The sequence below is a fragment of the Motacilla alba genome, chromosome 5 (genome assembly GCF_015832195.1).
Source record: "Motacilla alba alba isolate MOTALB_02 chromosome 5, Motacilla_alba_V1.0_pri, whole genome shotgun sequence".
In the NCBI taxonomy this organism is placed as follows: Eukaryota; Metazoa; Chordata; class Aves; order Passeriformes; family Motacillidae; genus Motacilla; species Motacilla alba.
In genome coordinates, this window is record NC_052020.1 from 48,381,554 (window position 1) to 48,453,642 (window position 72,089).

At 37.7% G+C, this 72,089-nt stretch overlaps 1 protein-coding gene across 1 annotated transcript; it reads left to right on the top strand.

Annotated features, from left to right (window-relative positions):
- Positions 1-4,125: 4,125 nt before the first annotated feature.
- VRK1 (VRK serine/threonine kinase 1) lies at positions 4,126-35,091 on the top strand. Its single transcript, XM_038138959.1, has 13 exons — positions 4,126-4,226; positions 9,577-9,735; positions 11,226-11,281; positions 15,467-15,536; positions 15,924-16,011; positions 17,432-17,540; positions 17,682-17,774; positions 18,776-18,908; positions 20,121-20,241; positions 21,092-21,150; positions 21,994-22,172; positions 26,088-26,181; positions 33,430-35,091. The coding sequence occupies exons 2-13, from the start codon at positions 9,582-9,584 to the stop codon at positions 33,510-33,512; spliced, it is 1,239 nt and encodes a 412-aa protein (XP_037994887.1). The 5' UTR covers positions 4,126-4,226; positions 9,577-9,581; the 3' UTR covers positions 33,513-35,091.
- The last annotated feature ends 36,998 nt before the right edge of the window (positions 35,092-72,089 follow it).

Consider the following 72,089-nt stretch of genomic DNA (forward strand, 5'->3'; position numbering starts at 1 on the left):
AGAGGAAATACATGGTGATTCTTTACTTTTTCCAACACACAAATACATTTTCAAAAAGTGTGCAGAAAGATGCTATTTCTTCTATTTTCAAGCAAGAGTTAATACTGCCTTGTTTAAAAATCCACTGTAGAAAACATATGACAGTTTGGTGACCTTGGAAGTGATAGTGATGTTTTTAAGCAGTGGGAAATAGGGGACTGTAGATAGGGAGTACAAGGCACAGAGCTCTCCCTGTTTGCATCAAAAGAGGGTTTTAAAAAATATAACCTCATTCTTTCATGCATTTTGCTGGAGCCAAATCACCTTAAGAAATCACTGTTTGATCAGGAAGTCCACAGCTAAGTATAAGCTCACCTCATTCAAGAGATCTATATCCTCTGAGCTACAAAGAATAGCAAATAATAAGTTTATAGAATTCTGGTTTCTTATTTAAATAGCATATAGTGGCAACACTACTATTTAGCAGAGAAGTGTTTGGAGGTATGCTAATGACCACAAGAAAATTTCAAACCTCCATAATGTGCTTTAATCACCAGCTGGAGATCAAAAGCCACCATGTGATTTTATACAGCATGGGCAGCTTCCAGAACTGCCTAACATGGAAAGAGATCAATGGTAAAATTGGTAGATACAGCAAAGCTTTGCAATAAAAGCATTTTATGTATCTTGTTCAAAGTATTTAAGTGCCTTTTAGATCACTGATTGAACCATAGACATTATAAAGTGGAACCTTTTAATACCAAAATAAATTTGCAGAGTAAAATTCCATTACAGGAAAAAGCATTGCACTGCAACAGGACAGATAATAATTCTTTCACATGTAATGGAATATATGAAATGTTTGATGATAAACAGAAGTTCTTTGCATCGTTACAGTTGGATCCTATGCACTGCTGTTTGTGTGCATGTGAGTGAATCTGCAGTGCAGGATACACAGTGCCCCCAGATAAAATGCATTTGTACCTATAAATATCACTCCAACTGGGATGGGGGGAGACACTTCACAGTCAAGACAATTCAGTCATTTAAGTAGAGGAAAACTGCCTATGCATATGAGTTTGGACCTTGACCAAAGAAAACATAGAAATGCTTTAGAAACTCATAAAAGTCCTTTAATTTGGATTAATTTAATGCACTTCAAACAAGCTCTCGTCTTAGAAGATTCAACTTATTTAAAATTATTTCCTTTAACAGCTTCAAATCATGTGTCTGTTAGCACCACAAAACTGCCAGGAAAAAAGTGAAACTTCCACTGGATCTCACTGTGTAGCTTTTCTTTCACAGTGTTTTCATCAATTCTTCTAATACTTCATCCCCTTTCCATTGAATTATTGGGTACACAGTAGAGACTGGATCTCTTCTACCCCATATTCCATTCCTCTCTTCAACAAATTAGCTACCCAGGGAATGAATACAGATTATATTTTAAAAGAGATGCAAGATTTAAAAATATTTTTCCTGCCTCAGCATCTTAATTTTGAATTTAAAATGTTTTGAAAAGTACAATCAATAATGTCTTTTAAATTCATAATACAGAATTAAGAGTCAAGTAAGCCAGGTCTTACTTTGAGATTTGTTACGAATTTCCCTTATCACTTCAAGCTAAGCAAACTTTACCCAACACCTCTGATTCTTCATTTGTAATAAGGGATAAATATTTATTTTGCTGAAGTGATTCTTTATTAAGTTCTTTAGGAATTTGACCCTAACAAAAGCCAATATTGTACCTTTATTTGGTGACAAAAACTTAGATGATGGCCTTATCTCATGGGGAAATTTTAGACAGATGTGTAGTAACTTCCCTGAGTAAATAAATCATCTGATCAAATTGATTAATTAATTGATTCAAAGTAACAGTTTCTTATTCACTGCACTCTGAAGGAATTAATAAACATAAAATTTATATTCCTTCCCAAAAATACAAAAATTAGTCTAACTTGCAAAGACACCTGGAAAGATTGGCAAAACCAGTTTTGTTCCTATCTACCTTTTAACAGCACTCAGACACAATCAGATGTTGTCCTGGTCTCCTAAAATACACACAAGCTCTGATGTTACTGGGTAGATCACTTTAAATTCTCTTGAAATGAATATTAATGGATAAACAAGACAACTCTGGAGTACCATACTGATATTCTTAGAGAATAGTGATTACTCTTTTAAAGCTTAATAAAAGCACATTAGTTGAAAAAAACCACAGCCTTAATTTAATTTATATAACCTCTTTCCTCTGAGGAAGATAGTGCAAAATGTGAATGGGAGGACAAAAAGTAAGTTTGCAGTGAACACATTTCCCCTTAGTGTCAGTACATTCCCAGTGCAGGATAACAAGGGGATGTGATGGGAAGTATAATTCCTCGTACACCAGAGTAGGTGCACGGTGGGTACATGGCAACAAAAGGTTCTGAATCAAAAACTTGCTCCTCGGGAAGTGATCATACCATTGCTCTTTTTCAGACTGTTTATGGACTCTGACCACAAGGTTTTTAGCAAAATCTTCTGTGGCCTAGCCATTCATGAGGTCTGCAATTTGAAGAAAATACTGTGATTATTTTTTGATACAGTAACCTTAATCTCTACTCCCATCTGTGGTCCTCAACCCCCAGGTAGGACAGCTGGGTGTAGGGCATGTGTACTCTTTTATCAAGTATCTGTGGTGGCACAGTCTCCCCGTTCATTTGGGAATTGCCTACTAATTTTTTAAAAAATTATTATTTGTGGTTTTAATTCATTGTGTGTAGTGTGACATGGTGTTTGAGCAATGTACATGCATTTTTCTTCTCATTTTGCAAAGCAGAGAAATAAAGAAGATTGCAGAAAAAGAACACACACTGGAATTACAAGACATTTAATTCTATAATTTTTGGAAGAACGGAAATGTGAAGAACATAATTTACTTTAGAACTTGAGTACTACATTCTATTAAATAAAAATGTGGTTCATATGTAGAAGTGGAATATTTATGAACTTTCTCATTTAATTTTCTCTATCAGCATCTTAAAATGGTTTCATGATTCCAGAGGATCATGAAAAAGAGGATGGTACTGCAAGTGAAATGCTATCATGTCTGGAGTGTTCTTCACTTAGTTCAAACAAACTTTTGGTCTTTCCTATGAACAGTAATACCCTAGAACATACAGAACAGTTCAGATTCCTGAACATCTCTCGTAGCACCTAGTATTTCAAAAATATTTCAAAAATTCATTTCTGGTATTCTTAGTGTAGCTCAGGTGGTCAAGGAAATCTATGTAAGTTTTGTCATGATGAACATACCACAGAATGACAGTTCTTTGTTTGAGCAAAGATAAATACTAGTTTGGTACTATTCAGTACCTATAAAACTCCATCATGTCAAGACGGTGGCCATGAAATGGTAATGCTTTTTAATGGTTTGAAACACCCAGCAAATTAAAAAAAAAACAAACAAAAAAACCCAACAAAAACAACAACCCCCAAAATCGTTGTCCTTTTATTTTCCTGCCTCATCCCCTAAATTCCCTGGTTTGCCATGTCTTTTCTGCTTCATCTTCTGCTCCTCAGAATCGGGGCAGATGTGCTGACATTTGTGCCTGACAATGGAAGGAGGAGGAATCACCGTCCCTGGAGGTGTTTAAGGAAAGGCTGGGTTTAGTGCCCTGTCTAGTTCAGCTGGTGGTGTTCGGTCACAGGCTGGATTCGATGATCTTTCCTAACCGAAGGGATCCTGTGGTATCAGCTTGACAAAGGCCTTCCCAAACTCATAGCAGCGTGAGAAACCGAAGTTTCTTCTAACACTCAAACTGTTTCACAGAAAAGAGCTGTGAAGCAGTAGAACAGACTGCCCAGGGCACTGGTGGAGTCACCACCCCCGGAATGTTCCACAAACGAGTGGACGTGGCACTTAGGCACAGTTTTTGGGCGAACAGTTTTCCAGGTCTGCTCCACGCCAGCCGACTCCATGACCGTCCGAGACTTCCGCGCTCGGCCCTTCTCGGGCCGCGGTGCCTGCTGGGAAGTGTAGTCCGCGTCGGACCCGCCTGTGGCCACTTGCTGCGGCCACGGACTATATTTCCCAGTAGGCATCGCGACCAGGGAGGGACGGAGGCGGAGGGCCGCTCTCGGCGGACCAATGGGCGCGGGCGATGCTGGGAGGTGGCGCCGGGGCGGGCGGGCCGCCGGGGGCGGCGGGCAGTGCGGGAATTTCGGAGCGGGAGGAAGGAGCGGCGCCGGGCCCGCCCGCGCAGGAGGTACTTGGAGCCAGCGGCTGCCTCTGGGCTGCAGATGGTTGGTTTTTTTTTTTTTAGGAGGCGAACTTTGGGGCACTATTTCGCACCCGCTTCGCCGTGCCGAGTATCCCCGGCCCTTCTGGCCGATTGCGGGCGGTTTTCCCCGCTTCCCTCGCGGAGGAGGCCGGTGGCACCGCGGGGCCCGCCCGAGCCGTGTTCCTCCGCTAGGGCAGGGACGGCGCCTTCCCTTCCCTTCCCTTCCCTTCCCTTCCCTTCCCTTCCCTTCCCTTCCCTTCCCTTCCCTTCCCTTCCCTTCCCTTCCCTTCCCTCCCCTTCCCTTCCCTCCCCTCTCCCGGCCCAAGCCGTGGGGCGGCAGGGAGGGAACGGGGCAGTGGGGCACAGCTCCCACAGTTTCTCCCGTGGGGACCCTCCTTTCCCGGCTGTGGCATCTAAAGCTGCCTTCTGTGGCAGCGGCCTGAGTTGTTTTACTTCCTGTTTTTTGTTTTTTTATCACTATAGGAGGCTGAGTAAAGCTATGCTCTGTGCCACTTTAGAGGTTCGTCATCTTCGGGGTTGTCTCGGTGTGGCATCACCTTGGCTGGGAGGCGTTCCTGAGTTTTGCTTTAAAGTCTACTTTTTTTTTTTTTTTTTTTTTTTTTTTAAACACAGGCCTACAAATCACAAAAAGGTGCGATTTTCGGATCAGGGAAGGCCTGGTGTGTAAGAATTGGGCTAAGCTGGTGTCTGTCATTGGTAGTGGTTTTTCTTCACTTCCTATTTCTTGCTATTTGAGTTCCTTGTTTGAGACTTCAGCAGTTGCCGACAGTCTGAACTCTTGTTGTTCTCTTTGGTTTTCAATTTGTGCTTAAGCACTCTGAGAACTGTAGGCTTTTATTAATTTATAGGGAATCCATGGACCTTTTTTATGACTAAGAAAAATACAAAAGCTGCTGTGAAGCTTCCTGTAACTATTACTGTGTCAAAGGGCATGTGCTCTCATCTGTAGGAATAAACTGCCCCCTAAATTCTTGGGGATAATCCCTAAGTGAGGTAGGATTCCTGAGGAATTTCAGAGCTGATGATTTTTATACAGTGTGCTAAATTATCAAAAAGCCTTTAAGTGCCTTACTCACATGTAGTAGGTATTTGCAGTTGGTGCAGAGGTGAGGTGATTTGGAATGACACGATTTGATACCTTACAATGCTCACTGGTTTTTATTGCAATAGCTGAGTGATAATTAAGATTTTCAGGAGAACCTTAAATAACCTTAAAAGAAACTTAAAAAAAAGTAATGTATTCTTGAGAAAGCAGTTTAAAATTAGTAGCCCAGTAATTCCACTTGTATGAAATGAATGAATGAATGAAATGAAATGAATGTTTCCTACCTCTGAACAAGCTGCATTCTGAAATATTAAGTCATCTTGGTTTGTTTAGCAAAGAAAGGAAAAAAGGCATTTCCTTGGTCCCCTGTGGTGTTGTTGTGGTTACATATTTCTCAGGAATTGTGGTCCACCAATGGCATTTATTAATTTTCTCTAAAAAGAATGGGTTTTTTTATGTCTTTGGAGAGAACTGTAATGCCTCTTTTTCCATGAGTGCCATTAACTGTATCTTAATGAGGAACTTAGATTGGAGAGGTTTTCACGGTGATCAGCCAGTCCCAGAATGTCTGATTTATGCAAGAAAATCTTTGTTCACTGTTTACCTCACCTGGTGTGACAAGTGGCTGGCCCATCAGTTATTTTTTTTTGTGTTGTCCCTCCCATGAAACAGCTCTACAGTTTTCAGGAGTCTTTAAGTGTCATGTTCTTTCTTCCCTACTCCTCGAGCAAAATTGTAGTTTAGTTTTCTCCTTGTCTTAATTTTTTTTTTTTTCAGGCAGATGTGGATTTCTTGTTTTGACTAATGAACAGTTTTAATGATACATAGATTTCAGGTCTTGCTGGAACTACCTGCTCCTCTAGGAGCACAGGTCACCAGTATGCCTTCTCTGGGTTGACAATGAAAATACATCCTACTAAGATAAACAACTGTAAAAATTACAGTTTCCAGAGAATAAAAGAGGAAGATCAGGAAGCAACCAGTTTGACTCGACACATAGCAGAAATTCCTTCAAAATAAATTTGTTTTGTATTCATTTCAGAGTTTTGTTGATAATGAATGGCAACAAGAATTGAGAAGTGGCTATTCATATTTATTCTAAGAGTTCAAGTATCGCTTAAGTTGCAATTGTAGCAGGCAACATTTGTAAAGATAACACCACTGATATGCAGACAATTTTGCATCAATAGTCCTATCTCAAGTACAGTGTATTCTGTTTCTTCCAAGATGTTTTATTAGGTAGAAGCCTTTGTAGTACTAAGAGGCTTCTGGAGAGAGTTTAGACAAATAGACTTCTGTTATTCATACTTCTTAGTAGGAAAATCTTTGTTTTGAGCACATTGTAGCAACATAAAATGCTGCTGTTTACAATCATGCACCTTGAATATTGTTCTTGTCAGGCACCTTAGCTAAGTAGGGTCAGGTCTGACACTTGAATGATAGTACAGTACTTGACATCCATGGCACTGTTTCCAAGGACTTTAGCATGATTGCAGGAACTAATGAATTAAACTTCACAATACCTGTTGATAGAAAATATTTCCTTTGTTGATGGAAAGAAGTATTGAGAGGAAAGTTTAATTTTTTTTTTCTTTTTGGAGGGATGGTGGTGGTGAATTTTTAAAAGTGATTTTAGGGAGAAATAGATGGCTTTATTCCAGTTGTGCAATGTACAGTAGACAGCTCTATGTCATCTTTGTCGGTTCATAAGTTTCCTGACAAACTCCTTGTGTTTACTGTATTATAATTTGAAAAGCATATAGAATGATAGAATTTGTGCTCAATTCTAATTGTCTTTTAATTTTTTTTTATTGTGTTTTTTTTTTTCCTAGTTCTATCTTTTCATGTAGAGAATTTCTGCTGTGTCCAGGTGTCTTTGGTGTCAGTCAATAGAAGATATTTGAATGGATTTATCCAAATATATATGAAAGCATGTGCAGCCATTGCTTAAATATTTCCTTGGGTAGCAGCTTTTTTGCAAGAGATTGAGTGCTTAGTATTGTGCATGCTGCCCATTGCAAGCGATCAGTGTTTGGCACCTATGGCCTACTGATAGTTTGACCAACTTGTAAGTAGGCACAGTGCCATGTTAACAGATGGGTATGAATACAGACGGCCAAGAAACCATGTATGTGTATCTAGTGTATTTGTTAAGGGCAGGGTTCCCAGCTGGGGACGTTCAAACTTATGTCCATTTTGAATTTTTGCTTTTATGGATAAAGGGAAGTTGTCATTAACAATTTTTTTAAAAAAATAAATACCTTCAGGCATACAATTATTGACCATGTTAAACAAAATAAGCGGGGGTGGAAGAAGAGGGAAGCACCAGCTCTTCCTTTGATACTCTTGAGGAGCTATTTTAAGTAAATTTAATTCCTTTTTAAGCAAGGCTGCTATCAAGAGTCTTACTGTGAATGTCAAAGATACGGAGTGTATCAATAGGTTTCTTTAACAGGCTTGCTAGCCTTATTGTAAGAGAGGCTACAAATTTTTCTTTTGTGGGCAAAAATCTGTCCAGCATTGAAGCACCTAAGTACGTCTGTCCAAGTCTTGCCCAAATTATTTGTAATAACTCAGAGATCAAGGGGATGCAGTCCTTCAATCCCTCTGCATGGTTCTTATATTGGCAATAAGTTATTTCTTAGCCTGAGGACAAGTGTGCTCATTTTGGATACGTTGTGGTATCCTTTAGATGACAGTGTGTGATCTTGTCCCACATCTGAGTCACTGGGCAATGCTGCTGATTTTTGCACTTTTTTGCCTTATCTGAGTCAGCTTTGGGGCTGCAGACATCTGATTTATTTCATTAGCACTTTGAATAATTTCAGTCTGCTCTTTGTTTTAATCCATTTCCTGATTTAGATGTCCTGTGAAGCTGTTTAAAGGTCTGCAGTGATCTTTCAGGCCTGCTCTTGTAAGTGATACCAACAAGTAGCACGTAGGCTTTTCTACCGCTCTGTTCCTTCTGACACTTTGACACCATTGCTTTCTCATTGGTATGGTCTTATCTGAGCTGCCTGGAATTGTCTTTGGGGCTTGAAAGTCTCATTTTTCTCCTGTAGAAAATCTGGAGGAAGGATCTTCCTCCAAGACAGTAAACTATGTATCACCTTGAAGATTAAAAAAAAAAAAAAAAAAGACAAAGGGATGTAGAGAGGAGTTTCTTGAAGAGGCTATGGATAATGATGTAGGTAAAGCTAGTCTTAAAATTTATGTGTAAGATGTGTCTTGGTAGTAGGGAAGAATGTTACTGTATGGAGGTGGAAATATGGAAAAGTAATGCAGAATCAAAACATCCTGTTTTGTGATAATGATGAAGCTTTTGCGATGTTGGTATTGATAAATACCAATATCTTCCTGTGATGTGAGTATTTAATGAAAGTGTTTTGTTGAAGTTTCTCTTTTAGATTTAAGTAATGTATTCAGATGTGGTTCCATAACACAAACATACTTCTCAAATTATTAAAGACCCCAAAAAAGGAGAATTTTGGCATGGAAGGATGCACCCTCTTTTCTGTATGCATATATTGAGTGGCTGTGGTGTCTGGAGACTGCTTCCTGCCAGAGTCCATTACTCTCTGACTAGGTTCTTTTAGATGTTCCATAAAACATATAAAGGATGTAATACTTAATATAAAATTTACTTCTTTGAAGATAGTTGATGCTATGTGAGATTTCTGATTTAGGAGAGTGATATAAAATATACTGAAAACAATACAATTGCTAAGTTACACTTGGCAAAATACAGCAATTGCAATACACAGTTCAGTCATGCTACTGGTGTGATTGTCATTACTGGTCTCTGTAGTATGTGTTTTTTTACAGCTAAGAGGAATTCCTCATATTACCACTGAAGACTTGCAGTTTTTCAATATGCAGGTTTAACTCTAGGAAAACTGATGAGCTTTACTTCATAAATTTACTTTTTTCTAAGTTTAGACCTGTGATATTTTCTGATTGATTGAATGTGATAGATTCTGAGATCTTTTTAGCATGTATTATACAAGGTCTTGTAATAAATTTCTCTTGTGAAGATTTTTTGCTGTCAAATTTTTTTGTGATGCCTGGAAAAATTAGTTGTTTCTCACTTTTAAATCATGCTGATGAAACTGCTTATTGCATTTCTTTTCAAGCATTTTTGTAGTAAAAAATTAGGGCTTAAATAACCCATTCTTTTTTGTATTTCTAACAGGTTTCTACGTAAAATAAGTTGGATCAACATGTAACCTTTTTTTTTTTTAAATTTTTCCTCCTCTTTGCTTTCTCTAGGGAAAATGCCAAATAAGAAAACAGCTGGAAAAAGAGCCCCTTCAAAAACGAAACTTGCCGAAGTGTTTGGTCTGGGGGAGGTTCTAGCAGACACATCAAGAAAAGAATGGAAATTAGGTGTCCCTATAGGGGAGGGAGGCTTTGGACGCCTGTACCTTGGTAAGTGCAGCTATCTTTGATAATTCTTTAAAATGGAGAGTAGATGTTTATCCCTATTCACAACAATGAAAAGTTGACCCTAAGTTAGAAATATGAATACAGAATAGTGTCTTCACATGATCTTTTCTGCTAGAACCTTAGCTTGGGTCACGGTGTTGGAAAAAAATGACGGAAATAGACAAATGGTCACTTTAAGCACCAGTTTTATGAGTTTCCAATGATAGTTCATTCTTTTTAAAAATCAAAATCTTTATTACTTTTTAGCCATGGAATGGATAGTTTAGTATTTATTTCAATTTGAATTTTGGTCTGTCTGAAAGACTGGATTTTTGCATGATTGTCTTTATAATGATGAATTCTGAACTGAAACTCTCAGTGCATATATCTGGGACTAGTGGTCAGCCAATACTTAGACTGGTTTTGACTTTGGTATTGCTTTTATTTTTTCATTGCCTTGTGAACTTCTGGCATGCCATATACTTTTTTTTTTTAATGTAATCAGTGCTAAAAACAAATCAAAGTGTTAGTGTTGAACTTTACAGTTTAGAGCCTCAGTTCAGGTCTTGTTTTGCAATTCTGTTGCAATGAAAACTTCTTAAAGTGAAATAGTGTTACATACTTAGTAGCTCTTTCACTTGGACAGATGAACAGATAGGAGAGGTCTTGAGACTTTTCTGCTTCATTGCCCCTAGTAATTTTTCAAACATTTCTGAAGGGATGAAAGTTAATGTGATCATTATAATATAGTCTTCCTCATCTTGGGGAAAAGGTTGTGCTGGATTCATACTGAGTTGGAAAACAGGAAAAAAAAATCTGTCCTGCTTTTAAAATGAACAGACTGCAGCATAAGTGGGTTAAGGAGAAAAAACAGGACCAGTGGGTGGCTTTTTGCCAAAGAAGCTTTCAACTTCTTACTCAGCCTCACTCAATGAGCTACTAAATTTACTGGAGTTCCAACTCACTCGAATTCCTGGTTTGTTCAAGCCAAAGCTTGCTCTCTGCTTCCCCATCATTTGCACAAAACTGTGACCCTGACTGTTCCTGTACTTTGTACTTGCCTAACTTGCTGTTCTTCATATTTATATCTTCTGTCAGAAAAACTTAGTAGCAACAGAAGGTCACTTTTGGATATGTGACATGGGAGCATGGAATTTATTTTCTTCTTTCTGTTCACAAATGTGTATGTTTATAATAGTCCTAGAAAGCAAAAGAATCACTATTCAATAGGAAAAAAGTTACTGGATAAAAAAAAAAGAATGCCTTCATTTAATAAACAGTCTGTACTCCTCAAAAAGAAGGGAGAATGCAAGAATGCAATATCTGTATACAGTAGCCTTCACATATACTGTGAATCTCTTAACCAAAGACTAAGGTACTGCTCTGTGTTCGTGTCAGTACCTAGTTACTTTATTATATGTTTGTGCATCCTGCATAACAAGTGAGTGTATGCTGTCCTCTCCTACTACTAATAAAAGCTTCCTTTTTAACAGCTGATGTTAATTCTTCAAAGTCGGTTGGCAGTGATGCCCCTTATGTTGCAAAAGTGGTAAGAGAGCATTTGAATCTTTACTTCACAACTTGAAAATATTTGTTCTAGAATAGAATGTGTAATTTAAAACATCTTCTGAAAATAATGCAGTTGCAAAGTGCTGTTTAAAATAAAAGTGGGGTGATACAGAAGAATGCTGCTGAGAATTGGGACTCCTGTGTATGAGGAACATCATAATAGACATCAGTGGAGTTAAAAAGGATCCATGAAATGGATCAGATTCTGTTTCATTAGCTTCCTATAAACAACACAGATATCACCAAATGAATGAAATCTGTCTAGCTTTTGGAGAATTTCTGTGATTCAGCAGTGAGTCTCTGTGAACTGTTGCTCACCACTGGATGTTGATAAACTGACAGATGGCTCGTGACTAGAAACAGCAAAACTTTAATTCCTGAGGTGCCCAAAAAGTTTTTTCATAAAAATATTTTTCCATAAACCACATACATGTTCTAATTTCTATTGAGCTGAAATGACATTGATGTAATTTTTTTAACCTAATGATTGGAGAGAAGAAGAGTAGAAAAAGCATTGTTGATAGTGTTTTTTTTATCCTATTATAGCAAATAATCAAATTATTCTTATTACATGAAATTTTCTTATGGTTTTAGTAAAAAAAAAGAGAGTTATTTACTTGGATTTGGCTATTTCTCTTTCTAAGGTATAAAGTATTTTTTCTTAAATTTTGCCAGACCATTTTGTATAGATATGGTAAGATCTTACACAGTATTAGTAAAAAACAAGGAATATGGCAATAGTCATAGTAGATCCAGACCCTTCATTTTCTTCCTGCAATCAAAGTAAGTACCAGGGAACTGTAGAAGAATTTCACAGTGTAAAAGATTAGTTTTTTAGTGCAGTTCAGAACTGCACTGTTTTAACATTTTATTTACTAAGCTATATGATGATTCTGAAATACCTTGCTGCAGAAGCCAACCACTTTGTGTATATGTTAGTGTTTTTAACATTTGTTCCTGAAACTATAAGGTTAGGTTAAATTAAAGTAAAATACATTTTGGTTAGTATGTGCCTTTAATCTTGGTATTTGCATCTGCTGACTTAAGGGAAATTCTAGAATACTGGTTTTGATCTGTTTAGACACCCCAAGGTACAGTTTGTGATGACCCTCCCTCCGAAATATTTTCCCTTGCTGAAAAAAGCAGTGCTTGCTAAGCAAATGTCAGACTGTCACACTTTCAACATCGATCTGCTGCTGCTGCCGCCTTAGGTGTTTGTGGGCAGGAATTCCAGACAGACCAGGAGCCCCAGCCTGTCCTCTTGAGGGTGGGGATGTCCATTGTGCGTCTGTTTTAGAGGCAGATAACACCAGTGGCTTGCCTGGGAGAGGCAGTGGCTTCTAATTACTGGCTCCTGCTGAGTTTGAACTGATCAGGAAGCAGAGTGCCATTTCACTTCCATGGAAGAATCTGGTTTGACTTGCTGGGAAAACCATCAGATATGCATTACTTTATGCTGTGTGTAATTGCTATTATCCTCTTTTCCTGAGTTTGAAACCCATCCATCTTCTTCTCTCCACTTTAGGCTCTTAATGTAGGAGTTGCCCCAGCTTTTGAGTTGCTCCTGTGCTAGATTCACTTTGTTGCAGCATTTTGTAAATACCTCTGTTGCTAATATCCCAGAGGACTACTCAATTTTAATTTGACTTTCATAATTTTGTCTTTATGGCAATAAAGAGTAGCCCCAGTCTTTGTGCTAGCCTCACAAATGACCCATAACATATTATGCCTCTACAGTCTGGTATAACACAACATTGGATAAGAGTCCATTTTCTGATGCCTTGGTGGATTCTAGTTTTTCCGTCAGCTGAAGCAAAGTGGTTAACAGCTTTGAACAATTATAAGTGTTTAACAAAATATCTGCTTCTATAGTAACGTTCTTCAAATTAAGCTATTAAAGCAGGATGGAAATTGGCTTAGTCTTTGACATATCCTCATAGTATTGATGTCTGAGCAGTATGAAATGAATCATAGTTTTTATTAAAAAAGAAATGCTTTTTAACATGTGGACTTTTCAGATGTCATTGTTCAGGAGTGGTTGCAGGGTTTAATTACACTTCATTACATTGCTGACTGAAAAAGATCAGAATTCTTAAAACACTACTTGAAGTTTGTTCGGTTTTGACACGTACTCTATAATCTTTCATTATGTTATCTTTTTGAATAAGACTTTAATTTCAGTTTTATAAGACATGTATTTAGAATGACCCTGGGCATAAAGCTGTAGAAATTTGTGTTTGCACTCTTCTGGGCTATTATATCAAATATTGGATGCTGTGTACGCTTTTTTAGCGTCATATATGCATTTCTTTATCTGTAGGTAGAATTAATGGTATTGTGGGAAAACACCTTCATAGTCAACATAAAGATCTGGTTTATGGTTGAATCATTTATCCATTCTCCAAGTATGAAAAGATAGCAGGTTTTTCTTTCTGACCAGAGAAAGATACACATTTTCAGCACTGAGGCATACATTTTTTTGGAATAATTTATTTCTGGATAAATAACGTAAGAACTTTTTATGCCTACTTTTTTTTTTTTTTTTTTTGCTGTATTTTAGTAGGAAAACAACATTGTTGAAATCCGTGTAAATTAAAGGAAGATTATGAGATATGAGAATTCATATTCTAATAAGTTAGGGTATTGATAAATAATGCTACACAGGATCAAGTGAATGGGTCAAGTAATGTGTGTGTTTGAGGTAACTGCAATAGAAGAATCAATCTATTTTACCCTTCTTCTCTGCATACATAATCTCTGTATTGCTAATTTATTGTCCATTGTGGATAAATTGACTACTGTGAAAGTAAATTTGCAGGTACCAAAGTTTGTGTGTGTTGATCACACAAACTGTCTGGTCTTCGGTTTTGTGGTTTTTTTCTGGTTCCTCCTCACAAGAAGAGGCCAGAAAGCTGTCTTGGCTCCATTGTTTATCAGGGCAGTGCTGCTGGAGAAAGGGAGGTGGAGACAGGCAGTAGCTTTGTAATCAAGTGCCCAGGCCTAGGAGTGGTACCCAGGCTGGGGGTATCTGCTCCCAGCATGTCCCGTGTTCCAGCCCAGCAGAGCCCGCGGTCTGGGCGCTTTGAGCTCTGCATTGCTCCAGTCAGACTGGACAGCAGTGGGCCTCTCTTAGCTCTGTGCTACACTCTGGCCTGTAGCAATTGGCTAGGTCACATCTGCATTTAAAAGTTAGAATTAAACCCGTTTAAGATTGGTGTGTATCTAATGTCATGTGATTGTATTATTCTTGAGGTTCTTTGCCCGTAATTTCATACGTTTTATTATTTTATAAGTGTAGGATATTCCAAGATGGGTATTTTCACAGAGGTAGAATGAATTTGGATATATAGTAACTAGACAAAAATGAGTTGCTTAAGCTCATCTCAGAATCAATTACTCAAAAATTACAAGAATTGAGTTTGGTTTTTGTTTTTTTTTTTTTTTTTACTTTTTTCTTTACCATGTTCTGGAAATGTAGACTCAAGATACTTGCCCATCTAGTGTTCTTGCAGTAGTTCAAATCTTTGGTGTTTTCATAGGAATTTCTCTTTTGAACTTTACTTGTAATACATGGTTCCTATAGTTTTGTTCCTTGAAAATGGAACTGAAGTGTACTAAATACAAGGTATTTCTGAAATCGGAATAGTTGTAGTTCTTATAATTTAGAGAAATTTTTAAATCCTCTGTTAGTTTTATCTTGGTCAACTAATGTATGAAAGGAACAAAACACCTTATGTTCAATAAGAATTTAACTTTTAAGAGATTTTTTTATTGAATCATTTCAGGCGTTATTTTAAAATCACTAAAGTCTACTGCAACTGGTGCAATCCAGCTGTAATCTGGAGAATCTGAGATAATGTTTAATGTTCTCTGCTAAACTTCTGCCAATAATTGTTAATATTTCTATACATTTCAGTTAATTTCTTATTCTTTAGTCTTTTTCTGTGGGACAGTATTTTGAATTCCCTTAATGTCAAGGCATTTGTAATAAAAATAGCTTTTAGAGCTAAATTTTTTTTATAATAAGAAGATATCCTATTGAGTTTATCAGCTTCAGGTAGGGCATTTGAGGCACAGTATGTTTTTATAGGGTGAATGCTTCAGCTTTTAATAATTATTCGGCATTAACACAGGAGTTTTTAACGAATTTTAAATTGTCTTAAAGGAACCCAGCCAGAATGGACCTCTTTTTACTGAGTTAAAGTTCTACATGCGAGCTGCTAAGCCAGATGAAAGTAAGCAGTCTATTAAAATGTTTTTAATGACCTACAACCATTTATGAAAACAGAGCCTGTAGAAGTAAAGTAAGGTTGAGCTTTGAGAATCTCTTTGGGGAATTTTCAAAATAATTTTTAAATTATTGAAATTTAATTCAGATATGCAGTAAATTAGAGGGTTTTGGTAAGAAGTTCCATTGGTAGTATTGTCTAAATTTAAACTCTAGTTGCATCTCTGTCCTTACAATGGCTATGTGATTAACTTTCCTGTATACTTTGCAAATACATTTCCATGAAATAAGCAGCTCACTCGTATATAAAAACTGTAAGTGATATGACTACTTCCTTTTTATGTAAGTCTCTACTCATGCAAATTCATGAACTTTACTTTATTTGTATTTTCAGTTCAGAAGTGGACTAAGTCCCATAAACTGAAATATTTGGGTGTACCAAGATATTGGGGTTCTGGCTTGCATGAAAGAAATGGAAACAGGTGAATATATCTTTTGTTGACATATATTGGAATTTATTTTATCCACAAACATTATCTCTTTTAGCTTAAGTTATTTTAAAAGGTCTATTTGCTGCTTATCTTTATGTTGTTAACTTCTGCCACAAATTTTCATGTGCATTGCAAGGGTGTATTTAGGGACTATATAAATAGATATATTTTGTTTGTATTCTGTTTGTTACTCCTATTTGTGTTTGTTACAGTGTTTATAATTGAGATTTCATTCGTTGTGAACACTGCTGTAAAACAATGATGCTCTTTGTGTATATGTGGTTTAGAAGCTTTTTATATTGTAATTAAAACAAAGTCAATTTCTAATCTACAAGTCCCGGAATAATATTACTAAAGTTCTTCTTGTGTGCACTTAAAGTATATTTTCACTCACAGATGTAAGGACTTAGTGCTCTCTCAAATCTCTTCTATTTTCCATGGGGATGGAGCTTTTTGTGGCTTAATCTGTGAGCTGGAATAACTGCTAGTCTCATGTTAAATTTGGTTTAAGTCTAGGGATAGTTTTTAGTATTGTTCCATGCCAGGAAAGATTTTTGTTACTTGGTCTTTGATGCTAATGCCTGCTTATGTAATAGTCCTTGTTTCCTGGTGGCTCTTCTCTAAACAGCTGTGCTGCAGAGGAGTTTTAGTTCTCTGGCAGCTTACAGTAGGTCAGGCTGCTTTGTGTGGCTTACTGCAAAGAGCAGTCAGTATGGATGCCTCAGTATGTCAGAAATATCAGTTTCAGTAGATCCTCAATTGTAAAACTAAGCTAATGTAAAAGAAAAATTCATTTTGATAGCAAAAGTAAATGTAGCATTTTTTTTATCCTGCAAATAAAAGTGACTTTGCATTCAGTGTTTAGTGCATGAATTTCTTTAATATAATCACTATGAACTCTCATAGTTCTAGAACCATTCTGGCTATAGCAATGAATATCAGAACACCTCTGGCAAGTGAGAGGTTTTGTTGTTAACAATAGGTCAAAAAAAGTTTGCAATAGATTTCAATAAAGGAACATTGTAAGTGTACAATGTTAAATCACTTAGCCATTTATAAATCTAAGAAATGTATTTTTGTTAGTAGATGATGCTTGGTTGTGCCTATAGTGAGTTCCAGTAGGGATGCTTTCCTCTGTGAGTACTTGTTATTTTGTTGCATAACTAGAATATAGAGCAGTTCTTTTGATGGATGAACATTGGAGTAGCTGATATGAAAAGGTAAGAATTGATGTACAGTGTTAAAAAAAATGCTGTATTTCAAGTATTTACAACAGTTTCTTTTGAGAGAGATGTATTCAATCACTAGTTAGTACAGTTAACATGCAAATAAAAAATTTTCCCTAAGTATGATTCAGTATCTTTGCTGGTTTTTTGGCTTTGATTTTTTTTTTTCTTCTCCTTGAATTTAGCTATCGATTTATGATAATGGACCGATTTGGCAGAGATCTTCAGAAGATGTATGAAGAGAATGCAAAGCAATTTCCCCATAAAACTGTACTACAATTAGGCCTGAGAGTAGTAAGTTTAAAAAATAGATTTTGTTTTCTCAGTCTGTCTTTCCTGTGTAAATGTCTCAGTTCAGTCCCACTTTTGTGCCGAGTCCAGGTCCTCTGGTGGGCAGACCTGGGTACTGCATTTAAATGACTTTTGTTTTGTTAGCTTGATATTCTGGAGTATGTCCATGAGCATGAATATGTGCATGGAGACATCAAGGCCTCAAACCTCCTTCTGAGTTACAAGAACCCTAATCAGGTATTTATAATGCATTTTACTCCTCATGTTTTAAACCTTCTATTTGACAACAATGAAAGTGTTTTGAACCTGTGAAATTTAGCAGAAGCTCATTTTTAAGAATGTATATGGTAGCATTATTTCTGCTTGACATTTATATCTAGTTAATATTCTGTGATTTTTAATGCATTTTGCTGGACAGTTATCAATTGACTATTTGGCCCAAATAGTATTCTAGAGAAATTCTTGAGATTAAAAAAAATTGACTCACAAATAGGTATTTGCAGGTGGAAGCCTAAAATTATGTAGCACACTGGTAAATTATGTTTGCCTGTCTGCATTGTTACCTCTTTGCTTTGTTCAAGAAATCCATCAGATAAGTGTTCTGTTACTTGGAGAAATTGGTCTTTAAAGTGCTGATTGTTCCACTTGATTTACGGAAGTCTTTAATTTTTCTGCATTTTTAACTCTCTTTATTCAAACAATGCATATTAGAGTTTCAAATTATGGATTTGTTCTTGCTCAAATATTTTAGCATGTGAAAGATGTAAGATAGTAAGTAATTTCAATTCTCTTAAAGTAACTCTGTTGTTATTGAGAAGTACTAGTATGCAGTATTGTTCAAATGGGTCAACTGACTTTAAAGAGGGTAGCACAGTGAATGCGTTTATAACTCTGTGGACATTACGTCTTATTTTGCTTGTTACTTGGGTTTGTTTTTCTTTTTTTAAATCTAATTTTACTGGTAATAACTGTTGTACTGTACTTGCCTTCTGTAGCAGCAAGAAATGACTTCCAGATCAGATTGTTTTGTGGAAAACAATGAAACCTAACTGACACATTGTTTTCAAATCATAAGTGTTAAGATTAATAAAGTACTGAGAATCATTCACACTTAAACAACTTGCCATTCTTAATACTTTCAAAGAAGTTGTGGGAATGGTTGGGAGTTGCATTTATTGTTTGTGTATTTTTTGTATTTATAGTTCTTTAACCCTCGAATGCTTTGTGGGAATTACTAGGTGTACTTGGTGGATTATGGACTTGCCTACCGGTACTGTCCTGAAGGAGTTCACAAAGCATATAAAGAAGATCCTAAAAGGTGCCATGATGGAACTGTGGAATATACCAGTATTGATGCACACAAGGGTGTGGGTAAGGATGTAAAACTCTGCAATAGGCATTTGCATATCCTTTTTTATAAATAAAAGACCTATAACTCAGTGCAGCAAATAAACAAACCAAGTTTCTGATTCTAAAAAAATGCTTTTTAAAACATTTTTGTTCTTTATGTGCTATGCTGGCATTTTTCTTTTTTTTCTATTTACTAACTTTTACTAATTGTGTTTGTTATGTAACTTCCTTAAGAATGCCTTAATTTATAAAGATAAGAGGTTCAGCATATTGCTTTTTATTAATGAAGTAGAAATGGAATAGTGCTTGGTAGATCTTGATAGAAAAATAGGTCCTGGCTTTAGGGGACAAGTAGTTGCTGTATCAATGTGGAAATATTTTTTATTTTACCTCAAGAAATTGTCATTAATTAATTAATTATGCCTGTAGTCACTGAACATCAAAAAAACAAGAATGAGAAAAGGTTGAATATGTAAAGGACAGGTTTATGTCTGATTAATCATTGAGGATTTATAGTGAATATCAACTTCATTTTCTTACTTCTTAAATTTTGCTTTATTAGCATAAGAGTGTGCAAAAATAACAGTTGTTGAAAATTACTATATACTTGAGGATACTTAAAGCTGAACATAACCAAAGACAACTTGATCTGCCAATTTGTATTTCTAGTTTAGTCTGTGGTCACTGTGTATGTAAATTGTTTTGGTGGGGTTTTTTTGTGGTTGCTAATTTCTAGGTGGGGTTTTTATTTTTTTTGTGAAGGCTTTGGGATCTGATCTCATACAGTCCTTTGTTCAGTTTTCAGGCCACATAAAATAATTCAGCATTGTAGAATATTTTTTGGGGGAGGTGGGGGTTTCAGCACTTTTACCTTTTTATAGATGAAGGGAAATAAAAACTATTTTGAACTGAAAGTCAATCACTTCACTAACTTGTTCTATTTTTTCCACAACCTGAGTACTTAAAAAGCTTCCCAAATTGGGATAACTGCAGCATGTCATGTCTTTGAATAGGAGAAGTTGATAAAGGGCTTGAAAAAGAAGTGATCCTTCCAGATGTAGGAACAATATTTTTCTCCTTCCTAGCTTTCATGCTAAAATAAAGACATAAGTAACAGATAAAGTGGTGTTAGCATTGTCTTAACATATTTATAAATCTTTACTGTTGTTAAACTGTGTGTGCTTTATTAACTAATGTTGTGGTTGGTTTTTTTGTATGTGCATCTGTATTTAGCACCATCGAGACGTGGTGATCTGGAGATCTTGGGTTACTGTATGATTCATTGGCTTAGTGGGCATCTACCATGGGAAGATAATTTGAAAGATCCAAATTTTGTCAGAGACTCAAAAATCAGGTGAGAAACTATTTGTTTTCATTCTCTTTTGAAAATGAAAATGTCTTTCTGTAGAAATGCTTTGTACTTTGAGTATGTTCCCTTTTGGTGAGTAGCTCTTGTTGTGTATATCTCCCATTTTCCTTTTGTGTCTCATGTATCCTTGACATGTAATTAAACTTCACTTGTACTGTTCTGCTGGCTTCTTTTGCATGTCTGAGATGTTTATTTTTCCACCGCAGTATTGGCACTTTTGAATTGCCATGGTGAAGCCAAAAGCACTCTTAGCAGGATGCAGGTAACCATCAGTCATCATGAGTCCCTTTAACACCATGCTCTCATGCATGTGGCAGAAGTGAAGGCTAAAGGGAAGTCTTAAATGACTTTGAGCATCATTCCAACTAGAGCACTACTGTTATGGGATTTTAAAATTGTTTTTCATTTTGTCCTTCAGCCTCAATATCAATGTGCCTTCGTCTTCCCCTCAGCCCAGATCAGCCTTCTCTTGTCATATATTTAATATGAAGAGAGCTGTCCCAGCGCAGCAGTTTCTGTCTCATTAACAAATATTTGATATTTAGCTTCCTTAGCATCAGCATGTGAGGATTGAAAATGGACCAGTTCTTTTTCTTCAGTCTTCTACTTGTTTTTGAGAATCAAAAACTGTTTCAGATGGCCCATCTGGCATTCATCAGGCTCTGAAATGTGCTGCACACCTACAAATGGCTATACTAAGTCATAACAGAGGCTTATGCAGTAATGTTTCTTGTATCTGACAGTGGCCCAAACTGGGTACTTAAACAGTTCATCGGAACAGGACAAGATTGAAAATTCAAAAGAAACAGTAGTTTTTATTAATTTTGTTTTTCAGATGTAGAGATAATATTTCCATTTTGATGGACAAATGCTTTCCTGGGAAAAATAAACCAGGTAAGAGGAGCTATTTTAAAATACTTGTTTACTTAACTTTTTACCTATTTTAATTATTCCTTTCAATCAGGAACAACAAAGTGGCATGAATTAGATTGTTGCTTAAGAGAAGTCTAGACTCTTTTTGGCTGCAGTTTTGTACCCTACAGACGCTCTGTTTTTTCTGGTTAAGCACAGTATTCATTTCAAACATGAGATGTGTAAATTGATTTTTCACAACTGAATTTTAGATATGGAAATTTAGGAAGTAGTGCAGTCTTGAAGTATACATTGTTCCTATTTGGCATAGGTGATTTGCTGAGTGCATTATTTATTATTTTTAAACTGACTCTATTAGAAATACACTTTCCTGGGATCTTACTATTTAGTTATTTTCCACTATTCCTGGTGATCAGAAGAGTTTTCTCATTCAAGTGTGACTTATTTGTTTTTTCAGGGGTTTAATGTTTCATGTATTATTTAGTATATGTTTCAGTCTTGAACTGATGAAGTTCTGAGATAACATTGAATTTCCTTTTCCACATTTTTAAATACAGACATAAGAAATACTATGTAAATAAGCATTCATTGGTGAAAATTGGCCTATTAGGGGTTTTTACGACTGACTGTTTTCTTCATTGCAATAAACATGTAAAAAACAGTGATGCTGTCATCACTGGGTAATGAACCTTGGTATAATTTTTTTCTAAAATGTGTAGTAAAGACATAATTATTATGAGTTTATAAATAACCATTTCAAGAATAGCATAAGTAGTGCATGCATAATTTCTGTCTCTTTTGTAGTAAAAGTGAATGATTAAAATGTTTTCAAATAGAAATTAATTGGAGGTGCCATTTCTTTAGATGAAATAGCCAAATATATGGAAAAGGTGAAGGTACTCAGCTATGAAGAGAAACCTGTTTATCAGCATTTCCGAGAAATACTTCTGCAAGGTCTCAAGGCCATTGGACAAAAAGATGATGGTTTGCTTGACTTTGGCTTGGCAGAGAATGGAGACTTTCAAAGAAATCCCGTGCAAAAGGTTTTACTCTAAAAATTTATGTCATCATTTATTGCACTTGGTTGAGTAAGAGTTAGTGATGTTGGAAGTAGGTGTCATAACTTAATCCAGTAGTAAATAATTAAATAGTGAAATGTTTAAGTCTTGGTTGCACACATTATTTCTCTAATTAATCTTAACTGATTGTTAATAAAAGTTAATACAGAATGATGTTTATACACGTACTTTTATAGTAGATAGTACCTGGGATAACAAAATTTGTATACCTAGAAATAATGATGTTTGAATATTAATTTGGTTAATTTACTTATTTCTTTAAATTGGTAAAACTCCAGATGGATCAAGGTACATGTAAGATTAGTCTAGTTTTTGTTTCGTATGAATTTCCTTTCCATGACTAGTTCAAAGCTTAGTTTTAAGTATGCATCTTTATGGCAAGTATTTGATTCTGAAATTCGCATATTGCTTTCACTAATCTATTATGGTTTTTTTGAGTCTTTTGGTAGGCTAGGGGTATTTTATTCCTTGTATTTTAGAAGCCTTTATCTCTGGACTTGAATTCCAATTTGAATACAGCATTAAGGACTTTTTAAGGTTTAGGGAAAACGTATGTTAAAGCAGCTTATACCCATAAAAAGGTGGTCACATAATGAAACAGTAATTATCATCTTCTACTTCAAACTGCATTTATTACTTCTTTATTTACTTTTAATAGTAGGTGGGCAGTTTATTGGTTCCTTTAGCATGAACAAGGGAACTGAGAATTACAATACAGAATAATAGTACAAGTATGTTGCTTGCTTACTGACATGATCAGCAGTGTGTCAGATGGGGGAAAAGCAGGAAAAAAAAATCCTGTAGGGTTCTAAAGTGTTCTGAAGATATATGTTCAGCATTTCTTAGATCTTTTTGCCCAGTAAATATTTTGGCTAAAATCATATAGCTGTGGTCTCTATACTAATACTTCCTGCTGAACTGAGTGCAAAGGTCCCTCCAAAAGGAGAGTTTGGTGGCATAAGTTCTGTTTCCCTTGTGGTTTGATATGGCTTGCGACCTGTATTTTGGGGAAAAAATAATCTGTCTTTAATGGTTGGCTGGTTTCTTTGCTGAGTAAGTTGGCCTGCTGCAGAGCCAGCATCTGTGACCTTTAATGTCCTTGTCCAGCAGAGATATCTGGTGCACATTTGCAATAGAATAAAAATTTCAGAAATCTTGGTTTTTTAGCCTGTATCAGTCAAGACCATTCCCAAAGGGTGGGATAATCCTTTTCCATAGGTTTTTACCTCCTGACAGCAAAAAGAAGTAAGCCTTTTCATTGGGTTTCTCTTGTTTTTATATACTTTGAGAACCGTGTGCATGGTCAGCTTACTCAGTTGTCACAAATATGAAGCACTTAGATAAAACAGGGAGTGCTACTGGCCCACTTGAGTAAGTGTTTTCAGCTGTATGCTTCATATTTCAGTGGACTTGATGCTACTTCATGCCAGCTACTGCTAGAGTGTCTGGACAGAGTAAGATTGATGGACATCATAACCTTCTTGCTTTTGACCAAACACCAGGACAGATGACTCTTCCTTCTATGTTGGGTTTTGTAGGCCTTGTAACAGCTGCAGTATAGGCTAGGGTAGAAGATGACTTAGTGTTTTAAAGATAAGCTTCAAATTCCAAACTTCATTAATAACTCCTCTCCATAAATATAATTTGCCATTGATCAGTAGCATTTTGCCTCTGAAAGCCAGGATCTTCTGTCACATGCTGAATTTTGTTTGACATCTTTAATGCCTAATTTGAAAAAGAAAAATGCAGTCTGGCAACCACCCTTGAGAAGATTCTGACCTCTAACACAAAATATCTATAACATTTTGTCTCTACTATCTTTTAATTACAGCAGGTCATAACACACCTATTCTTCATTTATTTTGGTGCAATCTACTGTAATATTTTCTTGATGCAGTGTTCTTTGACATTCTGAAGTTATGATATTTCATAGCTAGGAGATAATATTTCTAGCTTTTATGTAAATACCTTCTTAGACTGTAGGATTCTCCTGTGCTATCAGCTAATTGAGACATGGTGGGCATTTACATGTTACATGTAAACATGGTTGTTCTGGAATCTCAGTCATTCTCCAGTATTGGTATCTGGGTAAAAGTCACGGATGTCTGCTGTATTAAAAGTTAGCATTTTATTTTCTATATCATGTCTCAAGTTTCCCCAGATGTATGAGTAAATGAAACATAGTCCACAGATGTGCTTGAGGTTTTTTTGTTTTCTTTTTTTTCTTTTTTTTTTCCTTTTTTTCTGTATAGTAAACATGCTAGTTTGTGACTCTGATATTCTCTAGTAGTTGTAGACAAACAAGAAGCTAGTAGTACCACATATTGAAGGAAGTATTTCAAGCTCTTGACTAAATTATTTAGGGCAAGGACTACATTTTACTGTTGTTCAGTGCTGAAGAGTGTCTGGGAAATATTGCGAGTGAAGTAGCCTGGAAAAATACAGATCTTAGTGATTTGTGATTCCTTCTAATGTTCAGGTTCAGATGTGCAGGTGTTGCTTTTGTCAGATGAATGCTGCCTGATTTCTGCTGCTATGTAATTCACCTGCATCAAGATTAAGAAACCACTTTTTATTAAATAAGCTTGGAAACAAGATAAATGTATTTTGCTTTTCTGTAATATGTATTGAATATCTGTTTTTCTGATGAGCATTTAAAATGTTTCCTAGTACAATTGGGAGGAATGCATTATCTCTCATATAAAAGCAGTACAGTGCTGAAATAGTCCTCCTTAATTTTGGTCAGAATGAACAAAAGTGTCTGTGTTTATTCCTGCCTAATGCATCACAAATCTGCTGACATGCTAACCTTGGAGTCTTGGCTGGCGGTAATCAGGCCTGTGCACCGGCAGGAAAGATGTACCTAATGCACTCCATCAGTGCAGTTTGCATATGGAAGTTCTCACAGGGGAGCTGCCCTGTGCCAGCTGAGGGTTACCTGCCCACTGCAGTTATTGTATGTAATTATCGAACCAATCTGTTCAGCCCAGCAGGGTTTAGATGGTAATCATGAAGCAACACTTTGGAAAGGAAAGATGTAATGCACTCTCCCCTTCTCCCGTGAGCTGTGTGAAGTTGTAGCCACTTTTAAAGCTGTATTAGTAAAGCTCTAGTCTCACACAATTAAAAAATAAATAAAGAAGATGGAAAAGTAAAACTCCTCCAGTGTTCAATGATTTTCATGTATGCCTGATGCAGGTCACTTCATCTTTTGCAAAAATCATGGCTTTAAAACAATAATTTTCCTTAACTACTTCAGGAGTACTTTGCAATAGTAATATTAATTGTATATACAGATAATAAGAGTTCTGTTCATTTAGAAGTTTTAAGATAATGTACCTTGAATAGAGTTCAGATTTTCCAAATACCTCTCTTTGGAACAGAACCCATGGTTGCTATTTAAAAAAAAGTACTGTCAGTGAGTATTAGCTGCTTTTGAGCTGTGTAAAGAAAGCCTTAAGAAGCAAGGATCCAAACAAACTTGACTTAAATGTGATGTAATTTTTTTAGAAAACCCAATTAATATGAACTTGGGAAAAAATGTTATGTGTTCTTTAAGTTTTTCAGATTGTTCCTTTCGTAACATTTATTCAGTGTAAGATAAAATACCCCCAGGGTATGATCACAACACCTCATGTTTTCCTAAATCAAAATTTCAACTGCTAAAGTGATCTGCAGATTGGGGAACTGTTGTTTCAAATTTTGTATGGAGTAGTACCAGTATTCTTCTGTTAATACAGGAATACATTTTTTCTATGACTGGAGATGTTTTATAATATATAATATAAAATGAGGGAATACCTTGTTAGGATATTATCTGCTTTACATGGTCTTTCTTGCTCTTGAGTTCAACTGCTAATTTTTGGGTTTTTTTTCCAGAAAAGAAGAAAGGCAGCAGCTGCAGCCAGTGAGAGCACTGAGGCAAAAACGGAAGATACAGGAAGTCCAAAGAAAAAGAAAGCTGCTATTTCTAGTAAGTCAAAAGATTGTTCTGACAGTCACATGTACTGGTGTGGTGGGATACCTTGGCTAAAGTCCAGACCCACACACAGCCACTTGCTCCCCTCCTCAATGGGACAGAAGAAGAAAATAGGATGAGAAAACCTGTTAATTAGAACAAAGATGAAGAAATCTTTTACTGTTTACTGTTTTGGGCAAACCAGGGGAAATAAATATAATATATTGCAAATCTAAAATAAATTTGGATAGTGACAAATATTAAAACAACACCTTTCCTTCCCCTTCTCCCAAGCTCAACCTAACTACTTCACCCTAAACTCTACCACTCTTCTTGTTCAGTGCAGGGGTCCTGGAGGGGAAGTGTGCTGTGGTCTCTGCCACTCTTTCATCCTTACATTTTCCCCCTGTGGGCTCTCTCTTTTGGGTTGCAGTCTTTCAGGGGAGAAAAAAACAAAACTGTGGCCCAATTTTTTCAGGAGGTAGCCATTTTTCCAGGTTGTGCTCTCACATACAGGTGCAGGGGATATCTCTTCCATTCTGGGTCCTTCGTGAGCTACAGGGAATATGTGCTCTGGGACAGCAGAATACCACTTCCACTTCTGACTTTGGTGTTCTGTTGGCTGTTTCCCCCTCTTCTCTCTGCATGGCTACTCCCTTTCTACCTGTCCAGTGTTTTTTTTTTTTTTTTTTTTTTTTTTTTTTTTTTTTTTTTTTTTTTGTCCGTCCTTAAATCTTTCCACAGCGGTGCCACAAACAAATTTGGCTCAGCTTTGGCCTACAATGGGCTTGTTTTGAAGCTTTGGCCTACAGTGGGTTTGTACTGGAGCCAGCTGGAAAGGACTGTGTCAGGCACAGGAGAGCAGCTGGCCTCTCCCCACAGAGGCTAGCCCTGAAGCTGACCTCAGCTTACCAAAACCTAGCCACATAAAATATCCAATAGAACGTTTAGCAGTTCAAGTGCTTTTGATCTTTTGCAATTTCTTTTTAGATTAACTTTGTTAAATAAAGTTAAAATATTTCAACTTTCTATTTAAGAAAGGATTATGTTCCAATTAAGTAGTGCCCAAAGCTGGTGGAATTGCTAGGTGATAAAAATTGGTAGCTGAACTGATTTATTTTCATTTTGCCATTGTTCATTCTCTGCTCATTCTCATTTTTGTCCTCCTGTCTTGTCCAGTTCACTGTTAGAACACGCTGACTGCTCAGGATTCCTCTGCACAGAGTGTTAAAGCCAAGGGCTAATAGCAGCAGCTTCCAAAAGCAAGCATGTTTAAAGTCAAGGAAAGGATTTTCTATAAGGATAGAAAATGCTGAAGCTATTATTTCAACATAATTTGGCATAGTTTCAGTGCAGTATAGAAAAAGTCATGGACAGATAAAAACAGGATTATTAAAAATCCAATGTGAGAAATCTTCACTAGATCTGTATAGGGAAAGCTGGTGGTGAGTGTCCAGTTAAACTGCTTTATGGATCCAACCTTGTAGTGCCTTTATGTAAATGTGAACTGAATTCAAGTAATAGCAAAGATATTTTTCCTAAAGAATTTTTGATTTATAATTTTAAGTAAAATACCAGATGTGTCTGTGGTCCAGTAGTCTAAAAATAAAGCAGTAGGACTGAAGTCTACCCCAAAAGAAATCTCCTTGTTTAAAAATGGTTTGATAGAGTATTGCAGGATGGGAAACTGTAAGCTTTCAAAGACAGTAATGATATTGATGAGTTCTGGATTTACCCTGGTATACTTACTCAAACTGTGTGACACAAAGTGCAAGGAATGAAGCTAATGTTATTCCAGGAGTTGACTCTGCTTTGGTCATTTTCAGCTGTTCATATTGTCGAATTTTAATCATTAAGGCCAGTGATTATTTCTGTTTTTTGAATATGTATTTACTTATTGATGTCAGTTTATTATAAATTCTCTAGTCTGTCAGTGGCTGAAAAAGTGTTAATTGGATTATATATTCTTTCAAAGCCATGCTTGAAATGAATGATAGTTCATAGTTAGAATGATGCTGACACATAGTTAGTTCATAGTTAGAATGATGCTGACACAGTTTTAGCATTTATGCTTATATGATGCTAATGCAGTTTTAGCATTTTAGATATAATTTAAGAGTTTTAAACAAGATACTTAATACAGTTGACTATTTTCTGGTTGTGATTTGATACACATGCGCAGAACATACTTTCTTTTCTTATATTATACTAGTTTTTCCTGGGATTGTAGATTGAAATTCTTATAGAAGGAAATGGAAAAGAACTTGAAGAATTGCAATCCAGGTGGTAACATCAGCTTTTTGTAAACAATGAGTTTTTTTCAGGCTAAGTAAAGGTATTTGGGAGGCTGTATAGATTTTCAACATACATGAGAAAAACTTGCTAGTTCAAGAAAGTTACAGATGAAATGGCTCTAATTTCACCTTTTTACACTACTCAATTTGATGAATACCAAGTAGAGGAAGTATATAAAATGCTTTCAGGTGAAATGTGATACACGTACTTACTCATTTGGTTCTCTCCAAATTTGGAATTAAAAACTTTACCAACTATTACATGATTCATAAACCTGTGTTGAAGGAAAGGGCAACTGTTTCATAATAATTTCTGATTCTGATGCTTTTATAGTTTGAAAAGGGCTGATTATTATAGAAATACTTAAAACTGTGTTTCCAAATCTGACTAGTTTTGTGTTACCATGGAGTTGTTTCTGCATTAAATGGTTTTTACTGTGACTTAAAAAAAATCCTGAAGTCCAGTAAAATTGATATTTTCTTGATATCTCTTAGTTGTACAATTTCAGGTTGAGTCATACAGGAATGCTTTAAAAGTTGTTGAAATTCTATATTATTGGTTTCTAAGGGGCATAAATATGGTGGAATGGTGGTTGCTCTTCAGGAATTCCAACAACATCTCATAAATGTTTCAACAGAAAGCAATAGCAAGAGCTTTGCAGCCTCTTGCTGTTCATCTCATCAGCATTAACCACATCTGACTATGCAGTTTGTCTTGTCCAGTCCAAAAGATTAGTTGTCCCCAAAAGATCCTGATCAGCTCTGTGGCACTTTGAGTACCCTGAAGTGCTCAGTGGCCATAGGAAGTCTGCCAGTATTGAAGTCTGCTGAGGCAAGGAAGCCCCCCAGACTTGGAGGAGGAGGAAGAAAGAATTGTTTGAGGATCTTCAAAAGCTATATAAATTAGAAAAGGTGTGGTAGGAGGTGCTTTTAATGTTAAAGATTTTTAAATATTTTGGATAGGGAGGTTAAAATAGATTTGATTTACATTTAATTTATCTTTGTGGCTCTTCATGAATAGTAGGGTTTTTTCTGCAATTTGCAAGTGACAAATTCAGTGAGAATTACTTTGGACATGTGCCACTAATCATAATAAAGAGAAAAAATTAGTGTCCAACATGTAAAATATGGGAGTGTTACTGTGTACTTCTGTGTGTTCTGCTTGGAACACAGTTCTTTATTTAATCTACCTTTATATTTTAAGCTTGTTTCTGTGCAATATTTTTAGATCATTTCTAGCACTTAAACACATTTAAAATGTAAGTAATTTATGTTCCCTTTTTAAATTTAATGGGACTTTCTTGTGTTTGCTGCTAATAAGAAGTATTAAAACAAAACATCTTGTAACAAAAATTTTCCATGTTGTAAAATGACTTTACATGTAGAACTAAGTAATTTAAGAAAAAAAGTTTTGTCTGCTTTTTTGGTTGTTTTTCTGTGACCTGAAGATGAATTGCAATGTGTTGAACAAGTATTGCAATTCAAACTCAGATGTAAAATTTGCAAGTGAAATTTTTCTACAGGAAAGAAAAATCGTACTGCAGTGACTCAGATTTTTACAGGGAACTAACCTTTTGCAAGATTGCAAGTAATGTTTTGAATTAAACTGCCTTCCTCCTGCAAATTGCTGTGTGGCAAAGAGGAAGGTTAATTTCAGACACATGCTGCATGGGACGAATGATTTCTGTTTATGTACAATTGTGTTTTGAAATATCTTCAGTGAAGCAATTTTTGCAAATAGAAGTAAACCAGTTTCAGTTTCATCTGGAACAATTTTATATGAAAATTTTTAAAAGAACACTCATACATTTGATGTTATCTGTAAGAAATACAGAGGCATAAAGTCATAAATAATAGATTCTTGTGTTCTGATGTTTTTCCTTATGAGAATATGAAAAGTATTTGCTTTATTTGTTGCAGGAAAAGGAGTACTTGGCAGAACAGAGTAGCTAAAGCTAAGCTCATCTCACAATTTCACTGACTTTTCTCTATCATTCCCAACCCACAGTCAAATATTTACTGGAATTCAAGTCCATATTTGCATTCTTCTGCCCTCTCCTTTTTTTTCTGAGTTGTATTTCTGAATTTTGTAGAAAAAGAGCTGCTGTGAAAACAGAAAAAGCCAACTAACCACAACTACTATTTGTCACCCTTGCAATTTCTTCAGCAGCTTCAGAGCACTAAAAAATGCTGATCTGAGAAGAATTATACACCAGTTTTTTTCAGTTAGGCAGGAGTTCCCTGGCTGAACTGGGAAAGAGCTTGTCAGAGGACTCTTCCTTAAAGGAAGGAAGAGTTTTCTTAAAAGAAGACTTCATCTTTTTACAGTCTTCTTAAAAGAAGATTTTGTCTTTTATCTTCTTTAAAGGAAAAGTATCTCTTCATTGGCTCCATATTCAAGCTGCCCAAAGTGATTGGGGAATGTTGGTGTTCAACTCATTAAATGCTGCATCCTGGCCTAAGTTCCCATTTGATGTTTGCTCTGATTTCAGTTATTCTAACCTATGATGTAACTTAGAAGCCACCTAAATCCTAACTGATTTTATCTGCTCAGTTGCTGTGTTTTCATGCTTCCAAATCTCTCACTGTCCTCTTTTTCATCAAAGAAGGCAATTTAAACAGGAAAGTAGTGGCTTTGTTTTTACCAAAGGACCTTCTGTAATTTTATAAAAACTTAATTTTTTTTGCTTGAGCACAGTTTTATTTCTTAGTCGTAGGCCTTGTGTGGTTCTAAAACAGTGTACGTAGAATTGGAAGATGAGAGGGGACATCAAGAAGGGATCTGCTCTATATACCAGTCTAATCAATTTAAGTTGGTATTAATCTTTATAGATGCTAATATTTTATCTTTAAACCTATGTGATTATTCTAAAACTTCCCTGGTCAACACCACTTGCATTTTTTAACTGTCCTTACTATTACAAAGGATTTAATAAGGGGGAGTATTTTAATATTTTATTACCTAATATGCATTTTCCTTAAGCTTAGTTGTTGTTCTAGCCACTGTGGACATGAAAATCACACTCATTTTATGCAGCAACCTTTTGCACATATGTCTCCCATTTTTCTTTTTTTTTACTCTCTTCAGATAAACTAGTTAAATTCAATGTTTTCTTCTTGTTTTTGTTAGAGAACTGGAAACCACTTTTTCTCCCCATTTTTCTCAGACCTTTTTTGTAAGACAGAGCCCAGAACTATACACAGTACTTCTGGGTTTCTTTTGTAAAGCTTTGTTTTGCATTGTTCTTTGCCTCCTTGACTCACCCGACTTTACTTATTGAGCTTCAATGATCAGTTACTCCCACTGCTCAAAGGCTGTTGTCTTAAGCAAGCAGCTTCTTTCTTCAGGACTTCCATGAACTTCAGTTTTGCTTTTCTTTACCTGTACACTTGACATGGATTGTGGAATTATAGATAGTTTTACAAGCAAGAACTGAAGTAGTTAGGCATGCCATCTTCAAGGAGGAATTTAGGATTAAGAATTAAAAAAAAAATTACATGACTAGGAGATAAAAATATTTCATTGTTACTGTACATGCAAAAAGGTAGAAATTTTTATTGTGTGTAATATTTTTTTGTCAAAGTGACTGCAGTTGAATGTGATTCACAAAAATGAGCAGTGATGTTTTGTTTTCTTCCTTTTCCCTGGTAGTTGGCATGAATCAAAGTGCAGGGAGGTTTTTATTACTGCTTTTAGGTATGGTCTCTTTGAACAATCTGCCTGCCAGATTTACTAAGAATCTTATTTAGGTGGAATTATTCCTTACCTTTGTTAATAAAATATTGTCAATTAGTAGCTTGAATCTGTAGGCACAGTTGCACTGATAGCTGAGCTGATTTAACAGCTGGCATGGCCAAACAGAAGTCTTCCTTTCTTTTTCACCTCTTTTTCTTCTACCTCCCCTTGTATAAACTCCATTCAGAATGCTCTAAGATGCCACATTTCACTAAACTCTGAGAATACCAGACCAAATTTTGTTGCTTAGTGTCCTACTTTCAGCTGGGATAGAGTTAATTTTCTTTGTAGTAGCTGGTGAAGAGCTGTGTTTTTTGGATTCAGTGTGAGAGTAATGTGGATAACACAGATGTTTTGGCTGTTGCTGAACAGTGCTTACCCTAAGTCAAGGACTTCTCAGTTTCCTGTGCTCTGCCAATAAGGAGCTTCACTAGAAGCCAGGAGGGAGCACAGCCAGGCCAGCTGATCCAGACTGGCCAGAGGGATATTCCATACCATGGAATGTTATACCCAGTATATAAAATGGGCAAGTTGGCTGGGAGGGGCCAGTTACTGCTGGGAGTCAGGCTGGGCATCTGTCAGTGAGTGATGAGCTCTTGTATTGTGCATCCCTTGTGGGTTAGGGCTTTTTTACATGTGTGATAATTAATCTCTTTCTTTTTACTTTTTTAATTATTATATTTTACTTTATTGTAATTATTAAACTGTTCCTATTTCAACCCATGGAATTTTTTTTCCTTTTTCCAATTCTCCTCCACTTCCCACTGGGAAGGGAGGGAGAGTGAGTGAATGAACTCTGCACAGTAGGTAGTTACTGTCTGGGGTTAAATTGTGATCCCAGAGCTGGATGAGCTTAGCACAAGGTCCAAAAAATAGCTTAATACTGGAAAGCATTATAAAACTTAAAGTTGGCACATGGGGAGGAAGGAGGGGTGTAGATTTTGTAGAGGATCTAATTCTTTTGGTAAAGATGAGCTAAAAAAATGACTCAACTCCATGTGATGATACTCTTGGAGAAGTTGAGCTGAACAACATGTTTTTCAGGAGAAGGTCAGTGTCCAGAAATAGTTGTAGATTCTCCTCTGTCCATAGCATATTCCCCATCCCCACTTAAAGCTCAATTAAAGGTTTGATTTGAGCTATACTTTTAAAAACTAAAGTTTTTTTCTTGTGATTTGTTTTTGTTATTTTATTTAACACACAGTCGGTCTTTTTGTTTCGTTTGAATTGCAGATGCGATTGCTGCCAGAACCCAGAAGATGACCTCACCAAAACCCAGGAAAAGCACAGCAACCAGAAAGAGAGTCAAGAAGTAAATAATATATGGAGCAACAACTTAAGTTGCTCTGTGGCTCATTTCCGATTTTTTTTGTTGTTTTTGTTGGTAGCACTGGAATATTTTTCTTTCCTTTTTAAATGATGAATCCTGTAAAAACATGGACTGCTGTTTGTACCTGTTTTTGAAGAATAAATGTTTTATTAAAATATTTGCATAATTTATATACACGTAAATACTAATGCAAAATTTTGCCAACTTCTGAAGTGGGGATGTATTTTTATTCTTTATATACATGAATTCATGTCTTAAAGGCAAACTAAAAAAGAGTGGTTTTTTCCTGCTTTGTAATGTAGAGATAAAGCCTTATTTAATAGTTTCATTATGGATACAGTATAAGAAACAGCAGTGTTGCATCTGATTTCTCACAGTTCTGAGTAAAGTCATATTGGTGGTCACTTAAATGCACACTGAGATGAAATCTGAAAAAGCATAAATAGCTTTTAAATATGTTTCAAGTGTTTGAATTAAAAACAGAACATAAGGCAAAAATCATCTCCTTCCATTCTAGTTTGTATAAAATGCATTTAATTCTTTGGAAGACAGGTACTGAATTTTAGCCATTTTTTTTGCATAGTATTTGTGTTTCTATCACTTTTCCAATTGTTCACAGTTTCTCTGGAAAGAAAGAGACCAGAATTTCAGACAAAGGGCCCAGGGCAAAGAAAAGAACCAACCAAAAACCAATGCCTATTCTCAACCACCCCCTCAGGTTTTCTTTTTATATTAGTGAAAAGACTGGAATGTAATTGTGAGTAACTTTGTGCAGGATATAGTTGCAGTGAAATGTTGTCTTACGTCTGCTTCCCACAGCAATAATGGTTTACCTTTTTAATACTTGAGGAACATGTAATCTTCTAAATCCTTTTGTACAAATACTTCCTTGGTTAGCTTTGAGTCTTCTCTTCAGAGTTATTAGTCAAAAAAATAGAGTGTTGGATTCCAGTGTGAAACACTGCTACTTTTCCTATATCTACTGCAACATACACATAATAAGGCATGAACATCATTCTATCAGGGCAACTGAAAGTTTGGCAAACCAAAAGGAATCCATATGAGCCAGTGAGAGTGTATTCGTGTGGATGTCCAGCTTGCTTGATTGTATTATGTCTGAGTAGCAACTCATGAGATTAAATAAATATGTTGTAGTGTGAAATGTTGAATGAATGAATGATGAGGTTATGTTTTGAAACAAGGGAATACGTTGCTTTGAAATAAAACTGGAATACCATATTAAGAGGTGCTTTCTCATTTCTGTTGACTGTTAGGCTCGTTTTCCTGGGTATTAGCAAAGTGTGGCTGACAACTTTAAGTGTAGCATTTTCTTCATTCCAGATGTAAAAATAGGTTTGCTAAAGTCTCTCTCATGTTTAAAACTTCTCAAATCAAACTATCATTTTAATGACTTTGTTTAATCATTTTGTTCAGAAAGTGTGTTACACTGTTCTGAATAGCTTCCTTGTCACATACTCAAAGTTAATGTCATTCTTTTGTACTTCAGTTGTCTGACATTTTGGTTTTTTTAGTAACTTATTTACCAGTAAACTTCCTTTGATTACTTTCCAAGTTTTCAAGCAGTGTGTTTTCTTTTGCCACCACCAAAGCCAAATGGAACAAACAGTTATTTCCATATATTTGAAAATATTGTTTTGAGGTGTGAATTTCATAAGCCACCCGTACCTCCTCCCACCCCAAAAATGTCCCGGAAAAAGATGTCCTGGCAGGTGTTCTGTGAAGGAAAAGGGTGCTTTTTGTTCAAGGTGAATGTTGTTTGAGGGCATGTCTCTGCTCACAAGGCACTGCAAAGCCCCAGGCTCCAGCTCGCTGTAGCTGCAGTAGTGTTTAAAGCGTGGGCTGGGCAGGAGGAGCGGAGGGAAAGGCTGTGATCATACCCGCAGCGCTGCCGTATGGATCACATACAGTGCGTGCTTGCACACATGTGTTTCCTCTCCTTTGCAAAGCACTGATGGGGAAATACAGCACTTCATGAGAGGCGGAGGGTGCAGTCAGATTTTGTTGACATCCCTGTTTGAAAGTAAAGCCCCTAACACAAAAGAAGCAAGCTGCCTTTAGACTGCATTTACTGCTCTTGATGACTCCAGTTGTGTGTAAATATTAGAAAACAGCAGGGTCCTGCATTCCAAGAATCACTTGAGCAGTGCCATGAAGACAAGTGTCCTTACTAGTATTGTAGTCATACTCCCAAGCTCTCCTGCTGTTTCTAATCTGTGCGTGCAGCCGTGAAAAAACTGGACTGACATTTACAGGCACAGCAGGGAGACGCTTGAGAAGGGAATGTTAAAGACTCCGCTACCTATGTTTCAAAGTGGCCACCATACATGATAAATCTTCATAGGAGAACTAGTCAGCACTTCAGCTGATGGTGTAATGAGGATATTGATAATGAAGCACAGAATGCTTCTTTTAGTGCTTGAACATTTTGCAGACAGATTGTTTATATTTTCCCCTAATCTAAAATATCTGGAGAAACAGTCAAATTCAGGATGGATATAACATATTTTTAGATGGTGATGGTTTGATAATTTTTACAGGATTATTTTCCAATAAGTTAATATAAAAAAATAATTCCCAATATATGCTGCAGCTAGCATTAAGAAGGGGGTCAGTTGCTTTCCTGAGTAGTTTGACAGACTTTTCTCACTGTTTTGTCCCAGTGAGCTGCCAGATTTGGGATGCCATAATACCAGTAATGCAATTAGGTTTTCTGCACGTTGTCTGGTTGACTTCTCAGTTAAGAGTTTCTTTCCCTTTGGGAATAAGACTAGACAGACTGTCATTTGCTATTACTAATTCTGCTTAGCATTATCACTGGAGCTTTTTTGTAATTAGCTATCTTAGTTGGCTCTTAAATTTTAATAGCCAATTGAAGCTACATTTTAGCCAAGTTCCATATCTAAATTGCATTCAGTCCATTAACAAAGTTGGTTAAAAGGCTATTAAAACAAAAGCCAATATATGGTGGTTAGCACTTAGATCTTTGCAGCAGTAGCAGCACCAGCCTCCAATGAATATTCTCAAGAAATGGCACTTCCTTCTAGAAAGGAAGTGCACAAAGAATGACCAAAGTTTGTTTTGGGAACAAAGGCTGATATGCAGAATACTTGTAGAAAAAGTAAATAAATTGAAGTGTGTCCTTTCTGGAAGAAGGTGGGAAAGATGACAGGGGGAGATGTAGAAGGGGCCAATTAATGGTTCTGCTCAGATTTGACAGGTTCTGGAAAAGCCAAATAAATGAAATGATGTTTTTCTCCATTTCAGCTGATCAAAATTATTAGCAAAACCATCTGAAGCACCTTCTGGTGGAATTGTCATCTTGCTGAGTTTAGTTTGTAAAACATCCTGCCAGACATTTAAAAAACTGTAAGCATGCCAGCACATAGGCTCAGAGCACCACTTCTCTAATTGATAGACCCTATCATTTTCTTTTTTACTGAAGATCATGGCTGGATACCTCAGCCTCTCATGAAATTTAATATAGCACTACTCTGAATTTTTTATCCCTTGTAGCATTTGTTTAAATTAGCTTTTTCTCCTCTTTTCTTTCTTAAGGTGTAGACAGGAGATTAACTGCCTTTGGTTCATCCTGTGACTAATAATGCCTTTCTCAGACTTTTCTGCTTAAAAAAAAAAAAAAATCTTTACTTTTGGGAAGACATCAGACATTAATGCTGCTATGGCTTTAACAGAGAGTCTACCAGTTGCTGATGAACTATTTCAAGGATGGTTTGCAGTGCCCTGTATAGGTGATGATAGGTGAGTATCAGTAGCTTCATTGTAGGAGGTGTGAGGCAGACTCCAGATTGTGTCTTAATAACCAGTATATATCTGCTTTTACCAGCACATGTAGTGGGACATCTAAATTAGAGTTTCCAAGTTTTACCAGTTCCGCTGTAAAACAGAACACAGAGCTGGTGCTCTTTAAACAAGAGTCAGATCCCATTGCCTATAGTGGCACTGCAACATCAAACTGACTGAGAAAGCTCTCTGGGAGTAAATACCAACCTTTACCTGCCATGTTGGTTTTGGGGATGCTGGGCTCTTTGCAAAGATGAGGTACTCAAAGGCAGAAGGAATCTGTTCTTTGTGAGAAGTGATTTTCATTATGTCCTTTCTCAAAGGCAGAGCGAAAGCAGATGTGGTGGGGTCAACTTTTTTCAAAAGTCCTGGAGTCCTAGTTGGGATCTCAGATAGCTTTATGCAACTACATGCTAACCCATAGGCATTTCAGTTTTCTTCACTGATATTATCAAGATTCAGCAGCTGAAGATTTAGAAAGTTGATTCCATTAATTTGATCTTTCTTTTGATGCTAAGTTCTTTATGAATGGTATCTCTATAGCATCAATTTGGAGTTTAGAAACATGCAACAGCTCTAACTGGCTGCTACAATTTGTCTACTTTTCTCTACATGGATGTGCCATGTTTTTAAATATGAAATCACAAACAGTATTGTACTAGTACTTCTTTCTGGAGTCTGTGTTTCATTTTATCCTACCAAAACCTGTCTTCTTGCAGACTGTTGCATATCTTGCCCATGTAGTCTTCCATGCCAGATTTTAATGCCCTTGCATTTAGTTCTGCATACAAATACCTGAAATTATGAAATGGCCCTCAAGTTTCACAGCTTCCTAAGCTGCTATGTGTGAAGCTTTTTCTTCCCCGTTGAGAATGCTGCAACAAGTCAAAATTGAGGTTTTGCATTTCCTCAGGAGTACCCCTAAGAGTAAAACAGTTGTGGAAGAGCTGTCATTTGATAGGAGAAAGATTGGCTCCCATATTTCTACCCCTTGTCTTGGAAGGTCAGCTTTCCAACCCTGCAGACCTCAGCTGCTGTGATGGGCTTTCATAAGCATACTCAAAAGAAAAGTGATGAGAACACAGTGAGACAGCTGTGAAGTATAGTAAAAGTAAAAAGAAAAAATACATTTTTATGAACTTTCCTGAACTAATTCCTTTTGCCAGACCACTCCAGACAGGAAGAAGCTGGCACAATGGGAATCTGCATCTGCAGCTTCTGAGAGAAGAAAAAATTCTTCCTTGGCGAATGGAGCTAGAAACCCAGAAAATTAAGGATTAATATGTTCATTTATACAGAAACAGTGAGAGCACAATAACATGAAATACAACCAAGGAGGATGCATTTAAAAGACAAAAGAGCCCTGGAAGGGATGGTACTTAGCTTTGTTCAGAATGCAAACTCTAACATGCAGTTCTGGGAATTGGTGAATTGCACAGCTTAATGTTAAAAGAAATTACTTCGTACCACAACTAATACACGATCTGTGCCTTGAAAACCTGAAGGTACTTTCTCTTTCTGCCAGGAGAGGAGTGGAACACTGGATCTACTTGAAAGTAAGTAACCCTCCAGCTAATTTTGTCTATCTGCTGCTAAACCTGAGCAAAAACGGTGTAAGTAATAAATTGAATTCCTTTCTGAAAAGAGATATATCTATAAAAATATAATAATGCCTTTATTCTTACATTCTCACTAATCTCTCATTGTGGAGCTGTTTCCTTTGGATTGGTGAGGGTGGATCTGCAGTAGCAAATGTGCAGTCCCTGACTCACTTCTAACAATACTTGGTGGTAGCCCCAGCAAAAAATATACAGCAAAGAGCACCACATTTGGAAGACAATGTAGTGCTGAAAATATCTGGGTGTAGTGTAACAACTGGTTTCCTTTGTCACTGAGAGAGATGATCATCAGTAATTTTAGGCTTTGGGCTTTTCAGTTGGTGTGGTCAAAGGTGGAAGGAGGCAGAATTTGAAAATATCTCTTACCTAGACCAGGTATCACCTGATAAATCTCTTTGGAGACTGACAACAGTTTTTGCTTTTATTATTCTCATATGTGAGATGGTTTATGTGTGGCAGTGAGTTGTTTCACTGATTGCTTGTTTCCCTCCCTCACGGCAAAGACCTCTAAAATTTTTTTTTGAAATTTGTCATCCATTTCTGATGAAAGCACTGCCCAAAATTTTCTCTAAATCTGACCAGAATACTTTTCTTTCAGTGCATGGAAGCTATTCTGTTTTGGGGATGAATTCCAGTTGTTTATATTGAAAGCCTGACCTTTCAGAGGTAGTAGTGCCCAAAATATTATTTGAAGCCAGTAAGGGCTGCAGGTAACCACTATCTCTGAAAATCAAGTTTATGTTCCTCTAAAAGTATATCCTTTCCCTGCTAGGAAGATAATGATATTTTTGGCTGTCAAGCACACTGCTGAATTATCTTTAAAGATTAGAGGTAGGAGCAAAGTGCAAGAGAGACCCTAACAAGGAATGAGTAATTCAGAAGTGAAATTGCATTCTGCAAACCAGTAACTTGAGCTGAACCACAGAAATTGTGCTTGAACTTGACATTCCTTGATCAACTACGGGTACTGTGTTCAAGGTAATGAGGAGCTGGAGGAGTGAGAAAAAAAGCATTTAAATGTGTATGTGTTTTTTCTGCATTCTTCACAGGATTTTTTCATAATGTCTCTTATAAGCTCTTTCAAGATGTGGTTGTCTTCTTACCCCTCGGCATAATACCTGCACTAGAATGTGAGAGGTTGAATGTCTGTGATAAAATGAATTCTCTTTTATTAGTTATTTTGTTTATTTCATGGCAATATGCTTCTTCTGCCTTTCAAGGGAGTATTTTGATTATTCAACAAGTATGTTAGCTTTATTAGACTAATTATTTAGCCTCATTAGATTAATCATTAGCCTTAATGAAATTCATGTTGCCCTGAACAGTACAGAAAACGAGGGGAGATGCGGGAGACCTGGGGCACTGGTAGGCATTGGAGTAGGCCAGGCCACAACATTGCACTTATAGCTGAGGAAATGGAATGGCTGTTCTGGACAGACTCTCTTGCCCCAGGCTGATGATTCAAGATGTGGGCCTTGCTTACAAGCGTGGCTGCTTTGCTGCTGCCTCATCATCACATCTGCCTGGTAAAAGCAAGAGAGAGCCATCTGCCTTGGGTATTTACTTCATCTGTCTCTTTCAATCCTATGCCTCTGGTTTCTTCCCCATTTCAGCACAGACAATGCCATTTGCTGCACTGTTCTAATCAATCACTCTTGCAATGTTCAGAGCCTGCCTGAATGCATGGCTAGTTCATGCAGCAAGCAATGGAGTGTCTAACTCAAAATTGCAAGTTGTATTTCTACTGCAGGACTTCTTCAGACAAGTGCCAGGGGATATTATATGCCCAACAACTGATCATTCTAGTAGAACACCAGTCAAACAGGGATCCAAACCTCTGGTGGCAAAGGGAATGACATCATTTTCTGTCTTAGGAATGGCCGCCTGTTCAAAAAGTGGAACTTTAACAGGAACAGCATTCATTAATTAAATATCCATAATTTAAAAAAAAAGTCTACTTATAGATTTCCATTCTTTTGTTTCCTTTGTTGCAACCTAAAGATTATATCTTTGTCTCAACTGGTAAATTTCAAACCCTGCCCCAGTGCATTCCAGTAATGGGCAAGAACACACCTGCTCTTGTATCACAAGCAGTGACATGTTTCAAGTGTATGATCTGCTGGCAAGTTATTTAAACCATTAGCCCACAAAAGACTATCAAACTTGCATAACTACACACCTTATAACAGAATTTGTGAGCATTTCCAGTTAACTATGTACAAGTTATGGTCCAGGTGTGGTCTGTTCTTCCTCTCCCCCTGGTGACATCCCTATATCTGAAGGAGACATTTGTTAAGAGAAAGAGTAGGGAACATCTGATGGGTGGAAGGGAAAGAGGAATTTTAGGAAAGCTGCTCCAGAGACACTTGTCTCCAGGAAGTCATAAGTCCCAGTTCCATGTAGAAGTGATAATCATCACTTCTGCCTTTGATACCATAGTGTATTACCCAAATTGCTGTCATTTATTGTCACAGGATGCTCTAGAAAGTTTGTCCATTCTGTCATAAGTTCTTCCAGGTCTTATTCCAGGATGTGTATTTCTTGCTTTGTGTTTCTCTGAAGGAATCAATATACGATGACTGCTGATTTTCTGCATTAAATTTTAGTGGTAGATTAATCCTGACAATTAATGAAGCACTCTCAAATATAGTAAGGGCGACTTTTATAAGTCCAATGAGAAGGTTGGAAAAGTTAGAAAAAAAAGTTAGAAAGAATTAATGTCTCTCTGAATGGAGCATTTCCTTCCTTTTTGAAAGCCTGGGGTATTTTTTTGTCTTTGTAGACTATCAGCCCAGTCTAAACACTGAAACAAGATGGGTGAATAAAGCTTCAACGGATCTTTGATCATTCAGACTCTGCAGAAATTCAGGGCAAGTCATTGCTGCCTAGTTCTGTTTTCAGAACAAAGGTTTTTAGAGCAGTCAAGTTCAGCAATTACTATTTTTGAAATTTGAACGGATCACTAAGATCATTAATCTTTTACATTAATCTTTTTTTTTTTCCTTCCTCCTCATCAAAGTATTTGATTACCATTTGATGGTTGGAGGACATCACAGTCAGAAACCCTTTGGCTCTCTCTGCTGCATCCTTTGCAAAGCAGCAGCTGAGTTCAAGACCTGCCCTAGTATTCACGCCTGGTTTCTACCTCCTTTTGAGAGGTTGAGTGGTGTTAAGAGTTGTACATAGCTTACAGAGGGCATACACATAAGTGATACCAAATGAAATTGAACTATTTCTGAAATGTTGAGGAGTACCTCTGATGCAGAGCATGGTTCTTTTAAGAATTAGGGCATGTTATTCCTCTACAGTTCTTTGCTGTGCCAAAAGAGGACTAGTCAGTGGATTATTTATACAAAATTTGTGTTAAGTTTTTCTTCATACTAATGATGAGGATAGCATGTGTAGAAATTTATTTTTACTTTCAGGATTTCTTACTGTTGGTCTATTTTACCAAGGTTAAGATTCAGTCCATTCTCTGCTAGACTTTTTTGTCCTTATCAACAATCATGACATTATATTGATGAGATAAAAATATAAAAGGGAAGAATCTACAAGCTCAAACTCAGAAAAAGAGAAAAAGAGCTTTTTTCTCCCCTTAAGCTATTTTGTCATTCCTACACTGCAAAACATAAGTAAGCACTAGAAGAAGAAAATTAATCAACAGCAAACCAAATTATATAAAGAGAGACATTATTTTTCACCTATCCTTTTTAGAAGGGTAATTGAAAGAGACAGAAGTCAACTAAATTTAGTACACTAAAACAATGTACAGTACTGTGAGTACTTCAAACTAATGGATCAAATATAGTTCTTTAAATCCTTCCCATAGAAAATCTAAGGAGAGAGAATTAAAAGAGGCTTTATTTTCAGAGATGTTAGTCAGTTAACTGTAAAATAATTTCCAAAGATAAAAAGATGTCCTTAATGCTCTATACTCTGTGGATTCAGGTTAGAATATTTTTGTTCTGCAAAGTTTCCATCACCAGCATCTCTTTTCTTCCTTGTACAGACATTTAAAATCCAGATTCAGACCTGTTAAGTCTTAGAGAATGAGACTCATTTGGTTAATTCCTGTCCTACATGTTTCTACAGATGGGCTTGATATCAATCAGAGAATTGATTCACATTTCAACTAAGCCAATCCAGTGGGTACCTGTGGTCAGTAGCACAGTCCCATTTTCTTTTGCTCTTCGCTGGTTATGTGTTCTTTCTCCCTTTGCAGTGCTAATATTGTTGCTTATTGCAGTGAACTATCTAAACCTGCCGGGTGTACAACCCTTTATTAAAATAGGGCTTTGGACTTTTCTTCTTTTGTTTTCTGAAGTAGAGTTTAAAGCCCCTTTTTAACTAAGAAATAATTATATTTCCCTGGCTCATAATACTTTAATATCATCCATTACTGGGCTGGATGTAAATCATTCAGCTACTGGCCAAAAGTAGTTGTTGAACAGTTCTAAATGCCTGTACTGTCCCAAGAGTTCCACATACCTGCCTGAGAAATTCCCTTTTACCTTCAAACAGTGGAGAATTAGCCAAGTATCCAACCAAGCTGCATCATTATGCCTCATCACTGATATTTTCTTATTGGGAATAAGATATATATAGTCTTATAGAATATATATATCATGTATTAAGTCACATGAAGTCACACATTAAGTCACATGTCAAAGTCAATTATGAAAAACAAACTTTTGGAGGCCAAAGAAGAAACGGAAAAGCTACAATTACCTCAATTTTCCAACATTGCTTCTAGTAGTGGAGCCTCAGGCATCACCAGGCATTGTCACAGCCTGGTGCCTGTGTCACATTTTGCTGTCTCCTTGTCACCAATCTAGCAGGTCACAGGGTTAATTCTAGAATTTCCATTTCAAGCTATTAACTTTGTAATCAGAATAAGTGTTGGTTTGGAATGTGATGAAATGGTTTAGAGTAATTTCCAGGGCTGTCAAGATGCACATGCTAGCCCTGTGACTGCAGTGGAAGTTGAATGATTGGCAGGGACAAGCTGGAACCAGTTGCTGCTAGGCTATCCTGTATGGGTTGTTGCATTATGAGAAAGCCATGCATATACAATAGGTGGATTTGATTTTTCATGAAATGGATTACCAGTAAGTCTATGAGGTGGTCATGACATTATATTTCACTGTAACATTGAGTGGAAACAAAACACACATCCTTTCTCCCAAAAGCAGTGGCCCCCCGAAAGGCTCTTTGTATTAGAAGGATAATGAGAGCCTTCAAAATTTGAGGCACTCACCTGAAATGTGCCTGTCTGGTGTCCTTGTATGGTGTAATTATAAAGGGAAGGCATTCTTCCCAGTAGTATATTACCTGTTTGACAGAAGAAAAAATTACAAAGAACGTGGAGTGCAAAATGAGTCTTGATGTTTTAAATAGTATTGACTAGGGCCTCTAAAGAATTCCGTGGACTGCTTGATAAAGCAGAAAGAGACAATAGAGAATTTTTTGCATGCTGGCTTTGCAGGAACATGTTCTATATTTGATTGTTTCATTGAGTGCAACAACAGAGTATGCTAAACATTTGGGATCAATAATGTTTTTGTACATCTTTTTTCCAAAGATGCTAAGTTATTCTACAAGAACTGAGCATCAGTAGGAGAAGCTCATATCTAGGAACTAGGTACCCTCTTCCCTTTAAAGGGAAACAGGGGACCAGAAACACAGTTCAGTTTGCTCAGCATCACACACTAAATCAGGTACTAAACTGCATATAAAATTCCCAGACAACATATGTCACTTCATCTCCTGGTAGTCCATACAAACCCTGAAAAGTGTGTTTGTTCTTGATTAATTGTCAAGCTAAATCATTTAGGTCCAATGTTAATGTCCTGTGGAGGCCTTGTGAAGTAAACCAGCCTCAGTCTATTCAGTCAAATTCAAGGAGCTATCTGTCTGCAGTGGAAACTATATAGGTTCTTCTATAAACTCCTTTATTTGCCACAAACAAGGAGTAGTGAATGTTCTGGATTGTTTCTCTTGTCCATTTGCTTTTAAATATGAAGGGTAGCACTGAACCAATCATCTGGCCAATCCTGGGCTGGGAATTACATTAATCACCTTAAGATGGCAAATGTATGTGCTGCACCAAGCAAACATTCATGTGGCTGCCAATTTCCCAAAGCCCTTTAGCAGTTAAAATATAATTACCTGTGTGGACATGAGATGGTTGACTGGATAGGTTATATCATCAACATAATTATAATGCTAGTACTCTGTAGGTGTTGTGGAGGGCAGAAGTTAGCACACTTCTGCCTTTTTATCTGAGGGAAACTTCCTAATGCTTCCAGCAGGGAAGTCAACTTGCTGCTGGGTTCAGTGCCTGTCTCTGTTGCTGAGACTGGATTAGTCTTCGAGCCTTTCTCACCTCTCTTTAAGAAATAATAAAACTCATAACCTGCTTCTGAGAAGTTTTCTGCATTTCATAAACAAAGAATCCTATGCAAAAGCAAATTCTGATTGCTTAAGTATTTGCAACATCTTGTATAAACTCCCCCACTACTTTCCTGAAACCTTCCACTTCATACAAGTGGGCACACTAAACAGGCATAACTTTCTTTGCATTTTGAAGATCTGATCTTCTCAAAATTGTAGATACTATTTTTAAAGGAAGCTTCTAGTACATCATTAGTAAAATAACAGGTACATTTTCCTTTTGAAATAATTATTTACAATCTCTCATTTTTGTAGTAATTCCATGATTGCAATCAGGTCATCAGTTTGTAGGAAGAATTCTAAATATATATTCATAGAGGGCATTTTCTCAGAAAGGGAAATAACAATGTACAACCTAGTGTATTAGAGCAGTAAAAGTTTTCCACTGTTTTTACAAGTTTGGGTTAAATGTAAGGTGTTTCGTAATGCTAGTAAAAATAGCTGTGATTCACTTTCTGAGGATGATGAGGGGAGACAAAAGTGGTGCCTCCATCTTCTGAAATTTTGTGGGGGAAATTAGTTTGTCTGGTTTGAAACAGATGCTCAGGTAATGTAAGGAATGCACACAAGAGAGTCCAGCATTCCTAGATCCATTATTGTGGAATACAGCCTCTTCAAGATGACATTCCATGCTTTTGTGTATTGAGTGTAATTAGGTCATTACAGAAATTTGTTCTGTCTTCCTCCTCTTAGTACTTGCCACAGCAGCCCAGAAGGAAGTTGACACTTCACATTACCTTGTATTTTAATAGCTTTATATGCAAAATCTCCACTGCTTGTTGGGTTGCCTGCTGGAAGCCAGCTGTGGCCTACCATCAAAAGCTATGTATCAGGTTTCAAGAGCATGTCATAGTGGGGTGGTAAAACCAGTGGAGCCACATATTACTGTGTGTGGTAGCCCATAGAAAGGGGCAATCATGCAAGGTGAGAATAATTTTTTTCAGAAATGAACTTCTAAGATCCAGCTGCCAGGTACTCACAGATTGGGGTGCATCCCTGCTTATGGTTTTGCTCAAGGACAGAGCAAAGCTGGGAGCAGGAGGACTCATGAGGAGAAGCCCAGGGAAGTTTGGGGGTGGGATGTGAGGGTGAAAGACTGAAACTAAGGATAAATTCTTCATGCAAAGGTAGTAGTGGACTTTCTGGTATTTCATTCTCAACTCCTCAGTGGGTTTTGCCACAATTCATGCACAACAAGGCCAGAGTTAAATCCTGCAAGGGGCCATCCTGCCTGGAAGAGGAAGACCATGGCCATGGCACACAAGGCGTGCTGGAAGTTGGAGGGTGGGCCAAGCCTGCAGCTCCGGTTTGTCATGATGTGCAAGTCATTGTGGCCTGCAGGAAGGCCAGGGCTTTGTGAGACCTGGGGTGGCACTGAGGGATGACAGCCTGTGTGTCCAGTCAGACAGCTACGGGGCTCTGCAGGTCCCCAGGAGGAGTGCACTTCCTGGGATCTGGTGATTTGAATGATTACAGTGAAGCTCAGTCAGGAATTTGTGGTTGGAGGAAAACTTTGTTTTTAATACACAGAAGAAATCCTCTTCATGTGGGATACAGCTTTGACTTACCTCCACCTGCAAGTCCATAAAGATGCTTGAAACTTCCCAGCTCATGCTCCATAAACACACTAGACCTACATCACAGCTCTGGCTGACAGACTGCCAAAGCTTTTAAAACTTTATAAAGTTATAAACATATATAAACTATATATATATATATACACTGGAAACAATCCAGATTCAAGAGCATCTGAGAAGGCACGTGGTAAACACAAAGTCAGTAACTTTTATATAACATGGAAGCTACTGGTTTGGTTTAGAACGGCAGAGCTCTGACCACAAGTGGATTTGGAAAGCTGGCTGGTGTGGCTTAAGGCAGACCTGTTTCTGTCCTAGAGAAATGATTTCCCAGGGATTTGAGGGAGAAGTAGTATTCTACTGTATTTCACCTGTAGCTAAAAGCATCTCTATGCCTCTGACTGCCTTACGGAGCCAACTACACTAAGTGCACAAAATACACAGTTGTCATCCACGGTACAACTGGATCTGAGCAGAGTCAATGGATTGCCATTTTCTCCTGCCATGCTAAATCTCTTCAATTTACAATTTCTTTTTCCTTATACTTTCATGTTCTGCAGCTGCTTGTAAACCTGTGAGCTATACCCAGTTCAAGCTGCCTTCTCCACCAAGAGCAGTCACAAAAATGTAGCTGTGGGCTTTTGTCCACACAAACACATTTCAGCCGTGGGTGCCTCTGCTTTTACTGTACTACTTGCTGGGCTTTGAGCCTTCTGTGCCCCATTTCAGACAAGCGGTGTGTGTGTTTAAAAAAATCTTTGCACACATTCAGGTTTTACAGCCGGGACTCGCAGCCCCTTAGAACTACAGGCGTTTTTAGCCTCTCTGTGGCAACAAAGTAAGTAGGTGAAAAAGGAGCTAGAGACTATTCTCAAAAGAAAAGCGTCCTTCGAGGAAGGGAGGCCTCACTGTTCCATCAGAAGAAGGAAGGCTCAGTGCTGGGCTTGCCCAAGGACTGGGGTTGGGCTGCAGTCCCCCTGGATGTCACCACGGGAGCCTCTCACAGCCTTGTACTTGTCATTATTTGAAGGCTCGTTTTTAAAAGAATATTTATGCTCTCAGATAGACTTCTCAGCTTCTTGCTTCTCTGTTGCATTACCTCTGAAAGAGTGAACACGAGAAAGCTAGGAGACTGATGAGAAAAAGGGACCTGAAGGCTGGGAAGGGCTGTGGTCCATTAGGCGGGGCTGGGCTGAGTGTGGGCAATGCCAGCTGGATCAGTCACCTGGCAGAAGAGTTGCAGAGCCTGACAGAGTGACCGGCGGCTCATGAGCCTGACAGAGTGACCGGCGGCTCATGCCCCCGCCCCGCTGCTGCCCTTCCGGTGGGGTCGGGCCCGCTGAAGCATTTGGGGGGTGTGGGTTCAGCAGAGAGCGGGCTGAGCGAGTGCCATGGGAGGGCAGCATTGCTCAGACACACAGCCCGGCGCCTTTCAGCCTTGTCCTGCACACATCCGTGGGAGGGCTTTCCCCTGAGAGCCCCTGCACACTGCCGGTGCCATGGGACCTGCTGCCCCGGCCATCCGCCCGGGACACTGCCGGAGAGCCGGGGTCAAGGGGGAGCCGCTGAGCCCGTGGTCAGCCTTAGCTGCTCACCTGTCCCTCGGCAAACTCTGCTGCTCTTCAGCTAGTTCGGCGAGGTTTTTTTTTCCTTTTGTCTTCGAGTGTCTTCAAAAGATAATTACATGGAGCTGGGGCCATTTGCTGAAGTTACTTTTAATTCCCATGGTGGTTGTAATGAAGTGTGTACCGCACATCCATTTTACTAAAGTGGTGTATAAGGACACACTTGACTTGCTTTTCCTCGGCAGTTGAGAAAGGACAGATCATTAAGGAAACAGGACCGCTATGTTATTGGTGCCTTCGAACAGATCCCCCTGCCTGACTCCTTTGGAAGAGGTGCAGACTGAGACGTACTGAGCCTTTGGTAAAGGGCTGTAAAATGCTTCTTCCCACCCAGGCTGGTGCCGCTCCCAGCACCGTTGCAGGTTTTATCTCAAAGCAGATAGGCTTGCTAGTGAACAGGAGAAGTGTCCATCAGAGGAAACAAGGGAGAAACACCCTGCACCAGTGAACAAAACCATTTCTGAAGATTTCCACTTTGTAATAGTGCTGGCAGGTGCTCTTCCCACATGGTTCAGTTGAGGGTTGGAGATTTGTGTGTTTAGGTCTGCCTCATGCTGAGTGCCCAAGGTGCTGTCAGAGGACAGATATTTTCACATTCAAATCCTCCTTTCCCAGTTCTTGACTTCACAGAAGTTGCAGCATATACACAGATGCACGTTCATTTATTATTTCCTGAAAAATTGTCTCCTTGGGGCTGCTCTCCATAGAAGTGCTATCCTGTAGTCTCTCACAGAGGAACTGATGACAGGGATTTAAATCAAGCCCTTCCTGTATGTCAAAAGAGTACATAACTCCCCAGCCAGAGTGCATTTTGAAGCTGAGATTACATTGGAGCTTTCAAGCTAGATATATTTTATATAAAGTAATTGCACAGTCTTGTGTTTAAGATACATACTCAAGTTTCTGTCTTTGATCTAAGAAATGCTTATTTCCCAAAGTGGAATAGTGTCAATAGGAAATATTCATACTTCAAATATTCCTTCAGGGCTGGGGTGCTGTCCTGGGAGACTGAAAATAGGGCTGTTCTGTTCCAAGTGATCTCCCTAAACATTGAAATTTGTGAATAAATGTCAGAGGTGAAAAAGGGAAAGTTGACATCAGCAGCTTTGAAACTATTTAGATTTGCATTTTCTCTTAGAAAAAACCCTCAAATTACACAAATAATTCTTTTCAATCCAAATAAAATACAAGGGTTTTATTTTTCTCACAGAAAACACAAATTTTTTTTTGGCTGGATAAATATTATTTTCTTCTTTTATTCTAGTGAAAAATATCCTTAAATATTCTTGTAGGGGTCTATGCAGAAATTCTTTGAGCAGAAACCTGTTCATACTTTTACAGTGCTTTGATCACTGGACTTGGCATTGTCTGTCAAAGCTTTGATTAACTTGACAGATTTATGATGAATTTTTGTCCATGATGAATAAGCCAACACCCTTTGCTAGTATGAAAGGCGATGATAGTGTTTTTTTCATATCTACAGAAGGATACAGACACCAGGAAAGGATAGAGTTAAATTCCTAATACTTGTTAATCATTTGCCTTTGTATTATCCTGCCATCCTTCATTTCTTTCACCAAGTTTCCCAATGTCAGGACATACGGGAGTGAAAATATTAGTTTAGAGGTAGCTGGGACTGCAGCTTTTGCTTCTAGGATCAGGGACATCACTTTAACATGAAAATGTCCCACCATTAATAAAACTTTTTTCACTGTTCTGCAATTCAAGGGAACTTTGGGGTCCATGTATGTAATGGACCAATGTAAACTCTGAATGACCACTAAAAAGAAACTCATTGGCTATTTATTATTTTATAGATTAATTTGGTAGCTAGTTCAGAGTTGTGGAAAGAGAAGACATCCTTAGCTGTCTGTGCAGAGCATTTGCAGCTAAGGAGTCAGCAAGCACTGGTGCGATATTTATAATCATGCAGTGCTCTGCTATGTTTTCATAGTAAGGAAAATATATTTTCCTGTAGACATTACTGCGTTCAGCTCTTTGCCCTATGTTAAGCAGATAGTAGCTCAGATTTTAGGGGTCCTTCATCCCTTAAAGGATGTTAGCTAAATCTACCACTCTGAGTTAAAAAAATGCTGTTGTTATATTAAAGCATTGGAGTGTTTCACAAAAAAAACCAAAAACAAAACACCTTTTGAACTCTAGATTATAATGAAGAGATCATATAGAAAACAGCAAACCAGTTAATTTTGCAGTGAGAGTAAAACATATTCTTTGAACTCCCCAAGGCATGTTTTCCTGTGGTGAGGCTTCAGGAGGAATAGTAAGCAGGAAATAATTCCTGTGATGTTTAGGCTTGTGGTTTGCTGCTTTGCAATGTGACACATAAATTGGTGGACAAAAATGTTTATTTTCTATTTGGTGATGGTGATGAAGCATCCATACTTCTCTGAGAACTTAAAGTGAACTCCAATCCTGCATTGTTTCGTTCAGGAGTCAGTACTGATTTCTTCTCTGCTTTCCCCTGTGGCAGCCTTAATTGCCTTTATTTTGCCGTGATGCAAGATTGGTATTAGTCTATATTCTTTCCTTTCTTACTGTATCTCAACTTGAATTGAGCTTTTGGTGGGCTCACCCCATGCTTCCCTTAGTATCACATTTAAGGCGTCCAGATGGGGTGACAGAATGGAATAAGACACCAGCCCTCCATCTGTTAAAAAAAAAGAAGAAAGAAAAAAAAGAAGAAAGAAATTAAATACAAGGTTTTATTGTTCTTTAAGTAAGAACAGATACAGTCTGTATGTCAAGGCCAAACTATATGCTATTAAATCTATCCTTTGAAGTCTTCCATTGGGCTGACCAAGGACAGATGGTAAACTGTTATCAGTTGATATGGGATTAGGTCAAGTCGAAGTTCAAGATTGAGGGTAACAGTGAGTGACTCAGTTCAGTTGTGAAATGTATTAGTTTATTTAACGAATACCACATAGTCAGCATCTTTGCTACTGTTCTGCTAGTTTAAGAATCGGGAGATTTATTTACCCAAGGATCTCCACACTCCTTAGAAGTTTAATATGGCAAATGTATCTATTGTAACTTAAGATACAATGAATAGCAGTAAAATCTTTATTCTTTTGGAGGAGAAAAGAGTTCAGATTTAAGATGTACCAGCCTAAAATATACTGCAATTCTTTTTAATTGTTTGTTTTATTTTTACCTGGCTCATATAATTGCATCATTTGCCTTTGTGTTTCTATTTTCTTTGCATATGCACCAACCCCAAGATATTCTCATTGGAGAAACTGATTACTAGTATCAGATGTAGGGAAGCCTGTGGCAGCATTTCATTTCTTACACTTTATTTTCGCACCCAAATAATGAATGAAGACTATTGACCGTGAAGCTGAAATGCTGCATACATGTCAGGCTGCCTATTCTTCAAATTTGGCAGAGGAAATGAACTTGCCTTAAAAACAATCAAACCAAACATGTTTAGAAACAGCTTTTGCAGAACTGGCTGATGTTTGCCATATGACACATGCAATGGACATTAGACATAATTTGGAAGCAAGCAAAGCAGTTAAGCGTATGCCAGTGAACAAGCTGAGACAAAATGAACTTTCAAGATCTGGTCATAATCTTACACAATAATTCTGTGTCCACCTCAGGATTTAATAATGTGCATGGTTAATATAAGTTAAGGACTGATGGGATGAGCCTTTACTAGCAAAGCTAGAGCTAAAAATGCTCAAAATAACTTCCTAAAGAATAGCTCTTCTTTATAGCTCTATATTTTTTTTGTCCTCAGAACTCCTTCAGAAATTCAGTGCACAGGAAACTCTTCTCTATTGGTGTTTTCAGGCAGAAAAAAGGAGCAATATTCATGAACCCTGACAGTGCAAAGTTCTCTACAGTCACAGGAGGAAAAACTGCTATTGCAGCATTGGAATTATTTTTGAGGTATATAAATCATGAAATTAAAACAATCCAGGGTTTTCCTAATACTCTTCAGTATATTATGAGTACACATTGACTTCTCCATATGACATTTGTTCTTTTATGTACTTATTACATATGTTAATGTGTCATGTGAATAAGTAAATATTGCCAGAAAAACAGGACTTTTGAAGTTGTGACACTTTGTGCTTCATCACTTGACATTCAACAGCTCTTCTTAATTTTTACAGTTGGGATGATGTGTAGCTGACTGCAGCGTTATACTGTGTTAGTAACACATCCAAACTGAAAAAAGAGACAACCCTAGAACTGTTTCTGGTTCACTCTCAGCTCAAAGAGGTTTCTGTCTGAAGGCTCAGGACTCAATTCCCATTTAAACAAAATTTTAAGCTTGGCTGGAGGTGCTGGGAAAATCACTTCATACCATTTTTCCTGTTCCCTGGACTTGACCTGGCTGAAACTACTGTTGTAACGAGGCTGTGGGTTTCCTCCTGTCTGTTGCAAGGAATGCTGCAGCTCCCTGAGTACTGCTGAACTTCAGGGCTCAAATGTGGCACTGTCTGGTCTGCAGGATCCTTTGCTATGCTCCTTTCTCCTTTTGCTGCCTGCTTTTCCGTGCTGAGCTAGCAACCCGTGGGCAGAGTGACAGGCAGGTTCTGGCAGCAGCGGAGGGACAAGGCACAGCACAGCCCTACAGGCCTCCTTCTTTAGAGATCATGTTCTGCACTGTAGAAGTACATAAATTTTTTAGCTTCAAGCTTCAGCTACAAACTGCTAAATCTGGAAAAATAATCTATGCAGACAGGACTTTTCCTTACCCACTCTCCCAGGTAGTTGTGTCCAATTCAGGGAACAGGGATGGAGTGAGTGCAGAAAATAGCCATTAGAAACTTGTGGAGCATTTCTGTGAGCCTTTCTCACCTCACTGTAAGATTTACACTATTACCATAGGCTACAGAAGTGGAAAACTGTAACACCAGGTGGAAAGAGTCTAGGATCTACTTTCCAGACATGTTTTAAAGTCACTCAGAAGAAGCAAAACATTTTCATTTCAGAATGTTGGTGTTTTCCACTTTCTTTTTGATTAGCCATTTGTAGCGCTTATCTTAACTAAGACCCATGTCCCAAACTGACCATCCCCCAGATCTGCATATAAACCTACTTGGGCATGTTTCCTATATTCACTCTGCCTACAACATTTCTCTTGGACATTAATGTGTCTTCTCAAGGGACCTGGACAATTCCTAGAACCTGCTGTGCTTCCTTATGATGCAGAGAAAGATCTTGCCCTTGTAGGGAGAGGGGTGTGCAGGTCAGAAAGGTGTAACACCCTAGCACTTGTGAGTGTCTTTGGGGCATGTCCCCATACTCTGTTGTGCTCAACATGGATTGCTCCTTGTGTGTTTGCTCTGGGACGGGCCTCATGCAAACCACAATGTCAATATATCAAAGCAGATTAGAGTTCATGGGTGCAAATTGAAAATTAGGCTTGTTGTAATTTTTCTCCATAAATAGCACCAGCAAAATAGCAAATAAATTACCTTTTTTTGGTGAAAGGCTAGGATATAATAAGTATAAATGGTACACTTGAAAAAAAAAAAATCTGTTCTGCAATATCCAGGGGCCATGGCTGTCAAGGGCCAACACAGCCATCAAGAAAGTCTAAAATTAAAACAGACAAGTTGCCAATGCATAAAACTGCCATCATCATGTTCACTTCCCAGTTTGTTTCAATGACCATCCCATCTGTGAAACATATTTCTGTGGGACAGTTAAGGGTTGCAAGCATAAACCAGCCCATTCCAGTGAATGCTACAACCCAGGTGTCGCTCTTGTTTGAAAAATGCCTGGGTGGCCCCACTGCCAAGGATATAACCACAGATAATGCAATCCAGAAATCCCTTTCCAAAGCAGTGAGTAATTGAAATTTATGTACTTGCATAACTCATTTATTGCCGTGAGAGCAGCGAATCCAAGTTTGTGAGCTCCAGCCATAGGGGTTGTTCCCTGATCCAAGAGGCCTGTGACTTTATTGTTTGAATGGGAGAGCTGAGGCTGCTGACTGGCGCTGCTGCTGTTTAGAGCCTGGAATGTATGGCTGGGGACATGCTGCATGAGAGGGTAAGGGCACAAACTGCTCTCCTTGGCAGGAAGAAAAATACCTCAGCAGGAGTGGGTAAGTGGTTAGGGGTTTGAATCCAAGGCCTGAGGCCAATCTGATAGGCTCTGTTTTCTCAAGTGGAAAGTCTCTGATTTGCCTCATTCCTAGCAGTGAGGTAGCACCCACAGATTCTTTTCTATTTCGAATCCAAACTTAAAGGCTTTCAAGGTCAGTTCTTGTTTTATGCATTATTGTGACTGAGATTTGGGAAGCAAGTTTGGAATACCCAGAAGAATATCATGCTGGAAAAATTCCTTACATACAGGAGATCTGTTTTCCGTCTTACTGCTGTCTTGGATTGAGCTGAGGTCATAACTCCCCTAGAACACGTGAAGAGGCATATCTGGTAGCAAAATGGAAAGATTTTTTTTTATGAAGAGTCTGTGAAGCTTTTAAGTGAGGGATACTATAGAAATACTAAGTATTACTGTGACTAATTAAATTATTTGACACAAAGGTTTGTTTTAACCAGCCTGTGCTCGTGTGAGGCATCAAAGCAGGGACACAATCTCAGCATCTGGACTCCAGGGCTGACTTTGTTTTCTCTCTTCCAAAGCAGTCACCTTTTCTTCCATTTTACTGTCTGTCATGATAGCTTTTCCCTTCTTTCAGACAGATGAAGTTCTGTTTAGAATGAGATGCTCCTAATGTTGCCTAGATTGGATACCATAAAAGGTACAACATACTATCAACAACTTGCTTACTTCAGTGGTAAAATCTGAGAGTAACACTTCAGTTTTGTAAATATTGAGACATCTGACATGTATCCACAAAGTTGCTGGTATCTCTTCATTTTTTAAAACAAAATGAGACAACATAGTATTTTAGGAGAGAATGGGATGAGACTTTGCTTTTCACATTTAGAAAAAAATAGGGTTTTTTTCTTCTTGAGTGGGAGAAAATCACTGACTGCTATTGCTTATGGTGACAAACTTCTCCTAAATTAATACCAAGAGATTTTGCAATCTGAATTGAGGCTATTCTTAGTCCCAAAAGCTCTGTGTGTTCTACAGATGATGGAGAAATTAAATTTCATGGCAGCCTTTTTTAATCAAGGAAAATGGGGCATGGAAAGGTCAGTCAACCTGCTCTTGACAGTGAGGGGACCATAAGTACTACATACTTTTTGTTATCTGCCTTAATTTTTTTTTTTTCTGCACAAACAATGTCCTACATCTTGCCCTGAATCCTGGGTCAAACAGATCTATAGCGTGAGGATTGCAATAAACCCCGTAAGAACATCTTCTCTTCTTCCTTCTCTGGTGGTGAGAGAAATAGACCGAGCTGAATATATGACTTCCTATGTCCTTTTAACCACAGGTCTGACCTTCTTCATAAAAGTTTCTATGTTATGATAGTCTTATCAGGATTTACTGGTTGTGCTTATTATTAATTAAGAGGTACTAAGTTTAAAAAGTCATTAGAAATCAAATCACAAAGGATAAGTTAAAAACCTTTCTGTGAACTTTGACATGCTCCTGTATTACATCTAAACCCACACCAACAAAAAGAGACATTAATAAAATCATTATATATTTGAAGAGCAACACCTAGTCCATGTAAAGTTTATGGCTACAAATGAATACGTGTCAGGGAGCACCATCAAGTCCATTAGGCCAAAGATTTCACTGTTGCTATTCATTTAGAGGGGATGAAACTTGTATGTTGCCATGATGGACAGCAACATAAAAAATTTAAAGGAGGGAGAATAGACCTTTTCTCTTTTTTCAACCCAGCCTTATAAACCACATACACTTCTAGGGAAGTATGAATAAAAACAAAACTTACTGCCATGATTTACTCATTCATAAATATTTTTTTTTCTCTTTTAATCACTGGAAATCTATTCCAGTGCATGTAAAGTCTTAATGAGACCTAGCACCATTATGAGTGCTGGGAGCAATCGCCCTTCAGCCTCATGCCTGCAAACGCTCTCGAGGCATGCATATATCTCATTATGGCCGAACGCCCTGTCATGTGTTATTCCTTACTTAGTGACAATTTGTCATTGTCACCCTTGACATGTCACTCTGCTGCAGAAGGATTTGACTTCAGCGTAAAATGTGACAATCAGATGAGAGGATTTTGTAATCTAAACTGAAATATGGGGCTGAGAGAGACTAATTTTATTCAAAAACAATCCTAATATAACATAAATGGGAAGAAATGTTTTCATTTAAGTATTTTTGTTAAGGTTTCCTTCCTTTGCCTTTTCCCAGCCCCTGCTCCCCCACTTCAATTATTCCTTAGGATAATGCTTTTATTTTTGAAGGATGGAGCCTTATGTTTTAATACCATGCATTTTCAATTAAGTGCACTAAGATCTGTGGATATAACTATTACTTAAACTATAAGTAATGGTTACATGTAAAAATTAGGGAAACATATTGTGCTTTAGATAAATTACATTCAGATTACTTCTTATTATAAATGGGGTAGAAAATGGATTTTTAGCTCTGGCTGGCCAAAGAGCCAGCATTTGTATCTACTTCATTTGTTTAAATATATTTCAAGCCAGATTGAAATCCATATTGCCTGACATTAATTGAGTACTGAAGCATCAGTGTACTCAAGTTTCATAAACCACTGATGAGTGAGTTTCTACAGGCTTGATTTAAAAATATACTGTCCCTTTTATATGAAAATTAAATTCCATTTATAGTGTAATTCTTAAAGCCCAACATTAAATGGTATAACTCTTAACAAGATGAATGTAAATATGACATTTGTACTGTTGAGTTGACATCTTGTTTACAAAGAAAATTATATTCTGTACTTGGTATTTATTAACGTCTTCTTCTGTATGATATTGTAGGCAAACTGGTTTTCTTTTGAAAACCAGAATGGAGATAAGAGCAGCAGGGTGGGCTGTGAGACAAACTGTTCCTGAAGGTCACTTACAGGGTTTTGCTTAGGCACCTCATCCTGGACAGGATATTCCATTCCTGGGCATCTTTTGACAATCAATCCTATCAGGTTGCCCAGTAATTTATTGGCTTTGTGGCACTGACAAATAGTTAATCATTCCAACGGTAGCCTATAGGAAGTACGGTTTGAGCTCATGTTTCCAGAGGTGAAAGTCTAGGGCAATTTAACCCATTTTTCACACTTGTAATTTTCAGAGAAGCAGACATTATTTGAACAAGATTCTGGATTCTGAATTTCACAAAGAAGGTGCAAGGCTATGATTTTTTCTTCAAGTTTCATCAAATTTTTCTGCATAAGATGAATGAATGAATAACTTACTAACTAACTAACTAAAGATGCCTCATCAAGCAGCTTTTACTGGCTGAACCAAGTGTCCTATGGCCTTCATCAAGCTGCGCTCTCTCTGAGGTAGGGAATGACTGCTTTTAAGTGAATGCATTATGAAGTGCCATCTGCAATGTGCCGTCCTCCTGGATATTTTTATCAGGACTAACATAGCTCTCAGGATGTCATGGAATGAATGTCGGATAATTTGTACGCTTGATTTTTTTTTCATAAAGCTCTTCCATACTATTATTATAATGATAAAGGCAGCTTTCTGCTTGAACTGCATTTGCTGCTTTCTCAATGTACTTAACTGAAGTTTTTTTCTTTAAAATATTTAACATTAAAAATTTTGTGTAATAATACAAACATTGTGAAGGAACACAGTATGCCTTGAATAATCAAGGCTTCTGTGAGGAGTGTGGTGAGTGTGGATTTTTGATGTAAGTTCTATAATTTATCTCCTTCATTTATTGCCTTCAGAACTAGGAGCAACTTGTTCTTATTTGTTAAAACCAGAGAACATGGTAGATCTTTAGCTCACATTCCAGGAAGATCTGTATTTTTTTTTTTAGTACTCTGTTTTGATTCACCATCTGCAAGACATGGGAAATCTTAGCTACCTCACAGAGAAGTTAATGAAATACATTGAGGTGGCTGCAGGCATTCAGATAAGAGGTGGGTGAGCAGGAAAGCACCAGGTGAATCTCTAAACCATGGCCAGCAACTTCTGCTTTTTTTGTCACCTCTTTTTTTCATGCTGTGTACTTCAGTCCTCTCCCATGGACTAGCTTGACAATTATTCTTTATTTTGTTGTGCTTAGTCATCTCTTTATGCTAGGTAAAACCATTTTCCTTCTCATGGTTTGCCCTCTATTGATTCATCAATTTAGTTGGCTTAGTGTGACCTCCTTGTTTTGATAATGGTGAGGTATAACTTCACCAAAATTTTCACTGGAATTACCATGGAGTTATTTCAGTTTTGTGTGTTGCAAGGCATATTTTCAGGACATCTGAGCCAATGTATTAGATCATCATGGTCAAGGAGTGGAGCTTAACTCTCCTGTACCCTAACTCCTGGTCTGGCTCAGAACTGCACATATGTTGCTTAGTTTGGGATGGGTTTGGCTCAGGTGTTTGGGTGTTTGAGTTAGTCAATTTAGCTCACTCAAATTCAGAAACTAGGCCAGAAATGAAGACAATAACAACAACAACAACAAACAACAACAACAACAACAACAAAGTAGGAATTTCTCTGCTGAGTTAGTGTTCCTCTGGACTCACTCCAACAGGTCCACATCCTTCTTATGTTGGGGCTCTAGAGATGGACACAGTACAGCAGATGGGACCTCAAAGGAGGAGTAGAGGGGAAGAATCACCTGCCTCGACCTGCTGGTCATGCTCGTGTTGCTGCAGCCCAGGATACAATTGGCTTTCTGGGCTCCAAGCACACATTGCTGGGTCATGTCCAGCCTCTCATCCACCAGCACTCTCAAGTCCTTCTCCTCAGGGCTGCTCTCAATTCACTGCTGCCCAGCCTGTGTTTGTGCTTGGGATTGCCCTGACCCAGGTTCAAGACCTTGCACTTGGTCTTGTTGGACTTCATGAGATTTGCACAGGCCCAGCTCTCAAGCCTGTCCAGGTTCCTGGATGGAATCCCTTCTCTCCATTGTATCAATGGCGCCACAGCTTGGTGTCATTGGCAAACTTGCTCAAGGTGCATTTGATCCCACTGTCCATATCACCAACAAAGATGTTAAATGGCATATCTCCTTGCCAGGTTGATGAATTAAATCAGCAAGCTGTAAACATATAGAAAAATGTTAGATGACTTGTAGCAGGAGTGGCAAAAGAAAAAGAAAGAGGGCAGTGTTTGTGGTTTTGGGCCATTGTTGTTTGGCTGGGCTTATTTTGAGCAGCACTCAAATAGTTAAGGAACCAGAAAAAAGTGTTAAGAACCAGAGCAATGTATTCTTAAGATCTTGGAGATATTGATAACCTTTAACTGGATTCCCTTTCTCCTTTTCCAGCCATCAGTGATGAGTAACATTCCATTCTGTATGGTCAGCCTCAGTCTTTTTTTCTTTGCAACAAATTGTACCTCTCTGTGCTCAGTTGGACCTTATTTATGGAGACGGACCTCAAATTAGCCTTATCATTTGTTATAGCTTTGGGATGATGAATCAGAACCTGAAAGCTATTGGCTGGATGGAATTATTTAGTGGAATGAATTTCAGAGTTAATCTATTCATAGAAAAGTACCAAATCACAGCCCAGAACTAATGTCATTTCTGCTCCCTCTCACCCCCTTCAATATCTGCTTCCCTTAGCATATTCCTTTAAACTTATACTTTAGCAGCAGGGACTAAATGTAGATATTTAAGGAAATCAAAGCCTATGATCTTCATGTTCTTCTAGTAGCTGCTGTTTTTGACATTGGACTCACACAAAAAACCTGTTAAACCTGTTGCTCTGAACTGGTATCTCCAAAAACTTAATACAGTGCCGAGGCTACTATGCCTGTCTCTCCTTTGGCAGAGTAGTTGGTAGTTGTTTTCCTTTTGCTAAAAGCTTTCTCTCTGGAAAAAAATTGCATTCTCACAGAATAATTTTCACAGGTTTTTTTTTTTTTTTTTTTTTTTTTTTTTTTTTGTTTTTTTTTGTTTTTGTTTTTGTTTGTTTGTTTAATTTGTTTGGTTCGGTTTTTATTTAAACTTCAGTTTTTAAAAATTTTACTTTTATTTTTTGAAAGCTCAGGAGAAGTTTTTCAGCAGTGGGTAGAGAGAAATCTCAGGTGCCGCTGAATGATGGGGTTATACATGAAGAAGGGACACACTGTTTGCTTTCATGTCTGTTTTTTTTCTTTCTGTTTTTTTTCCTCTCCCATAACTTTGCAAACATTGCTCTGCTTTTTGCAGGAAACCAGATTTTTCTTCCCATTGATATGGTTTTCCAGTTGAAATAGAGAATCAGTCAGCAAAGAGGGCATTCTAGAAGCATTCTTGGAGCATGCTAGGAGCCTAAATCTCAGAAATTCAGGTAAGAAACAAGGGAAAGAGTTTAATTTCCTGTACTAGACATGTGCAAACATATATCTGTTGCTGAGCCATTTACTTTGAGCCTGTGCAGACTGTATGTATTTTATCTCTACTTGCTTCAGTAAATTGAGAGGATCAGCAGCTAAATACACTTTTTCATGGCTATGTCATCAGACCTTTTTGAAACTGAAGTTGGAACAAGTGTATTAGAAAGCTCAGAAAATACATTTTTTGAGCATGTAAAAATAATAACAGCTTACTTAAAACCTGCTTTTACCTTGGGAAGCTGACTTTTAACATCGTTGTCTGTGTATTTTTGTGGTTAAATAATTGGTTCAGATTTGGCTTGCCACAGGTGTTTCAGAAAGTAGAATTCATTTTCCTGAGAAAGGAATAATTTCAGCTCTGTCTTTTCATACTGCTGCTAAAATTAGTGAATTTATCACCTACTTTTTAAAATCCACTATCCCAATCTCTCAGAAAGAGCTGTTGCACAGTTCTTGCAGTGGCTTAAACTTTATAGGAACTTGTGGATACTCCTTAAACCTGCAGCTACTTTGAACTCTGAGATACAATCAAGGTTAATTTCAGTATCCTAATGCCTCGAAACTGATACTTATGGATACAGAAATCCCTTCTCCTGGTCACAGCAGAGCACAAAGTCAAATATTGGTGTCACATGCAAGCTGGTCTTTGCATATGGACAGAATTGCATTAGAGGAAAATTAAATGCTATCAGTTTAGACCAGGGGCTTTGCAAAGCAGATAGCCTTTAGAGCTATTGTGGTTTTAAACGTCAGGTTAATTGAGAACTGCTGTATATTTAATAGGGGGGCCTTTGGGATATGACTACAAGGACTCTTTGTTGTTCAGCAGTACATTAGGCAGAAACTGCACTTCTGAAATGGTCATAAAAATCCCAGGAGGCATAACCATTAATGGGACACTAAGCTCCAATTAAGGGCATGGCCCAAAAGACCAAGGTGAAAAAACATGGTCCTTAGCATCTGTCTCAGAGGAACTCTGATTCAGCTGCTTGATTTCAGCTGCAGAAACATAATTGCAAATAACAAAATATTTACTCTGAAAAAAACCCCCATACTTCTTGTTGTCTGGAATGTAAATAGGAAAAAAAAAGAGGGTCTTTCAAATTAAATTCTCCAAATTCCCTAAAACAAAACTAGAACTGCGTATCACAGCTGAGAGGTCTCATCCCTTTTATCTTCATAGGATTTTATAACAGTTGCAGTCCAGCCCTCCAAACTTCATCTTACACATTTTTAATATTTAATTGAACACCTCCACAAGTTTATATTCAGAAACTGCAAAGGGCTTTCGTCTGTGACTCTGTTTAAGTTTTGTTTCTGTTTTGGGGGGGGTTGTTTGTTTGTTTGTTTGTAATTCTCTGAGTTCCACGAGACACAGCCGCCCAGTTTAGTCAGTGTGCTAGTAAATTTAGAAATTAATTACTGGGTCTTATGGCCTTCTTCTGGTCAAAGACTGTGATTCTGCCTCAGATAGGCATGGATTTTCTGGACTGTCATAAATATACATTTTCAGAAAACACTGGGTCCTTAGAGTCCAGCTGAAAATGACTGGCATCTTCTAGAAATTTTAACCTTGATTACTTCAATTACCTTAGCAGTTACATTAGTAAATAAATAATTTGTGTGTCTGTATGAATATCTTCCACTGTTTTATCCTGCTTATAATACAAACTTTTCACTGAAATTGCCCAGAGATAACCTAGTCATTTTCCATCTAGACAGACCATCTGAGTGGGATGTTAATTAATATGACATTGTGGAATTCAGTTTAGTGAAGTACCACAAAAAAGGAAATTAATTTCAATCATTGACAAACTTGTCAATTTAGTTGTATTGATTTTTTGATACCTCTGCAGCACATGTCAAAGTTCATACATTGTAAAATACATCATTATTATTGGCTCACTCTGCTGGATGTAAGTGGACTGGATTTTTTTTTTTTTCAATAAATTGACATTCTTTAAGTGTATAAAAATGCAAAATTATGTAAGGGGCTTTTATTACTATTTTTAATATAATATGAATTTACTGTCTTTAATGGTGAACTCACAGTCAGAGAATTATTTCCCAGTGCTTAAAGATATTTGGTCTCAAAGCAACCTGAAAACCATTGTTTCTTGGTTGGCAAAGTTTAGCAGAAAAAAACCCTGATGAATCTGCTCATTAGTAGCTGTTGGCCATGAGCTGCCTGGTGGGAGCTGGTATTCTTCAGAGGCTCCAGGTCCTCTTGAGGTTGGAGTGACTGTTGGCTCCTGGGATGAAAGGTGTTGCTAAAGCAGAGAGTGTGGATCCCTCTCCAGTTGTCTCTCCCAGAGCTGTGGTGTCAAAGCCCTCTCTAAAAGAGCAAAGAACAACTGCAGAATGCTCAGCCTCTACAGTCTTTTACAAGTCAGTGTCCAACACAGTATTTTGCTTTTTTCAGACTTCTGTGATGGAAAATCAAAAATGCAATTGTTGTTCTTCTGACTTCAGCTCCGGCAAAAATAAGTAGAAGGTGTTCTGATTAAGTTTCTGATTTTGGTCTGTCTGTTCAGAGCATATAGATCTGCAGAAAACCTATATTTTGCTTGTGCCTGTAAGTTTCCTGGTTTTTAAATGCAATACTCTCGTATTCCCACCTGAGGTCATTAGCTACAAGGTAGGTTAAAAAAAAGTTTGAAGGATGGATGTAGCTGCATAGAAACCCAGGCAATCTGCACTCATATTTATGCTGATGCTTCTGAAATTCATGGTGTTACTCTGTTAAAACTCAGGTCTACAGAATGTAGTGCTTGTCTAAATTTTCAAATAGAATTTTTACTCTGAGGAGTGCTTGTAATAGAAGGGGGAAAGCATGTATTTCTGATGGAACGCTATTGCTTTGCATTTTAGCCTATGAGACAGATAGTAATACATGAGGTTTGGTTTTGTTTTGGGTGGTGATTTTTTTATTCCTTAGTATCCCTGCACATTGTTTCAAAGTCAGTAAAAGACACATGGACTTCTGAGACAGCAATAACATGTTGGGGAGGAAGGGGAAATAATTAAAAAAGCTAAGTCCTAAACACTTGAGGCTGAAAAGATTTTTTCCAGCATTAAGTGTATAGTAATGGAACCAATCTTCCCTATAGGAGAATGCATTTAGTTATTGTCAAGAACTATTTGGTGAATTTTAGTCCTTCAGGCAATTGCAATCTTTCTCCACACAACACAATGATTCAAAAAAATCAGAATACACATTTCTGTGGACTTCAATTTCAGAACCTTCTTATTTGACCAAAATTTTAATATGTCGACATTTGCCACAAAAATAGAGTTTTTCCATTCATAAACATATTTTTTGGCTAAAAATATCAGCAAAGAAATAAACTCTGACAGAATCCATAAATTAAAATCTGCTTCCCTGAGCTGAAGTTATTTAGACCAGTTTTCACAGTAGTAAGTCTGAAGCATGATAGCAGAGTTTCCTTTTCCCCCAAACATTTATTGACTTCAAGGCTGGAATTCCCAAGCTGCTCCGTGTGACCAGCCAATCAATGTTCAGTCCACCAACTCAGGATGGGGTTGCACATTTAGTTGATCATTTAAGTCCTATTTTAACAATTTCTTCAATAAAGAGGGAAACTGAGGCAGAAATGGGTAATGATTGGTTCCATCTTCTTGCACATAATGAAAGTTATATATTACCCATTTTCAGTCTTGGGCTTACAGTGTTTTTCCAAGATAATATGCAAGGCTATATTTTGTCCTTAATAAGGGAGAATATTTGCTGTCTCATTCCTTAGTAGGGGTGCTCAGACTTAGCTGTGACAGGAGTAGCAGTCATTTCTTCAGTTGGCACAGTTAAATTTGACAGGGATCATGAATCAGAGCCCTGGGGTGACGTAATATTCCAAGAGGGAAGGACTGCTGGGTGAACACTTCTTTGCCACCGCGTGAATCACTGCTTTTGTGTTAATGCAATTAGGTGCCTACAATTAGTCAGTCTAAGGACATAATCTATCTATTGACCCAGATAGCAGATTGGGCTGCAGGTCTCCGATGTTACTTCATTACAAGGCTCTAATTACCTCCCTTAGTTTTCCCTTCAGGTCAATACAGGTAGGGATACCTGTCAGGAATGTCACGAGGAGTTTGCAAGGAGCCTTGAAGACAATGCTGTGTGAGTTCATGGGCCTGGAGTGCTGGTGTCTTTGAGTGCCTGACTCCCACTGAAACGGCTGCTGAGCACATGCATGTCCCTGGGGCTCTCAGCAGTAGTGTTAGTCACCAGGTAAGGAAAGAAAAAGAGAAGAATTGGTTCAGCCTGCTCTCGTGGGTCTCTTATATCAGACCTTCAGGTATGATGCAGCTTTCTGGAGAGGCTAGAAGACTAAGGCTTTGCTCCTTTTCTTCATGAGCAGTAGCAGAGGGAGGAGAGGAGAGGACAGCCAGTTGAGTTCTCTTCTGTGGTTGCTGATGTGAGACCAGGGCAGAGTTTTAGACACTACTTTTAAAATCTGCCCAGCAATCTCATTAGGCAGTTCTGGGGCCATTGTGCTGCAGTGGATTCAAGCCTGGAGAAGGCACCCTGGCAAGCTTTCCAGCTGAAAGTCCTCACTACTGCATTAGGGACTCATGCAGAGCCAGGGTGAAGTTTGTTGTCAGGATCAGGGCCAAGACATTATTAAAAAAAAAACAGGAAAAAAGAGTGTGTGTAAGGGTATAATCAGCTGTTCATGACTGAGATGTGTTTCATGGTGTGAAGCTGTACTCAGTGCTAAGGCATATTTAAAGTGAATGCCAGGTACTGTATTTGGCCTTCCAGCTATTAAACATCACCACAAAACAGTCAGCAGAGCAATGTCATCTAGATCACTTTGACACAATTGCAATCCACAATTAACAGGCAATAAAGGACTTCCTAAAAGCACATGTTTGACACCCTGCTTTGTCATGGGTTTTTGTACTGTTGCAGGGATTAAAAAAAATTAAATTAACTTTGTGCTAGTGCATATCATATTTGGACAAGGGACTAGATGAAATGATTAGGATAATAGCCTTAGAAAAGATCACATTTCCCTACTGTGCCAATGTATTTGACTGCATACAGCAGCCCTTTTAGGCCACTGTTCACAGTGAAATGTAACAACTTCCTGCAAAGATCTAAGTTCTGCATCTTTTGAATGGCAAATTATTAGAACTAGGTCAGGTCTAAGAAGAAATAACCATCTTTGTTAAACAGAAATAACCAGCTTTATTAATATGAACTTCACTTTTAGGGTAGTTCACGTGAATAAATCTCTGCTAATAAAAAAATACAAAACCACCTGATTTTAATTACCACCCCTCAACAAAGAAGGGATGCATCCTATATCATTGCTAAACATTACAGGTAAACTGTCATCTAGCTTGAGGAAGTCTCTGGGGCATTCTCTGTGAGGTTCATCATTAGTTCTCTACTTTTAAATCAACTGAGCAATGGAAAGTGGAAAATCTTGAACAGAAGAACATTTACCAGTATTTATGTATCAATTTTCCTAAAAATGTATTTTGTAGAGTGAGAAGTACCTCTATGAGATTCAGAAAAACTGAAGCAGCCAGTAGTATACAAAATGTGTAGCTGCATTTGCTAACAAACATCTTTTTGTTTGACTAAAGTATACCTGTATCTCTCCAATGTTTTTTGTAATCTTAACAATAATAATTGCTGCATTTGGGTCAGAGCTGTTTCATAGGGCAGGAGCTCTATGCAACATTGACATCAGACCATGAAGGCCTATCAAGGTCATCTCATCCTTATTCCCTTTATTACCCCCTTTGCCCCTGCAAATCTTTTCTTTATTTTCCTTTTCATTTGAGCTCCCTGTATGTGCATGTCTCTGTTGGAGCTTTTGTGCCATTTTACTTCTGCTGTACAATGTTTCTGAGTGCCTTAATGCATTAAAACAGAATAAGTTTTCCAAAGGAACATGGGAAAATTATAAACTTAGTTGTAGTTTTGAGGGATTAGACTTCCCTTAGCCTTTGAAAATATTTAGCCCATATAAGAACTAAATTCAGATGATCGATATGTTCTCTCTTGAACTCAGATGACTGTGACAGGGCCCCATCCCAGACTGACTCCGAGGTAGAGCAATATTTTCTGGAACTCACTGTTAGTTACCTATGTGGTGCGTTAGAAGCTCACAGCAGCTTCCCTTAGAAAGTTAAGATAAAACACAGGGAACACACATGGGGTGCTTTGGGAAGGCCCTATCATGTCATATTTTAAGACTGATCAAGCTAACCACTCCTATTAATGCTACCCATTTCTCCAAACTGTATGTTCAGAGCATTTGACCAAAGGATCTCTATAGATTATCTTGGAGATGTTTTCCAACCTTAATGATTCTATGATTTTTTTAAAAGAAGTCAATTTGCACTAAATGTCAACTGAAACCAGCAGAATGGTTAGGAAATACTGTTATATTTGTATAGAATTTCCAGACGAGGAGAATTTTGAGACTGTACTTGGGTCCAGTAAATGCACACACACTCACAGGCACACATAACAAAAAAGATTTTTGTTTCAAAATAATCTTCATTACATGAGGATTATCATAATTGTCATTTCAATTGACTGATTTTAGTCTTTAAAAGAGGGTATAATAGCATTCACTGTCTGAGACTAAATTACTGTCATTATGTTAAAGGTGCACTTTATCACTTAGCTTTTCTCCATTACAAATGCTCACAGACACACTCCACTTTCTGCTGCTACAAAATCTTCAAAACATAATATGACAAAGTTTTGTATCCAGACACTTTGTTACTAAAACTTCAGAACAAAGGGTTACCAAAGGCAATCTGCCATTGTTAGTACAACCACAGTACCAGAAGATAGAGAGGATATTTTAGCAATAGCAAGTTTCTGAATTCCTGCAGAAGAATGCAAACTGTTCATTGAGATTAAAAGGCATTTTGTGTATCTTTCGCCAGGAGGGAAGATGCAGAGATGCTCTTCTGCTCAGAGCAAACTTATTAAGCTAAAAGCAGATCAAGCAAATACCAGCCCAAATGAGAGAAATAGCCATGCCATACTGTCCCAGACTTGTCAAACTTTTCTCGGTGATGTTTAGATGAATATCCAGACATTGCCACGATATTAACCTGCCAGTGTATAAATGACATTTATCATTTCTGCAATCTCTTTTGATCTGATATCTTAAGATTCTTCATATGTAGAAGATTTCAACACATTGCCCTGTCATCTTAATACATATGGGACATCTTTTACTTCTGCAGGCACAGAAGAACCAAGTCTGGATATGTCACTACGGCACAACACTTGGGCAGAGCTCTGTTGAAGTAAATGTCACTATGCCTGGAGTAAGAGGCTGTAGAGAGGCATGAAGGTATTAACATCAGATCTAGAGAGATCAAGGGGAAGAATTTGCCTGAGGAGCAAAGCTTTTTCTTTAGGGGAAGAAGGTAACCTCAATTCTGAGAAGCTCAAAAAGGGACAGTTTAAAGAATCTGATTTTTCAGAGGCTGTGGTCAGCATAAGACAGGCTAATTATACAGTGCTACTTGAACAAATAAGTCCTCCAAAATATTTTTAAAAGCTAGGGCTAAGTGCTAGAGCACTAAAGAATCTTGCAAATTTTCTTGTAAGTGGCAGCACTTCAACAGTTCCTCTGACCTGCCCTGGACTGCACAACTCAGTGCTCTGTTTGCTTTATTCAGGCACCTGAGCTTTGGGAACTACATGCCTTTCTCTTGAAAATCAGAATATTGGGGGAGGTTTGAAACTTGTCACCCTAATACTTCTGAACATTTCAGCCTACATTCTCCCACCCCTTTATGGGATTTTTTCTTGTTGTAATGTTTTCTTCCTCCTTCAAAGTGATTATTAACAGATTTTTCTGAAATGCCCAGAGCAGCATACTTAGGTCAGAAAACAGAAGCTAGAGTGTTTTTGTCTGCCAGCTTCCTCCCTTACTTATCTTATAACATTTCCCTTATGTATCCCTGGGTCATGCACAGGTCTGGCTCCAACATTGCTTTGTGAAGCAATGAGTAGGTTCTTGCCTAGAAACAGATTTACAGTACAAAGGTTTGAGAGATAGATATTCACTTATTTGATTTTTTTAAAATCAAAAGACCTTATATAGAAAAAATCACAGGCATTTAGAAATATCTATGTCATAAGAAGAATTTGCGGCATTATATAAAATGTTTCTGTAGTGATTTTTTAAAGTCTTCAATAATGGGACTATAAAATATCAACAACAACAAAAAAATGAATACCCTAATTGTATTTAAGACAGAGAAATAATACTGGAGTGTACTGAGATGTTTTGTGCATAAGAAGTTTTTTTTCTTTAAATTATATTAATGAAATGAACAAAAACAACAAAAAAAGCTACCCTTACTTTGTCAAGGTGTTTTACTGTGTGTCACATTTAGCTCAGCTAACCTGCTGGCTAAATGAACATTGCATGGTTAGGGGTTTTAATGTAGTCTGAGAAGTGTTCAGGTGTTGGCACACTGAACCACACTATGTTGTGTGAACCTGAAAATATGGGCTCGAAACCTTGCAAGAGGCTTTTCCCATTGAGTGATGCTGCTCATAGACTTTTTTCACAACCTTTGTGAAAAGGTTGTGTGGGCTTTTTGTTTGGTTTTTTTTTTTTAATTGAGGGTACTGAGGGAATGCATTCCAGGAAATCAGTTATACAACAGGCAGGTATGGGCAAAACTCAGCTTAGATAAAACTTGTGAGACTTCAGAAAGATACTAGAATCAAAAGTAGTTACAAGATTTTCAGAGGGAATTCTTCTTTTATCTAAATAATCTACCAAACGACCAATTTTATGACAAAAAAATGAAGCATTCTTCCTACAGGAATAGCCAGACATTCTTGCTTCTGTTTTTCAGAAGTTACTTATTTCTATAATACTGGAACTGACCCTCGAATTTTCTGTAGTTAGCCAGGGAAAAATCATTTAATCTTCAATGACTAATGAGCTGGGACTTTTATCTAAAAATCTACTTCATCTAAATGTAGATCTTAGTCTAGTAGGAAAAGTAAGGGAATGCAAAAGCACATCTGGTAATTGGAAAGATGAAAAAAGTAATAATAAAGTGCTCATTTTGAGGCAACAATGATGAAGATAATGGATGATAGCCAAGCAGGCCATATGCACTTGGCTAACAGAATTAATCATGGACTATGCAATGCAAAGCAAGAAAGACAAGTACAATAAAACACTTAAAGACAAGAATGGATTTTAATTTTAGGAGCAGTATAAAACAATATGATAATAGTGATAGCCAAGTTAGTCCTGTGATTGTACAATCCAAAAAGGACGCAAATTAAAGCAATAAATAATATTTAATCTGCTATACCAATATATGTTAAAAGTAATAATGACTAAAAAATGATTAGAATTAATCAAATGAGGAGTTCTGTTTCTAGTATATTCAGAAGGGCTAAGGCAATTCTAAAATTGTCAGATATGAAGTTGTGTTTGGAAATGAAAAAGGAATATTACAAGTTTCCAACACAGTTTAGCAAAGGCAATATCTGAAAATGCAAGCTAGTGCTTAGATTTCTATTAGTAAGGCAAGACTTATTATTAGAACCTTGTGATTAGCAGTGTAAAATTCTCATAAAGCAATTTTGTAAATATCCCATCTTGAAGCCATTTCGCTGCATCATCTGCCACTAAGCCTCCAGCTACAGCACCTAAGGGATCATGTTTTCTGTCGCTTGCTGTTACATTTTTCTGTTACATTTCTATATACTTGTATTTCAAATTGTCCAAACAGTTTGTGTATTACAAGACCTCACTCAAGTACAGGCACTGGTTTTGGAATTTTAGGGGACAGTTCAGGGCTTTCTGCTGGGCCAGAAAAGACTGTAATGAGAGGTGGCTGAGCACCCTCTCCTCCCATTGAATCACAGTATCCTTTGGCCTTTACTGAGAAAAAACAATATTTTTACTGATACTAATAAAAAGTACAATAAAATAATGAGTACTCTCTGTTGGTAACACTAAAATAAGAGACTACTGCATGTTTTTCTGAACTGCATGGCAACATTTCTTACATCTTTAACACAAGCTGCAAAAAATCCCCTCATGGTCACAAATTAGTGATTATTAATTTGAACAAAATCAGGTATAATTATGGCTGTGCTCTAAGCAGTCTGATGGGTTTAAAAACGGGAGTGAGTACCTGGATGTAGGAACAAGGAATAGAATAGAATAGGGTGGAATCATTTAGGTTGGACCCTTCACCAGCTCCATTGCCCTTCTCTGGACATGCTAGATTCATTCATTCATCTAGATTTCTTTCTTGTCCTGTCCTGAGAGGACCAGAACTGAAGACAATATTCGAGGTGGGGCCTCACCAGTTCTGAGTACAGTGGTATAATCACTGACCTGGTCCTGCTGGCCACACTATTGCTGTGCCATTGGCCCTCTTGGCCACCTGGGCGCTGCTGGCTCCTGTTCAGCTGCTATTGACCAGCAGCTACAGGCCGTTTTCCATCAGGAGGCTTTCCAGCTGTTCTGGCTCCAGCCTGTAGAGCTGTAGGGGCTTGTTGTTGACCCATGGGCAGGACATGGCACTTGGCCTTGTTGAGAAGCACACCACTGGCTTTGTCCCATTGATCCAGCCTGTCCAGATCCCTCTGCAGAGCCTTCCTACCCTCCAGCAGAACAATATTCCAGCTCAACTTGGTGTCATCTGCAAACTGATTGAGGGTGCCTCCAATCTCCTTGTCCAGCTCATCAGTAAAGATATTAAGCAGGACTAAGCCCTTGGGAACACCAGTGGTGACCAGGCACCAGGTGGAAGGAGCACCAATCACCACCACTCTCTGGGCCTGGTGATCCAGACAGTTTTTATCTAACAAAGGCTATGCCATCCAATCCATGAACAGCTGGTTTCTCCAGGAGAATGGTGTGGGAAAGGGTGTCAAAGACTTTACTAAAGTCCAGGTAGAAAACATGTGCAGATCTTCCATCAGCCACTAAGCAGGTCACAGGTTGGTCAAGCAGGACCTGTCTTTCCTTTACCCAAACTGGCTGGGGCTGATCCTCTGT

Bases quoted from the DNA above. Each gene is read 5' to 3' on its own strand.
- VRK1 (XM_038138959.1), top strand. From the start codon at position 9,582: ATGCCAAATAAGAAAACAGCTGGAAAAAGAGCCCCTTCAAAAACGAAA. The intron at 21,151-21,993 runs GTAAGAGGAGCT...CCATTTCTTTAG, and splicing joins TCCTGGGAAAAATAAACCAG to ATGAAATAGCCAAATATATG. The intron at 22,173-26,087 runs GTTTTACTCTAA...TTTTTTTTCCAG, and splicing joins AAAGAAATCCCGTGCAAAAG to AAAAGAAGAAAGGCAGCAGC.